Here is a 72089-nt window from a genome sequence, read left to right as displayed (position 1 = left end):
ATTTTCGTTTGGCAAAATGATAGATGCATCTTTGAATACGCAGAGGTGGACCCCATCCTGAGAGAGTGGAAAGCTAATTGCTCTGAAAATGAAGGGAATCGAATTAAAGGGAGAGCCAAAGGTGAAGGGACCTAGAGAATCAGGGAATAAGAGGGGATACCTGAGGGATAGGACTGATTAACCTGTGTGATGACAGATTGAAGCCTGGGGAAAAGATGACCAGAAAGAATGGGATGAATTCTGAGATGCGGTGGGCAAAGGATGTTTAAGAAAAGAGGTATCTAATATTTAATGTCCAATTGTTCATGTGGCTGCAGGGAAAACTCCCTCCACTGTTGCAAATCCCCGCTAACATCTGCTACCCTAGCTACGCCTGCCCTCTAATATTACAATCCAGCCGCATGGAAGGGTGGTGTAACTTACCAACCCAGAGAGAGTGTGGGTTGATTTGGTTATTTTAACTGGCCTGGTGCAGAACGCTGAATTATATTTTCTTTTCTTTCTTTCTTTTTTTTTTTTTTTTTTGTGGCATGCGGGCCTCTCACTGCTGTGGCCTCTCCCGTTGCGGAGCACAGGCTCCGGACTTGCAGGCTCAGCGGCCATGGCTCACGGGCCCAGACGCTTCGTGGCATGTGGGATCCTCCCGGACCGGGGCACGAACCCGTGTCCCCTGCATCGGCAGGCGGACCCCCAACCACTGCGCCACCAGGGAAGCCCTGAATTTTCTTTTAATGATGCTACATGCCTGCAACTTGGTGATTTGGGGCCAGACTCTTAAATTGTAAAATGAAAAAGTGTGACACCCCATACAAAATGACCTGGGCCCCTAAGGAGATAACTAATTCTGAAACATAGATTATAGTTGCTATTTTTACCTTCAAGTATAAAAGATCAGTGTCTCACTGGCAGCTGTTATGTGGGACAAGAGCAGTTAAAACTTGAAGTCAAGATGGTAAGCTAGATTTCTTGGGAAAGATACTTAACAGCTGTAAGTTTGTTTCCTTATCTATAAATGGAGGGAAATAACTCTCCTGTAGACATTATCCAAGATCTAAATAGAAGAATGTATTTGAAGCAAGTCCTTTAGCAAATGACATGTAGTAAATACTCAATAAATATTACCTCCTTTCCTTCTATCACTTCCATAATATTGTATGTAGAACTATTTTGTAACTCATAAAGCCATAAAAACATTGTTGGTAAAATTAGTGGGAACTAAAATTTATTGATTATTTGAAAACCATATTACTTTATAAAAGAGAATTTCCAGAAGTGGAAACAGTATTTTTATGCAATAAATTAAATTAATGGTTTTAGTACAGTGATTTTCAACCAGGATTGATTTTGCTCCCCAGCAGACTTTGGCAATGTCCGGAGGCATTTTTGGTTGTCATAAGTGGGAGAGGTGCTACTGGTATCTAGTGAGTGGAGGCCAGGGATGCTGCTAAACATCCTGCAATGCACAAGACAGTGTCCTACAGAAAAGAAATATCCAGCTCAACATGTGGATAACACCACTGTTGAGAAACTCTGTTTTTGTGGTAAAGCAAGTGAGTCTGGTGAGTCTTGGTTTCAGCTTTGTTGATGCCCACATACATATTAGCATTCCTTAACCTTAACATATCCCTTCCTTAGCCTGTGAACTCTCACAATGAATGGGAAACTTCCTTTCTAAATTGACCCCTATGATTATGTATTTAGACACATAAATTATGCACCTGTAATATCAATGCAAACCTTGTGTTCTGCCCAGAAAAGTCTAGAAAACACTGCCACTAGACATTCTTCTTCACGACCCACTAAAAGATATATTTTATTTTGTAGAGCGTCACCTTTCTGTAGACCTGAACAGTGCTGCCTATCTCAAACAATACTTAGTAAACCAAAGTCCACCATCCTCCACTCTTTTCATGATTCACCAATGAGGATGGAGCTGTTCCTGGTAGAGAAGGTGATCGCTTCAGAGTGAGAGCTGTCCTTCATACCAATTCAAATCTTCATTTTAGAGATCAGAATGACAGGACTCTAAGGTAGAAGAAAATTGTTCAGAAACATTTCTATTGCAGAATAATTGTCAGAAATGTTCTTCCTGGCTATGAATATAACAGAGGGGGTAGCCATTAGGACTGCTCTGTTTAGCTTCTTCACCTCCCATTGTCCAGGCTGATAGGGACAGAGTAAAGGGACAAAGTAGGTGATTAAATAGTGTTAATCCCACTAGCGAATCGTAAGTAGAGAGAGAAGCATGGGAGACCCTGTATAATGATCACTCAAGAAAGCAGGCTTGCTTGGCAACAAAACCATGCAGTAGAAGCAGGAGACATGCCCCAAAACAATAAAACAATGGTGGAATGAGACCTACATCCAGCCCGTTGAAGTCTGCAAGTTAATGATCCTTGAGAAGGGGCTTTTTTTCTACGTGTATTAAGAGCAGAAATATAGGGGAAAGGTGACATTATACTGAAACCTGAGATTGTTTACCATATTTTAGTATAAGTTACACCTTTTTGCTCATTTCCATAGTGCCATGGCAGTCTTGGTTGAGCCATATAGGGTCGAAAAGTCCTCTGCCCAGCATGTAGGAGGAGCTAATGACTGAAGACTCCAAGAATGAGGAAGAAGGTGGTCTTCTACCCCGCCCCACTTTTCCTTGATTATAAAAATGTAGTTCACCCAGCTCTTGGGGCAGCACCCTCTTGCCTGCCCACTTGTATCTCTCACAAGCATCCTATACTATTAAATCCACTTCTTACCTCTCGATCACTTTGCCTCTCGATGAATTCTTTCTTCGTGAAGACAGAAAGAACCTGAGCTTCAGTAAGTCCTGAGACCAGGTGTGTGGTTTCAATCAGAAGACTGTGGGTTTGAGTCCCCTCCTAAGCCAGGGATTGCGGGTTCAAGTCCCATATGAGGTGCGACTGGGTTCGAATCCCATCCTAAGAGTGCGGTTTCAAGACCACTACTGCTTCTGCCCTATCACTGGCTCAATGACAGAGCTTGGCGGTCCAACAGCAAGACCAGAGCTGGGTTGGGGAAAAGGTTCCTAGGAAAGTGGGCTGGAACAAGCAGCACGGAGTTGTCCTGGAGTAATAATGACCCTATCCTTTACTTTGTATTTTCACAACACGTTATTTATTGGATCCTTTTAACAACCCAATGATGTAGGCAAGGTAAGTAATTTTATCCCTAGCTTACAGATCAAAGTAACAGACCTATAAAGTTTGAGTGTCTTATTCTAAATCATGCAGCTCTTAAGTGTCTAGATCTTCCAGCTCTTACTCTAGACTTCTGTACACAAAAAATTAAAGTTTAACCTAATGGTCCTTTCCTTTCAGTTCTCTTGATTTGATTTGCTTATCCTAGTTGTGAAGGAGAACTGGAGGTACCAGGTTGGCAGAGCAGGGCCTGCAGGGTGGAGAAATGGGGCAGAAATCCTTCACCAGAGCAAATATATGTTAACTCGCTGGTGTTCTCCAAACCAGAAGAGGAGCAGCCTTACAAAAATCTTTGAGAAAATCGTTTGTTTCCTAAAAAGTTATTTTCATATCATAATCAATCATCCCGGAAAGATTTTTTTAAATTAGCCTTTAAATAAAATAATAAATAATTTTGTTCTTTCCTAATTTTACTCCATTACTCTAATTTAAACCATATTACTGTGATTTAATATGTTTCTCTTCAGGATGATTAGTTTAAACATTTGAAGAAGGCTTGTTTTAAATTAGCAATATCATGGCCTGAATGCATAGACTTATTCCCTTCATTGACTCTCTTAGCTATTTATTCTGCCCTGAAAGGATCTTTAGTTCCCTTAACTTCCTCTTACTCAATATGATTGTTTTCATACAGAACATACAGATCTTTCTTTCTTTCTGAGAATGTGGAGTCACATGTGTTCCAGTTATAGGAAGTCATTTTGATGAGGGTTTTTTTGTGTTCATGTGTTCAAAGGTAGTTTTAATTTTTATTTTTGTTTGTTTTCAGAGGGGTTAAAAGTTTCACAGTGAACTCCTAGTGCTATTTAAAGTTATGAATTTTTTAATATAGCTACAAAATTATAGGTTGTCTTTATAACTCTGAAGAACAAAACCAAGAATGTAGTATTCCCACAGCAGTGGAGAGGCCGTGAATTAAAAATATGTACTTTCTAACTTCTAGAAACACATCTCAGAGTTATCCTGTTACTCCTTTTTGCTACTGTACTTTGAAGACTCATAGCTTCAAAGATATAACAAAAGTCTGAGTAAATAGATATGATTCACTCACTACATCCATAATGAGAGAGGCTTCAGCTGGGGAAAAAACCGAACTATTCTGTTCTAGTATCATCTACTTTGTCCATGAAAAATGTGTTGCCTGTCATATCAGTAAACAAAGGGTATTGCAGCCATCAAGTTACAGCCAATGACAGTGCGCCCCGAGGGAGCTCAGAATGGAAACAGAAAGCCTGCCATCCAGCAGTCAACTGCTGCACAGCCCCCCTGCCCCGCCATGAGAAAGCACAGGACAATTGTGAACATCAAAGGAATGATTTCAGTGAGCCCAGACTCTTGCATCTTCCCATAAATAGAAAAGTGCTAAATTTTAACTTGAGATGTCTTGTTGTCTTTAATTAATGGTCATCTTTTGAAGTTCCAACTACCTGGTCTTTGTTGCAAAACCTCCTATATATCCTGGCTCTTCCCTTACCTCTTGAGGGTGGTCCCTCAGAGCTATGGGAGAGTCCTGTCTCCCAGGCTTGAAGTCCTCAGAGTATCCACCAAATAAAACAACTCTCAACTTTTAGGTTGTGCTTTTATTTTTCCAGTCAACAGCTTCTAGGAGAACACAGGGAGCCAGGTTTTTGTTTTGTTTTGTTTTTGTTTTTTTGTGGTACGCGGGCCTCTCACTGCTGTGGCCTCTCCCGTTGCAGAGCACAGGCTCCGGACGCGCAGGCCCAGCGGCCATGGCTCACGGTCCCAGCCGCTCCGCGGCACATGGGATCCTCCCGGACCGGGGCACGAACCTGTGTCCCCTGCATCGGCAGGCGGACTCTCAACTACTGCGCCACCAGGGAAGCCCCCTATAGCTATTTTTTAAAGAGGTTATTATATAGTCATATAGTTTCTCACCAGATTATGGGAACAAGAATGAGAAGACTCTTCTCAGCTTTGTGATTCATCACCTTCCAACACTTTCATTATTTGGGAGAAAACAGCAGCAGTAACTGGGTTGACTTCTTGAGAAGCTAAAGGATGGCCTCAGAGTCCTTTAAAAGGAGTACTAAACTCCAGTCTCCTATAAAGGCTATGTTTTATACCAAAACTTTGTTGTCATATTCTTCCACTTTACATTTTTCTCCTTGTAATACAGCATTTTAAGCATCCAAGCCACGGGACCGTAAAGCAGTCTTAGCTCTTACATAGCAATTCCCTGCATATTATTATTATTATTTAAATTGCATTTCTCTGGCACACATTACAAAGAAGTTTTCCTACAGATCAAAACCAAAGGCTTGGACTGAGCCCATGTTTGTTTCAACTTGAATCACCACCCACCTGGGCCTGACTCAGGCTGGCAGTCCAAAGGGAAAATACTGCCTCAGTGTATTATAACCTCTGGATCTGTTCCCCTGCTCAGGTGACAGGGCAAATCTGACTGGAGGTGAATTCCGGGAGGCAGCAGGGTTGAGGGCAGCCCAGCCATTTGGCAAAGAGTAAGCAGAAATGACTTCTGAGAGGAACAGTTTGAGAAAGAACAAAGTTGCTCATGATTCCTAAGCCAGAGTTTGCTGAAGCGTTTTTTAGCTAGAAATGCTTTCAAGACAAGACTTTTCCTTCTGGAGAAGCTTAAGACCTGAAAACCAGCCATCTTTGGTTATTACAAAACTTCACAATGTATAAAATTTTAAAACAAAGACTAGGGTTCAAGAATTCACTTAAAAAGCAACTAGAATTGATCTGTTCTTTGCTTCTAGAGGTCCTTTCCAACTCTAGACTTTTATGTATTCTAAAAATAGAATCCTTCTTCAAGTTAACTTTCAGGAAGAGGAAGGGTAGCTTTATTAGATAATTATTGTTCTTTCCTTTTCCCCATCGACCAGATTTTGCCAGGTGAGTAAACAGTGTCAGTCGGCTGAGTCTTTCCAGCTTTAAATATCTTTAGTTCTCTAAGCCTCCAGGATATTGCTTATCAAGGACAGGCATTAATTACTCTCTACCAAAGGGTCTAGCAATGTGGTTGGTCTCCTGAAAAGCTGGTGAGGAGGAGGTGTTATATGTCGTATTTGGGGTTAGTCAAGAGTGCAGAAGCCTGGGAGACCATACTGGCTGCTCTTGGAGGTTTTATGGATGTGACTGGAGAAATACGATAGTGCTTCCAGCTGCTCCATTTAATGGCCAGATAGAATGGGACAAGTTACTTAATCTCTAAGGCCCATTTCCTCACCTGTAAAATGGGGCTATTGGTAACACCTACATCACTGTACTGTTTTTTGGATTAAACGATATAGAAAGAGCACAAAGTAAATGTTAAACATATGTTAGTCATAACTATCAGACATCTGTGTGTGTGTTTGACTCATATAGCTGCACCAAGACCAGATTTTTATTTGTGCCAGTAGGACTGCATTGTCAGCTTTAGTCAGATATATCATGTTTTTAAACTTCTTTCATGATTGTGAAAAGATCACCAAGAGGAAGCAGTGAGCTGACAGCTGAGGCAGAGGGAGAGTTGGAATTACTGGAATGTTTGTTCCTGACCTCCTTTCCAGCTCTCATCACCAGTGAAAGCTACTTTTTTGGACCAAGAGAAAGCACTCTTGGGCTCCCCTGTTGGCGCAGTGGTTGAGAGTCCGCCTGCTGATGCAGGGGACACGGGTTTGTGCCCCGGCCCGGGAAGATCCCACATGCCGCGGAGCGGCTGGGCCCGTGAGCCATGGCCGCTGAGCCTGCGCGTCTGGAGCCTGTGCTCCGCAACGGGAGAGGCCACAACAGTGAGAGGCCTGCGTAACACAAAAAAAAAAAAAAAAAAAAAAAAGAAAGCACTCTTGGGAGCCTCTATGGAGAAGGCTTTGTGTGTGTGTGTGTTTTTTTTTAAGTTCTTCAATAAATACACTAAGCTCTGCTTTGGGGATACATCATGGATCCACAAAGAAAAACCAGTAGAAGGAAACATTGTGGATGTAAAAAACATCGTTGAGACTTCACTAATGCTTGGATACTTTTGCTGCTTATATTTATGAAGAGACCCTTGAAATTACCAAGAAAAGTGACCCAAATAGTAACAATGTGACAGTGCTTTTAATTTCACCAGTGTTCATATGGCTACAGTTTAGTTTCAGATAAATTCGCAATAAATGAAATTACAAAATGCAGTTTGTCTCCCCAAGGGATGGTTTTATTGCTTTTGCATCCATTTTGCTAAGTGTATTTTCAAAGTAGAGGCCTGTATACCTAGTGATAGTAAATAAAATCACTGGATATTAGGAAAGAGGCATCACTGAAATATATTCAGATTCTTGGAAATTTTAGTTTTTTCTTTCATATCTTCTATTTTCTAAAAACAAAATGTAATTAGTTTTTTGCTTCTATTGCCAGAGAAGCACGGGAGAACTCTATTTCCTTCCCATATGAAAGATGTAATATCACAATCTCGATTCTGACTTCTGTTCAGACATTCTGAGCCACAGGGGAACCTGCCCACATTCAAATTCACAATGTGGGTGCTGACATCATAGGGAATTATCTTATTGTTCCATTTCCAATAATAGAGAAAAAAGTCAGAAATTCAATATGACTCTACTAAATAGTAACAACATCTCTCAACATTTATAACACATTATATTCTGGTATCACCCAAGGTGCTGAAAGAAAAGATTTTTTTTCCTAGCTTACATAAATTCTTGATTTTCGTGTTCTGAGATGTTGCAATGCATGCAGATGTCTCATAATATTATAGGTATCTTAATTTTATACACAGACAGTGACATGAAACTGAAAGGATTTGGTCCAACCACTGTTGTGAATGTATTTCCATATAAACCCCCAATCTAATGTTAGACTAATTTCTGCCATAATGTAGACACTTCAGGGAAATGATAAAACCAGGGACACGTGACTTTGAAAGTCTAACTGGTGAAAGAGCATTAGTTTCTTAAAACTGGAAATACTCCAATTTCATTTAGACATATTTTACCTGGAGCAATTTATAACATTAACACATTTCCTAATCATGCTCTACAACAAGAAGTCAGTGCCTTACAATATTCGTGGAATAGTGAATCTTTTACAATTAAGGGGCCAAAGTTACAACGGATTGTCAATTGAGGATGTTAACATCAAGTAAAACCCAACATCATTTCATCTCAAACATAACATGTCCAAAAACAAAACTCTTGATCCCTTCCTGCCAACACAAATCCGTTTCTCTAGTGTCATCCAGCTTAGTAAATGGCACCCCCATTCACCCAGAATATTTGCTCAAGCCAAAGGCTTGGGAGTTATTCCTAACTCCTTTATTTCTCTCATACTCAAAATCCAACTTAGCAGCAAATTCCTTTGGCTCTACCTTCTCCAATTATCCCAGGTCCAATCACTTCTTACCACCTTGATCTCCAACACCCTGGTCTAAGCCGCCATAGTTTCTAGCCTGACCCACAGCAACAGCTTCCTAACTAGCCCCTGCTTCCACTCTCACACCCGATAATTAGTCTATTCTCCACACAACTGCCAGGGTAACCCTCTTAAAATATTAATTAGATTATTTCACTCCTCTTTGCTCACAATCCTCCTATGGTTTCCATCACATTAGAATAAACCCATATTCCTTCCACGGCTTACAGGGTTCTAAATGGTCTGGCTCTTGTCTTTCCAAGCGAATGCTATTTTCATTCTTCCCCCAACTCTGCTCCACCCCAGCTAACCTCCTTCTCACTCCTCACCAGGACCTGGCCCGTGTGGTCCATCTACCTGGATGGAAGCTTGAGATGTTCTTTTGGTTCACTGTCTCTCTTCATTCAGATCCCTCCCCACATGACCTTGTCAAAGAGGAGAGAACACTCACCTAAAATATCATCTTATGTCACCCTCTAGCCTAGTGGTCCTCAGCTCTGGCTGTGCATTAGAACTTCCCAAGCAACTTAAAAATTGTGATGCCCAAGCTGCACTTTCAAGTAACTGAAATAGAATCTCTGCAGGTGGGACTAAGGCTTCAGCATTTTTTTAAAGTGCTCAGTTGTTTTCAGTGTTGAGCCAAGGTTGAGCCCCACTGCTTCAACTCCTGATCCTGCTTCATTTTTCTTCATAGCACTTATTACCACTGATATAACATTCTATGTTTATTTGTTTTCTAGAATTTGCTCTATGTGTTTAGAGACTTTCTGTGTTTTGCTCACTGCTAATTCCTTAAGACCTAGAACACTTTGCAAATTATAGGGATTCTTAATTAATTTCTTAAGAGGAAGAACATTCCTTCCCAACAAAACAGAAAAAAAAGATAATTTCAGAAAGAAGAGATGGTCCTTTCAAAGAAAGAAAAATTGACTTTACACTGATTTATTTTTTAACTTTGAATATAAAAAAATTGTATTGATATATTACATTGTGTGTTGTGTGATTGCTTTCCATTAGATATGGGTTTTTTAATGTTTCTTGTAGCTATCTTTTTTCTTCCAGTTTTATTGAGATATATTTGATATACAGCACTGTATGAGTTCACGGTGTACAGCATGATGATTTGACTTACATACATCATGAGGTGATTACCACAATAAGTTTAGTGACCATCCATCATCTCATGTAGACACAAAATAAAAGAAGTAGAAAAACATTATTTTTCCTTGCGGTAAAAACTCTTAGGATTTTCTCTCTTAACAACTTTTATATGTAACATACAGCAGTGTTAATTATAGTTATCCCATTGTACCTCAAGTCCCTAGTACCTGTTTATCTTATAACTGGAGGTTTGTACCTTTTGATGCCTTCATCCAATTCCTCCCCTCACCCAGCACCCCTTTCCTGCCTTTGGTAACCACAAATCTGATCTCTTTTTCTATGCTCAATGCTAGTCAATTGTTCGAGTCTACCAATTTGTTTAATTTGTCCCTTGTTAATGAATATCTATATTATATTGTTTCCAGGCTCCAGGCTTTCACTATTATAAAGAATGTTGCATTTCTCATATAATCCTCAAACTCTATGAGAGGGGAACAATTTAATCCCATTTTATAGATGAAGACTAGAGAGAGGGATAGGGAAATGAAGTAATTTGCATAATCTCATGCATGTAGTAAGTGGAAAAGGTACAATTCTAATCCAGAGCCTGCATTCTTTACTACCTTCCATTGTCTTCCTGCCAACAAGGGGAACTGTATTAGTATTTATCTACCATATTAAGTAAGGTATTGGAGGCATGCTGCAGAGTGTACAGACTGGGGCTTCAGGAGTGTTTGTAATATGTTATTTCCTTAGCTTAGGTCATGGATTCGCACGTATCTATTTTTGTGGTTTGTTTTTGAAACATAAAGCATTTGTTTATTTTTGTGTTTCTTAATTTAAGTCAGTGTCACATATGAACTTTCATATGTATCATCTATTACACAATTAAAACTGTTAAAAATCCCAGTACTGGTAAAAAGATGTGTGGGTAAAATCTAAGGACAAGTTCTTCAGATTGCTTTAAAATTTCTGACCTATTCTTACATGGCTGGGGAAAGGAGAGATTGGAATGGTGATTTAGGAACCCATGGAGAGCAAATCTCAAATCTGGTCACATAGTGACCACCATGGCAATTATTCATCTGGCGTCCCTCTTCTAGGAACTATACTTTTCCCAGTATTCATGGTTATGGTGGGAGACATAATGATCCTACTTCCTGGATACAGTTGATTAGACCAAGAGAGGACCCTTGGGACAAGATATTGTTTCTCTGGTAATTCATTTCCTGGCCTGAGTCAGCTGGTCAGCTGGTCTATAAGCAGGCACATGACTCAGGCTAAGCCAATCAGTGTCCTTTACCTAGAATTTTAGAGCCAGAACTGGGAAAGATTCAAACTCAAATCTGCTAGCAGACTTTTTTTTTTAAATTTTTTGGCTGTGTTGGGTCTTCGTTGTTTCATGCAGGCTTTCTCTAGTTGTGGCGAGCAGGGGCTACTCTTCATTGCGATGCGTGGGTTTCTCATTGTGGTGGCTTCTCTTGTTGTGGAGCTCGAGCTCTAGGCGTGTGGGCTTCAATAGTTGTGGAGCACAGGCTCAGTAGTTGTGGCTCACTGGCTTAGTTGCTCTGTGGCATGTGGGATCTTCCCAGACCAGGGATCAAACCCGAGTCCCCTGCATTGGCAGGTGGATTCTTAACCACTGCACCACCAGGAAAGTCCCTCTGCTAGTAGACTTTTGGAGAAAAATTCATTTGTATTAAAAAGAAGGAATACAAGGCAGACAAAAAAACAAAAAACAAAAAACAACAAGCCACAGGGAGTCTTGATGGCATTCAAGGCTTGATTCCAGATGTTCCTGAGGCCCAGCTACACCCAAGACCTTCCAGAGCTAAGTTGTATTGTAAGAGTCCCACAGTATCCATTTAATAAATTACTGTTTTCTAAAGTACTTTAAAAAATGTTTCTTTTTTACCTGAGAGAGTTCTAATTTCCTTAGGTCAATTAATCAGCAGGTGGTGCTGCAAAGGTATAAGAAGACAGCTATCAGGACAATAAGGACTTTTTGTGCTAGCCACTGAGAGTTTAATTGGTTATAGACCCACAACAAGTATTTATACTGAATGGCCAAAAGAAAATACAGTTAGCAAACAAAGAAGTATACCCTATTAGTCATGACAAAAAAACAGACAAAAGTAAAATCACCAGAGTTGCAGAACTTCCTCTGCCAAAAAAAAAAAAAAAGAATTTTTAAAAACTAAAAAACAATTGAAAGGCAAAGTAGGAATAATGGATCCCAATCAACAGGAATAAACCATTTAAATTCTTCTGTGTAAATGCATCAGTTTTGTGTAAAATAAAGGTGGATCAGATAACTGTCTGCCTCCTTACTACCTCTAAAATTCTTTAGCTCTGATGTTGAAAACATTAATAGCAATTTACAGCTTTTGTAAAGTCCTGAAAATATGACAAAAATTATTTCATAATTGAACATCACTGTCAAAAATGGAGGTCTTAGCTGACTTAATACCAATGATAAAATCAGACCAAGTGGTTCAGAATGTGCTTTATTGGCTAGTTAACAAGTTTGGGTGACTTGTGAAGTATCAGATATAGCCCATGCTCTAAAGATGCTAAAAATATATAGAAATGTTATGTAAAGATCCAAGAAAGCAAAATCCAATCCCTATCATTTTATTTCTCCATGGCTTTTAAATTAAAATCACTACTCAAGATCCAGCTCATATTTATTTCCATTTCAAAGTCTAGTTTATTTTTCCTTTCACACCAATGATTCACTTTATCAAGGATATTTTCTTTATTGTGACTTAGTACAATATATATATGTATATATAATTAGAGTAACGATTACAGAATATTTTTGACAAGTATGGAAAAATAGTAGTTAATGTTTTCCATCTGTTTGCTGCATGCTATGTCACCAAAAGAACCACTGATCCTACAGAATCAGGAAACGCCTATGCAAGTACATGACAGAAATATAAATGTCTAATGAATTAATTTTGATCACTTACTTACACATTTTTGTAAATGTTACCGTATGCTGTTTAAATTACGCATTATCAAAATTAGTGCATTGTCTCTTCCAGAGCTCCACTCTGGGAAGTTTTAAAAATTATAATTATTTAAATTCATTAGTGTAAAATGTATTGTCATTTACTTCTAGATATCTGATTTCTAAAATTAAAGTTCAAGTTCTGAAATCTTCCTTATAAGAGCTTTAGTGGTGCTGTCCCAAGTCTTTTCTTTGGTAGATTTAAGTTCTCCAAAAAGTAAAAACCAAGAACTATATCTAATGACCTCAAATTCAAACTACAACTTGCAGAAAGGGAATGAAGAATGTGTCATGATTTCAATCTGCAGGCTTGGAAGGCACTGCAGATTGTCCGTGTTCTAGGAAGTCACCATAGCTTGGTTCCATGTTGGGACCCGTCTGTCCCCATCCCACCCCATCCTTCTGAGGGACTGTGCTGGAGGAAGAGACCTCAGTCAGAACAACACAGAGAAGTCTAAGAAACGCTTTCTAGATGAGTCTATTTCACCAACCTGGCACAAAAATGGAGGTCAGAAAGCCTTCCCATAACCAAAACAAGTGTTCTAAATATTATAAATATTGGCATAGTAATTTGTTGTTTGTTGAACAACGATTGAGCAATTATAAAGCCAGCACGATCCTAAACTCCTTGGAGGCAGGTGCTCTAATTATGCCCATTTGACTTGCCCAAGGTTACACAACTAAGAAGTTGCCCCACTGGGGGTGAACACAGGTGTGTCTGACTATGGAGCTGGTGCCCTGACCGGTGCATAATGCTCCCTTCAAATAACCAAGTGTAAATGGCCAGATCTATTGGTACAAATGACACAGACGTAACTTCCCACCTTCTTGTCCTAGGCTATGTTATCAGGGATGTAACTAAGCAGACTTTCTGTCTGAGTTTTTTAGTCTTATATTAATATTTACAGAATGTGGTTTATCCCAATTAGTACTGCACATGCAAATTCCACACAGTGAAAATTTAAAGAAAAAATAGGCCTGAAGTCACATGGCTCTCCCACTTGCAGTACTGGCAGAATAGGTATCAAAGAATCTGCACTGCTCTTCATTCACCAAACTGCTGAGTCAAGGTTAAGTCCAGGGGGTAAGTTTTGGAAACACGAAAAACCTTGAATACATGCACACATGTACACTGTGCCTGAGGATAGGTCACATATTGGATATTTGCATCCCAAAACATGAAGAACCATTGCACTAAAATCTTTTAAATTGTAAAATTGTGATTTCCCACATAACTTATATAGGAAGAATGTTAATCCATAAAAGAAAACCTGGCCTGTTTGTTATATTTCTCATGATAAAGTAATAAATTAGTATTGTGATTTAGTCAAAAACAAAGTTAGAGAAAAACTAAAAATGGTTGCACTAAGGTTTACAATGCACATATGATACAACTGTGTTAAAAGAAGCAACACTAGATTGGTACAACGTGAATTGTTTCATCATTAATACATGTCTTAGAGTCTCCAAGAAATCTTTCCTTCACTCAATCCTGACGGTCAGAACATAAAAAGTGACTGTTAATTAAAGAAAACCAGACATCTCAAGTTAAGGAATTTAGTGCTTTTCTGTGTAGGGGAAGATGCAGGAGGCTGGGCTCATTGAAATCATTACTTTGATGTGCACCTCAGTGATCTGGGGTCAGTACCCTGCTTTTCTCCATCCTGAATCCCCTCAGGGTGCACAGTTGGGGGCAGCTGTAGTGGCTGAGGGCCTGATGGCAGCAACATCCTTTGTTTACTGATAGGGCAGGCGACATTCTTTGTCCACAACAGTCTAGAACCGTCAGGGACAAACTGAAGCTGCTGTGCTCAGGCAGGATTTCTTCTTCAGGGAAGACTTAGCTCTGCTCTAAAGATCTTTCAAATAACGGATTCAGGCCCATCAGATTATCTAGGATAATCTCTTTTCCTTAAAGACAACTGGTTGTGGACTTTAATCACATCTACAAAATGCCTTCACAATAACACCCAGATAAGCGTTTGATTGAATAACTGGGGACTACAGCCTGGCCAAGCTGACACGCGAAACTGACCATTGCAACAATCACATGTATATGAATCTATATATACATCTGTATTATGATCCAGATGTACTGTTGCACTACGTGTGTGTAGACAGACAAATGGAGCAATGGTGAGCAAATCCATTTGGATAACATATTGCTAAACTAAATTAAGTACTGAGTATGAAAAAAACAATAATTTTCATGGATGTGTTTAAAAATCAGAATGAAAATTCTGGATAATACTATGGAAGTTGATGGTGAAGTGTTTCAGCATGAAATAAAAAAAATTATAAATATTTTGTTGCTTTTGAAAGAGAACAGAGTTAATAATTAACCTTAGAATATGTTAAAGAAATGTGAAGCTAACACACATGTTAAAAATGTAAGAGTACCTTTTCAAGAAAACCACAGGAATTAAGAAAAACATACTAATCCAACAAAAGGAGCAAAGAAAAACAATAGACAAAGCAAGTGGGGATAAAACCATGGTAAACAGATGACACAAAATAGGATAATTTCCAAGGAAATTAGTACAGTTTTGAAAATTTATCTTTAGAATACTACTCATCAAAACCTGTAAAATAGTTAATCCAATACTTAAGTGAAAATGTATAGTTTTAAATGTGTTTATTATAAAACAAGAAGCAGTGAGCCTAAGAAATCAGAAGAACAATGAAAATTGGAGGAAGTAAATAAAAGCAAAGGTAGAATTAAAGAAACAGAATGATCAAAGAATTTTAAAATAGAGTTAAATTGGAAATCAAAACCTGTTTCTCTTAAAAGAGTAGTAAATAGAAAAAGTCTGCTTAAGGAAAAAAGAGAGTACATGCAAATTAACATTAGGAATGGAAGAAGACTGGTAAGTACAGATAAAGAACAGATTTTTTTAACCTTCAAAAACACATGACAATGTTATGACAATTAATTTTAAAACAAGTGACATTAACACATGTTTAGAAAAATAAAAATGTCCACCTCTTAAAGGAACTAGACCCAGATATTTCACAGAAGAGATTTAGCAACCTCCAAGAAACAAGTTATTTCTATCTTATAGAAACTCTTGCAGAGAATAGAAAAAGAGAGAAAGCTATGCAACTTTTTAAGGGGCTAACATAACATTGTTACCCAAATTGGACAATAAAAGAAAATTATAGGCCCATCTAAACTATAAACCTGAATGCAGAAATGCTATATAAACTATCAATAAATTGAACCCACATTATATTCTGACATTTAGGGTTTTCTAGTATTTTTCAAAATTAGAAAAATATAATAACATTGTTTTCCTGTACATACATTGAAGAAGAGAATCCATATGATCTTCCCAATGAAACAACAAATGTGATTTGACAAAACTTTAACTCATTCATTTAACAAAAAAGAAAAAAAAAACATTGTAGCAAACTGTCCTTACCTTGATAAGGTATCAAACTACAAACAAAAAACCAAGAAACCACTCAGTGGTCAAAATATTTCAAATAATAATGGCTCATATTGAATTTCATATTTTAAATAATTTTGCGTGTATTAAATAATTTAATCCTCATAAGAACTACATGAGCTAGGTATTATTTTCTCCATTTGATAGATGGAAAAAGTGTTGCAGAGAGAGGTTAAGTAACTTGCCCCAAATCACACAGGTAGAGCTGGGATTTGAACCCTGGCACATTAGCCTCAAAGTCTTCCTTTAGGATGCCATAATGCCTTGAAAAAGATCCAAAATCTCTTAATTTCTGTTGCCCACATAGACCATGCATTCTTGGATTGAGTGTGGATTCTGTCTAGTTCTATTTAAGCAGAATTTATGTAGATCCTAGAACTTGTGTCTCAGGGGCACTTTCCCCTAAGGTCCCAACATCTGTTTCAGATTTAGAATCATCCTCAGCAGATTCCTGAACAGAACCTATTATTTGTCCTTCTGAAGTCTGTACCCTCTGGAGCCTAGTGAGCATCAATGCCCCTGCCATGTTCTCTCCCCCCCAAAATCTAACGTTTTTTCAACTTTTGGATATTTTCCATGCCCTAAGTAACTTACTTCACTTCAGTGGAATGCAGATGGCCTTCCCTTTGCCACAGCGCTTTCTGTGGTGGAGACCCACGACACAGGTGACACAGACTGGGACTCTTTCTGGCTACATCTCACCTGCTCCTTTCAGGAAGGTTACCTTAGGTTTATACTTCTTATCCTGACCCTTACATTGATCCCTTTCCTTCTTGAAAAACCTGTAAACCAGCCCTGTTTGCTAGGACTGAGCACTCTCCCTTGATTACAATCTATATCTGCGGGCCAGATCCTCTATTCCACCAACTGATTTTCAATCTTCAGTTGGTTGAATTGAACCATGCAGAACCGAGGATGTGGAGGGTCGACTGTACTAGCTAGTTCATATAAAGGACTTAGACATCCATGGATTTTGGTATCCGTGGGGGTACTGGAACCAATCTCCCCCAGATACCAAAGGACTATTGTAATTTCCCTTGATTTGGGGCTCAGATATTTGTTTTCTAACAGAGTCCTCTCACTTTGATATGGGAGGTCTAGCATAGGCAGAAATATGAAGTCAACAAGTTACTGAATTATCAGACCATTCATTGTTTAGCTAAAGCTTGTCCACCTTCACCTCCTTGACTCGGATAAACTAATCTAGGATGTCCTCTTCCAATCACCCCATCATGTACTTCATGAGGGGGGTCAATCACTTTTGTCTTCCTTGGTTCCTTTTAGTGTTTCTCCTCTTCTCTGTGCTTCTTTCTTTTTTTAAGACACATTTTCTTTTTAAATTAATTAATTAATTTATTTTTGGCTGTGTTGGGTCTTTGTCGCTGTGCGCGGGCATTCTCTAGTTTCGGCAAGCGGGGGCTACTCTTTGTTGCGGTGCGTGGCTTCTCATTGCAGTGGCTTCTGTTGCTGTGGAGCATGGGCTCTAGGTGCGGGGGCTTCAGTAGCTGTGGCACGTGGGTTCAGTAGCTGTGCCTCATGGGCTGTAGAGCGCAGGCTCAGTAGTTGTGGCGCATGGGCTTAATTGTTGTGCGGCATGTGGGATCTTCCCGGACCAGGGCTCAAACCTGTGTCCCCTGCATTGGCAGGTGGATTCTTAACCACTGCTCCACCAGGGAAGTCCTGTGCTTCTTTTTTGAGGAGACTTAACTCTAGAAGTTCTTGGTCCCCTAGGGCTCAGGAAATACATTGGCAGTGGGCAGGGTGGTTGCTGAATAAAACGAAGTGTGCTCAGACACAAGTGTTTAGGGACAGCTATCTCCACACTGAATTCTTTAGTGGTGAAGCCATGCTGGCCACTTTAATAAATAAGCCCCAACATTTTAGTGGCTCACCACAATGAAAGTGTATTTATCACTCATGTAAGAGTCACTGCAGATGTTCCTGGTCAGTGAGTACCTATCCTGACCATGGTGATTCAGGGACCCAGGTTCCTGCCAACTTATGGTGTCACAATCCAAATGGCCTCTTTTGTTGCCTGTGTCTAGATGGCAGATGGGACAGAGAACTTCTTAAAGGTCTTGGCCTATAGGTGAAACACATCACTTCCATGCATATTTTGTAGTCGACTACTGATCTCATTGTCACATGTGTAAGTCAAAGGAATTAGAAAATGTAGTCCTTGATAGGGCAGTCATGTTTCAATTAAATTCCATATTATGGAAAGGTAGCACAATTTTGGTTGAAGCAAGCACTCAGTGTCACTTCTTTACATTACATTAAAATAAATTTCCAGATGGATCAATATTTAAATGCACATTTTCTCCTCTTCAGCACGTGGTATTGGGAAAGCTGGACAGCCACTGTAAATCAATGAAGTTAAGACACACCCTCTCACCATACACAAAAATAAACTCAAAATAGCTTAAAGACTTGTTAACATGACACCATAAAACTCTTAGAACATAGGCAAAACATTCTCTGACATAAATCATACCAATGTTTTCTTAGGTCAGTCTGCCAAGGCAGTAGAAATAAAACAAAAAATAAACAAATGGGACCTAATCAAACTTACAAGCTTTTGAACAGCAAAGGAAACCATAAATAAAGCAAAAAGACAACCTACAGAATGGGAGAAAATATTTGCAAATGTTGTGACTGACAAAGGCTTAATTTCCAAAATATAAAAACAGCTCATACAACTCAATAACGAAAAAACAAACAACCCAATCAAAAAATGGGCAGAAGACTTAAATAGACATTTCTCCAAAGAAGACACACAGATGGCCAATAGGCACATGAAAAGCTGCTCAACATTGCTAAAAATTATTAGAGAAATGCAAATCAAAACTACAATGAGGTACCACCTCACACCAGTCAGAATGGCCATTATTAAAGAGTCTACAAATAACAAATGCTGGAGAAGGTGTGGAGAAAAGGCAACCCTCCTAAACTGTTGGTAGGAATATAAATTGGTGCAGCCACTATGGAAAACAGCATGGCAGTTCCTTAAAAAACTAAAAATAGAACTACCATATGATCCAGCAATCCCACTCCTGGGCATATATCCAGAGAAAACTCTAATTCAAAAAGATATATGCACCCTAATGTTCATAGCAGCACTATTTACAATAGCCAAGGTATTCAAGCAACCTAAATGTCCATTGACAGATGAATGAATAAAAAAAGATGTGATACATATACACAATGGAATACTACTCAGCCATGAAGAAGAATGAAATAATGCCATTTGCAGCAACATGAATGGACCTAGAGATTATTATACTAAGTGAAGTAAGTCAGAAAGAGAAAGATAAATACCATATGATATCACTTATATATGGAATCTAAAATATGACACAGATGAACTTATTTTTGAAACAGAAACAGTCATAGAAAACACACTTATAGTTACCAAAGGGTAAAGGGGGTGGGGCAGGGGTAAATTAGGAGTTTGGGATTAGCAGAGTGAAACTACTACATATAAAATAGATAAACAACAAGATCTACTGGATATTGACTGTATTCAACATCCTGTAATAAACCATAATGGAAAAGAATATGGAAAAGAATATGTATTTATATGTATAACTGAATCACTTTGCTGGACACCAGAAACTAACACAACATTGTAAATCATCTATACTTCAGTAATAAAAAAAAAGGAGTGAATTTAAAAAATTTAAAGTAGATTATAATCACTGAAAAGGAAACAGCTGTCTATTATGAAACAAAATCCAGAATTCATTTAAAAAAATTAGTTAATTCAACTACAAACAGAAGGCATGGCAACCAGCAAAATGGGGATGGGAGAGTAGGGGGGTGGAGAGACTCATGACTCAAAACGGTCATTTCATTAGTATATGAATGGTTTCTATAATCAAGAAGAAAATTCTAACAGTCCAAAAGGGAAACCAGGAAAAGATATAAGATGATAGTTCACCCAGAGAGCAAATATGGTGAGTCTAAGCAACAAATTTAAAAAGTAAAATCAAAATAAGATACCAGTGGCACAAATCAAACATTTTAATGACATTCTGGGACAGGCTATGGCAAAACAAAACTTCATGCACTGTTTATGAGGGTGTAAACCGATACAACTTCTATGGATTTTATCAGTAACTCTAAAACTTAAAATGGGATATCCTTGGGCTTCCCTGGTGGCGCAGTGGTTGAGCGTCCACCTGCCGATGCAGGGGACACGGGTTCGTGCCCCGGTCCGGGAAGATCCCACATGCCACGGAGCGGCTAGGCCCGTGAGCCATGACCGCTGAGCCTGCGCGTCTGGAGCCTGTGCTCCTCATGGGAGAGGCCACAACAGTGAGAGGCCCGTGTACCGCAAAAAAAAAAAAAGGATATCCTTTGGCCCAGTAAATCCCTTTCTACAAAAACATCTCACAAATATAGTTCTTGTGTTCTAAGTAAAAGACATTCATTCACTTAGCACTGTTTATATCAGCAAAACACTCTAAAATACCCACAGATCTATCAATAGGGTTATGGATCATTAATTTATGTTTCACCCATACACTGGAAAATTATAAAGCAATTCAAAAGAGTAAGATAACTCTACATGCAGTCACATGTTAAGATCCTTTGACATATTTGGTGAACAATGTAATCTGCATACACAGATAGTGCAATAATACTCATGGAAAAGATATACTTGCATATATTTTGATATGCCTGCAAAGGCAAAGAAAACGGTTTGTAAGGATAAACACCCACTTTTTAACACTTCTGTTAAGAGGAGGAATGGGACAGAAGGAAGTTTTAGGGTTGGGTTTTGGGTTCTTTTCTCTTTTTTTCACTTTTCATTCTATGCATTTACTTCTAACTTTTTACAAGGAGAATGTTATGTCTGTAGTTAAAGAATAAAAACAACTAAATTAGGTGTACCAGGTTCACCAAAGCCTTACCCTGAGAACCATGCTTCTGGATAATCCCCCCAAAGGTAAAAGCTGCCACTTAGAACACATGACGTATCTGTGCCATTTGTGTGTGTGTGTGTGCGCGCGCGCGCACGTGCGGGGGTGGGGTGGGGGGTGCGCCCGTGAACCAGGCAAATTCTGCCAACAAATTGTGAGTCCTGTGACAGGCACGATTCCATTCGCCTGTAAGAAGTGTTTCTTGTATTCACTGAATCCTGAGAGGCTGGGCGCAGGGACACATTTGGGGCTGGTTAGGCTACCACGTGGCCGCCAGTGAAGCTCCAGCCTCCGGGCGCGAGCATCCCGGGCTCAAACAGACTCCCTCAGAATTTCTCCAGGTAACCGTCAGGTGGGTGGAGATGGGCGCTCCATCCAGCAGTGCCCTTCCAATCTGCTGTCCTGTTTGAGAACGTCGCCTTTCCTTCCCGGAAATGAGCCTTAATCTAGGTAAGGTTGCGCCAGAGGCGGCGCCCTGGCGGGAGGCGGGTCAGGAACCGGGGCCCGGAGCGCAGGGGCCGGAGGCGGGGCCGGGGCCGGACTCGGAGAGCCGGCCGCAGCCGCCGGCAGGGCCCGGCTCCGAGCCTCTCCCGGCCGCAGAGCCCGAGCCGGAGCCGCTCTCGGCGTCGGGTCCGGGACAGGAGCTCGAGCTGGACTGGGCTGCCGCGCAGCGCGCAGGGGCCCCGCCGGAGTCGCAGCCTCTGCCGGCGTCGGAGTCTGAGAACGGAGTGTCCCAGAGGCCCCACTGCCACACCGACTGCCTGGAGGCGCCGCTCTCCCGGGCCTTCCGGCGGCTGGGATGGGAGGTGGGCTCGCACCCCTGGATCTCCTTGCTGCTGTCCATGGTTTTAACGGCCGTCCTCGGCACTGGCCTGATTCACCTGCCCAAGGAAGAAGAAGAAGACCTCGAGGATCAGTACACCCCGATAGGGAGCCCCGCCAAGGCTGAGCGACGCTTCGTGCAGGGACATTTCACCGCCAACGACTCCAGTCTCTTCTCCATCGCCAGGAAGAGCACCGAGGTCAATTATGCTTCCATTCTAGTGGTCTCTAACACCAACTCGCTGCTGGAACAAGAAACCTTATCAGAAATTAGTGAAGTGGACGACGCGGTTCAGGCTTTGTCTGTGACACAGGCAAACGGAACCCAGATCCTCTACAATGAGGTGTGCTCGAAGAACAAGGGCTACTGTGTACCCTCCAACCCACTCTTGTTCACCTGGAAAACGAACAGTGTCCTCAACCTGAAAAACATCACTTTCCCCATCTACAGCCTAGCCGGCAAGGTCGTGTACCTACCTGGCCAACATCCTTGGAGGAACTGTGTTAGGTGAGAGCATGGGACTGAGCCAGTTACTCCTGGAGGCCAAAGCCATGCGGCTGCAGTCCTACCTGAAGACCGGCGAAGGAGAGGACAGCGAACGTAGCAAGGCGTGGCTGATCCACTTCCTGAACCAAGTTGGCAACCTTGAAAAGAGTCTGGCCTTGAAGAAGATCCAGGTACCTAGCGGCTGGGGCTTTGCAGGGAGGCCAGGTGAAGGTGGGAGGGATAAGAAGACTTGTTCCAACCGCACTCCCTAATTACTTGATGGAGCCCTTGACTTGAAGCTGGGTGTGTTCTGCTGTATTTGGTCCTTAATCCAACTTTCTTAACATAGTGCACTGAAGAATGCCACAAAAGAATCTAAAAGAGTGGATATATGCATATGATTCACTTTGCTGTACACCTGAAACTAATTGTAAATCAACTATACTACAATAAATTTTTTTTTTTTTTTTTGGCGGTATGCGGGCCTCTCACTGTTGTGGCCTCTCCCGTTGCGGAGCATGCGCAGGCCCAGCGGCCATGGCTCACGGGCCCAGCCGCTCCACGGCATATGGGATCCTCCCGGACCGGGGCACGAACCCGCATCCCCTGCATCGGCAGGCGGACTCCCAACCACTGCGCCACCAGGGAAGCCCTACAATAAAATTTTTTAAAAATAAAATAAAATAAAAAAGAGAGCTAAGACCGAAAAAAAAAAAAAAAAAGCCAGACATCTTAAATCCTTGGTAACATTTTGCTGAAAAACACAAATTATACATCCTCAAGGTTGTTCTGTTCAGTACAGACATTGATCTTAAGGTTTAGTTTGGTTTTCTGGTGAAATTACTTTGAAATTCTTACTTTTAGTTAAAGTCTTTGCTGTTTCTGGGAGCCCCCTAAAATTTGTTTAGAGTTCAGTGGAATAAAAAAAGCAAATCTATAAGCAAAAGTTCCATGGTTTTGTTGAAAAAGAATGCTGAGCATTTTAAAAGTAAATTATAGCATACTGCCAGGCACATGTTAGCTGTTCAGTAATTGCTGGGCTGGCAAACCTAATACTCTGAATAAAACTGGTGAAAGTGAGACACCTTCTGGAAAAAGCCTTTGAATTCCCAGTCCTTAATGAAATATTTGTGCAATTAAAATAGTAAAAGATAACAACCTAATAAAATTTAGAAAAAACCAAAATGTCTATAGTTATTAATGATTTTTTATATAAGATTAAGGTTTCATATATTCAGGAGTTTTAAACTTTAGATTTTTGAAAGAAACTTTGGACAGCATGCCAGAGATTTGTGGGAAGAAGCAAATCTTTATTATCTTCTTTATTCTAAAATCATAATCCACACAGTTTGATTCTTTTCTGAATTTTAATGTTTCAATCAATAAGCTGTAATGTTTCAATATCATTTGTAATACACACAATATCAGAATTAAAAGTTACTTATCTGAGTATATTTTTGTGGCAGGTGATCTACTTTACATCACTTTCTAGACAACTGGAATTTGAGGCAACTTCTATGACAGTGATCCCCTTGTTCCACTTGGCATACCTTCTAATCATATTATTTGCAATCACATCATGCTACAGGTAAAAGACTTTTATTAGTTTTTAAAACACTAACTTTAAAAATATTTTATTGTGGTGATATATATGTATATAATGTATATATAATATGTATAACATAAAATGTGCCATTTAAAAAACCATTAAAAAATATATTTATTTAATTATTTGACTATGCCAGGTCTTAGTTGCGGCACATGGCATCTTTAGTTGCAGCATGTGGGCTCTTAGTTCTGGCATGCAGGCTCTTAGTTGTGGCATGCGGGATCTAGTTTCCTGACCAGGGATCCAACCTGGGCCCCCTGCACTGGGAGCATGGAGTCTTAACCACTGGACCACCAGGGAAGTCCCTAAAAACCACTTTTAAGTGTACAATTTAGTGGCATTAATTACATTCACACTGTTGTGCAACCATCACAACTATCTCTTTATAAATATGTTCCATCACCCCAAACAGAAACTCTGTAACCATTAAGCAATAACTCCCCATTGTCTCCCCCAAGTCTTGGTTACTTTTTTTTTTTTTTTTTGGCAGTACGCGGGCCTCTCACTGCTGTGGCCTCTCCCGTTGTGGAGCACAGGCTCCGGACGCGCAGGCCCAGCAACCATGGCGCATGGGCCCTGCCGCTCCGCGGCATGTGGGATCCTCCCGGACTGGGGCACGAACCCGTGTCCCCTGCATTGGCAGGCGGATTCCCAACCACTGCGCCACCAGGGAAGCCCGTCTTGGTTACTTTTTAATCTACTTTCTGTTTTCATGAATTTGCCTATTGTAGAGATTTCATATAAGTGGAATCGTACAGTATTTGTCCTTTTGTGACTGGCTTATTTCACTTAGCATAATGTTTTCAAGGTTTATCCATGTTGTAGCATGAGTTCCTTTTTATGGCTGAATAATATTCCATTTTATGTATATACCACATTTTATCTGCTTATCTGTTTATGGGCCCTTGGAATATTTCCATCTTCTGACTATAGTGAATAATGCTGCAATGAACGTTGGTGTACAAATCTCTGTTTGAACCTGTTTTCAGTTCTTTTCAGTATATACCTAGGAGTAGAGTTAGTGGGTTGTATGATAATTCTCTGGTTAGCTTTTTGAAGAACCACCAAACTATTTTTTCACAGAGGCTACACCATTTTATATCCCACCAGCAATGTGTAAGTTTTCCAATTTCTCCACATCCTCACCAACACTTGTTATTTTCTGTTTTATTGATTATAGCCATCCTTGTAGGTACAAAGTGACATCTCATTGTGGTTTTGATTTGCATTTCCCTAGTAACTAATGATGTTACGTATCTTTTTATGTGTTTACTGGTCATTTGTATATCTTCTTTGGAGAAATGTCTATTCAGGTCCTTTGCCCTTTTTTTTTTTTTTTTTTTTTTTTTGTCTGTGCCACACAGCTTGCAGGATCTTAGTTTCCCGACCAGGGATTGAACTCGGGCCCTTGGCAGTGAAACCGTGGAGTCCTAACCACTGGACTGCCAGGAAATTCCCACTTTTGCCTATTTTTAGTGAAGTTGTTTGTCCTTTTGTTGTTTTGAGTCCTATTGTTGATGAGTACTTTATATATTTTAGATATTAAATCCTTATCAAGATATATGATTTGCAAATATTTTCTCCCACTCTGTAGTTTATCTCTTTACTTTCTTGATAATGTCCTTTAATGCACAAAAGTTTTAATTTTGATGAAATTCAACTTATTTATTTTTATTTTTGCTGCTTGTGCTTTTGGTGTTATATATAAGAATCCATTGACAAGTCCAAGGTCATGCACATTTACCCTATGTTTCCTTCAAGAGTTTTATGGTTTTAGCTCTGAAATTTAGGTGATTGCAATTTTTAATTCATAGTTGTATGTGATTTGGAGTAGGGGTCCAACTTCATTCTTGTACATGTGGAAATCCAGTTGTCCAAGTACCATTTGTTGAAGAGACTGTTCTTTCCCAGTTGAATGGACTTGGCATCCTTGTCAAAAATCAATGGGCTGTAGACATATGGGTTTATTTCCAGACGCTCAGTTCTAGTCCATTGGTCTATATGTCAATCCATATACTAGTACCACTCTGTTTTAATTTTTGTAGCTTTGTTATAAGTTTTGAAATCTGGAAATCTCAGCTGTCCAATTTTTTTTCATTTTAAGGTTATTTTGGACATCCAGGGCTCCTTGTAATTCCATATGAATTTGAGTATTGACCTTTCCATTTCTGGAAAAAAAAAGCCATTGGAATTTTGATAGAGATTGTGTTGAATCTGTAGATTGCTTAGGTGAGATTGTCATTTTGACAATATTAAGTCTTCCTCCCCATGAACTAAGAATGTCTTTCCATTAATTTAGGTCTTCTTTAGTTTTCATCCATGTTTTGTAGTTTTCAGCATACACGTCTTTCACTTCTTTGGTTAAATGTATTCCTAAGTATTTCATTATTTTAAACACTAAATGGAATTACTTCAAGTTCGTTTTTTTTTTGTTTTTTTTTTTTTTTTTTTTTTTTTTTTTGCGGTACGCGGGCCTCTCACCGTCGCAGCCTCTCCCGTTGCGGAGCACAGGCCCCGGACATGCAGGCTCAGCGGCCATAGCCCACAGGCCCAGCCGCTCTGAGGCATGTGGGATCCTCCTGGACTGGGGCACAAACCCGTGTCCCCCACATCGGCAGGTGGACTCCCAACAACTGCGCCACCAGGGAAGCCCTTTAAGTTCGTTTTGAGATTGTTCATTGTGCATGGATAGAAACAGCTGAATCCTGTGTGTTTATCTTATAACCTGCAGCTTTACTGAATTTGTTTACTAACGTTAGTAGTTTTCTTGTGGAGTCTTTGGATTTTTCATATATATAATCATATAATCTGTGAAAAGAGATAGTTACAATTCTTCCTTTCCAATTTGAATTCCTTTTATTTCGATTTCTTGTCTAATTGCTCTGGCTAGCACTTCCAGTACAATGTTGAATATCATTGGTAAAAGTGGGCATCCTTATCTTGTTCCTGATCTTAGGTGGAAAGCTTTCCATTTTTCACCATTGAGTATGATGTTAGCTGTGCAGTTTTCATTATTGACTTTATAATTTTGAGGAACTTTCCTTCCATTCCTTGTTTTTGAGTGTTTTTATCATGAGAAGATATTGGAATTTGTCAAATGCCTTTTCTGCATCTTTTGAGATGATCATGTAGTTTTTATCCTTTGTTCTATTAGTGTGGTATATTATATTGATTGATTTTTCCCATGTTGAACCACTCTTGCATTCCTGGGGTAAATCCCATATGGTCATGATGTATAATCCTTTCAATATGCTATTGAATTGTGTTTGCTTGAATTTTGTTGAGGATTTTTGTATCTATATTTATAAGAGGTATTATCTGTAGCTTTCTTGTGATACCTTTGTGTGGAATTGATATCAATGTAATGATGGCCTCATCATATGAGTTAGGAAGTGTTCCCTTCCTTTCAACTTTTTGGAAGGGTTTGAAAAGGATTGGTATTAATTCTTATTTACATGTTTGGTAAAATTCACTAGTGAAGCCAACTGGTCCTAGACTTCTTTTGTTGGGAGGCTTTTGATTACTGATTCAATCCTTTTTTTGTTACATGTCTGTTGAAATGTTCTATTTCATCTTGAGTCAGTTTAGGTCTTTGTGTATTTCTAGGAATTTGTGCATTTTATCTAGGTTATCCAGTTTGTTGGCATAAGTTGTTAATAGTATTCTCTTATAATCCTTTACATTTCTGTAAGTTCAGTGGTAATGTCCTCACTTTCATATCTGATTTAGTTATTTGTATCTTTTTTTCTCCTTTGTCACTCTAGATAAATGTTTGTCAATTTTGTTGATCTTTTTCAATAACCACTTTTGGGTTTGTTGGTTTTGTCTATTGTTTTTCTATTCTCAATTTTATTTATCACTGTTCTAATCTTTATTATTTTCTTCCTTCTGTTAGCTTTGTGTTCGGTTTTCTCTTCTTTTTCTGGTTCCACAAGATGTCTAATCCACAAAGTGGTTTGAGATCTTTTCTCTTTTTTAATGTAGCTATAAATTTACCTCTGGGCACTGGTGTCACTACATCTCATAAGTTATGGTATTTTGTATGTTTGTTTTCATTTTCCTTATAAATTATCTGCCTAGATATTTTATCCATTATTGAAAGTGATGTATTGAATTTGCCAACTATTACTGTAGAGCTATATATTTCTGTCTACAATTCTGTTAATATTTGCTTTATATATTTTGGGTCTCTGTTTTATGGTTAATTTATGTTTATAGTTGTTATATCTTCCTGATTAATTGGCCCTTTTATCAATATATAGTGTCCCTCTGTCTCTTTTAACAGTTTTTGAAATAAAGTCTATTTTTGTCTGATATCAGTATAGCCACCCCTGGTCTCTTTTGGTTACTATTCATATGGAGTATCTTTTTCAATCCTCTAACTTTCAATCTATTCATGTCTTTGGATATAAAGTGAGTCTCTTGTACACAGCATATAGTTGAATCATGCTGTTTTATCCATTCTGACAATATCTGCCTTTTGATTGGAAAGTTTAATTTATTTAGATTTTAAATAATTGCTGACAAGGAAGGACTTACTCCTGCTGTTTTGCTGTTTGTATTCTGTATATATTATAGCTTATTGTCCTTAATTTCATCTGTTTATGCCTTTTTTTCTTTGGCCATGCTGCACAGCTTGTGGGATCTTAATTCCCTGACCAGGGATTGAACCCAGGCCCAGGCAGTGGAAGGTCCAAGTCTTAACCACTGGACCAGTGAATTCCTGATTTATGCCTTCTTTTATGTTTAGTTTCTATTTTTCTAGTGAGCCATTTTGATTCTTTTTCATTTCCTTTTGTGATGGTTTTTAGAGAATTTCTTTGTGGTTACCATGGAGATTCATATAGCATCTTAAATTTAAAATGATCTATATTAAATTAATACCTACTTAACTTTTAACTATGCCGCTTCTATACATCTCTGTCCTCCCTCCCTTATGTTGTTGTCATAAATTATATCCTTATACATTGTATGCACTATAACATAGATTTATAGTTACTTTTATGTAATTGTCTTTTTAATTCTGTAGGAAATAAAAGGTAGAGTTACAAACCAAAAATACAATAATACTTGTTTTTGTATTTGCCCATGTATTTACCTTTACTGGAGATCTGTATTTCTTCATAACTTCGGTTACTTTTTTTTTTCTTCATTTCAATCTGAAGGAGTTCCTTCAGCATTTCTTATAAGACAGGCCTAGTGATAACAAATTCCCTCAGCTCTTCTTTATCTGTGAATGTCTTAACTTCTCCTTCATATTTGAAGGAGAGTTTTCTGGACACTGCCTTGAAGTTGATGGGTTTTTCTTTTAACACTTTCAATATCATCCATTGTCCCTTGGCCTCCATGGTTTCTGATGAGAAATCAACCTTTATACTTATTAAGTATCGTTTGTATGTGATCAGTTGATTCTTTCTTGCTGCTTCCAAGACTCTCTTTGTCTTCATCTTTCAATAGTTTGATTATAATGTCTCTTGGTGTGGATCATTTGAGGTTATCCTACTTGGAGTTTGTTAAGTTTCTTGGATTTGTAGCTTCATGTCTTCTATCAAATTTGGGAAGTTTTCAGTCATTATTCTTTAAATATTCTTTCTGCCTTTTTTTCCTCTCTTCTTTTTCAGGGACACCCATAATATGTATGTTGGTTTGCTTGCTGGAATCTAACAGGTCTGTGAGGTACTTTTCACTTCTTAATTCTTTTTTCTTTCAGCCTCTCAGACTCAGTAATTTCAATCGACCTATCTCCAAGTTCACGGGTTCTTTATTATGCCAACTAAATCTGTTATTGAACATCTCTACTGTTTTGTTTTTTATTTCAATTGTACTTTTCAGCTCTAGAATTTTAGTTCCTTTTAAGTTCTTTTCTATCTCTTTATTTAAATGATCACTTTGTTCATACATTATTTTCCTTATATCCTTGTCAGTGCTCACCTTTAGTTCTCTAAGTTTATTTAGGACAGTGTTTTATAGTCTTTATCTACTAGGTCCTGTCTCTGTCTTTCCTGTCAATTTATTTTATTCCTTTGCCTGAGCAATACTTTCCTATTTCTTTGTGTGCCTTGGGATTTTGTTGTTGTTGTTGTTGTTGTTGTTGAAAACTTGGCATTTGACAATTATAATGTGGTAACTGGAAATCAGATTTCCTACCTCCCCAGGGTTTCCTGATGTTTGTTTGCTTGTTTGTTTAATACTGTAGTAGTTGATCTTCTTAGTAACTTTCCCAAACTATTATTGCAAAGATTGTATTCCTTGTTTATGTTGTCACTGAAGTCTCGTTCCTTAGCTTGTGTTCAGGTAGTGTTTTGACAGAAATTTCCTTGCATTCCAGGAGCTCTCCCAGTCTTTTCAAAATGGTTCTGTGCCTGGACTCTCCTTCAACACTTACCCAGGGTTATGCCGTGACTGGGGATTAGCCATAGGTGAAAGCTTAGTGTCTTAAGTCCTTTTTGAGCATTATATCTTGCCCTGGGTGACTTTCTAAATTCCCCAGTATACACAGGCGCTTGTGAATATTCTAAACTTCCAGAGGAATGCTCCCCAGCTTCTGCCTTAGGCAGTCTTTTGTATGTTTGGGCTGTAATCTTTTGCCCTATGCATATGAAGTTTGTTTATTCAGTTTGTGGTGTTTCCACCTTTCTCAACCTGAGTTTTGTGTTAGACAAAACAGAGGAGTGCCTTGCATCAGTCCTTCAGGTAGTCCCTAGACAGTTTATATATATAAAATATTATGTGGATAAGGTCTGCTCTGCCCCTTCCAGAAATAAGGAAATAGTCTCACACTGGTAACATGAGCTATTGATGCTTTAAGACTGCTGTTGCTTTAACACTTTGCTTTAAGACTCTTGTCACTTTAAGACTATGGCCAGTTTAACACATCTGCCACTTTATGGTCACTGCCACTTTAAAACTTCTGTCCCACCAGAGAGGGAGGTGAGGTAGGGCATATAAACTCACTACAAACCTTCCTACTGTTTTAAAGGCCCCCTGCCTTTTTTTTTTCTTTCAGCCCTCTGTAAACTTTTGACTGTTTTCCAGAGATCACAGAGTTGGTTCTGACAACTTCTGCTTGTTTTTCTATGTATCGGTTGGGAGACAAGAAGTGGAAAATTCTTACTCTACATTTTTCTGATGTCTAGCAGTAAACTCTTATTTTTTAAACCTAATGACTTAAAAAAATTTTGTCCATTAGCAATAGTATGCAATCAAATGGAACAGTAAAAAGAAATTTTGGCCAGTTTTGTTTGATTCGGCATATGTTTATTACCTTACATGTTGTGCCAGTTATGATTAGTTGTGTCATTTGGAGGCAGATATGCTGATAGAGCTAAGAAACAAGTCTTTATTTTTATTATAAATTTGAACTAGTACTTTTAACTTTACAAAAAAAGTTAGCTCTAATTTAATTGACTCGGGCATCTCCATTGTTCTGGTGTGGAGTTTACCTTGTTAAGCACTTGTTATCTAGGCATTAGGGTTAGTTTGAGCTCTTATGGCCAGAAAGCTAAAATACGAAAAATATCAGCCCCCAAAAAATAGAATTTAGGTGTAGAAAGAACCTCATAAATAATATTATTCTAATGATTCTCACATCAGAGTCACAGAGAGAGCCCTAAAACCACATATTCTGAGGCTCTGCCCGATTGAATCAAGTATCTGGAGGCTAAATCTGAAAATCTATATTTCAAAAATTTCTCTAGTTTATTCTCATAAGTACATAAGTTTGGGGGAAAATGATATAATTTAACTCTCTAGGTTTAAGGTAGAGAAAGATGTGAGGCTCCAATAGGTAAAGGGACGTAACCACACTGGGTGCATCTTTAGAGTCAATAAACTAATTTATAACTTTGTTATTCTGGAAAGGAAGATCACATCCCTTAGAAAATAAAGAAACAAAAAAAGAAGGAAGGAAGAAAAAAGGAGGAAGAAGGGAAGGAAGGAAGGGAGGAAGGGAGGGAGGGGGGAGGAAAGAAAGCAAAATTCAATCTTGTTAAAGTTAGTAGGATAAATAATTTTTTAAATTAGTATGGAATCTATAAGGTACCAAGAACTAGTTTGACAAAAGTCTTCTACTGGATAGTTGGTTCTGAATATACAAAGTTATGTCAATTCTTGCTTATCTGTAGCAAATAATTGTGGACAGTAATGCAGAAAATCTTGTATTGAAGGCAATTAGAAAATGACTTACATGTGTCTTTGAAGACTTTTTATGCTTATGTAACCAACATATTGAACACACAGGACACATGAGGTGTAAACATAAAGCAACTTTATTTTCATCTCCCTCTGTTCCCTTTAAGTTTTGTAGGTAGAGCAAGTTCTTCCTCTGCCCCATAAAAACTGAGGCAGGCCCTGTGACTTTCATTGTCATTCTTAGGTAAGACAGAGTCCTCCAATCAGAATTAAAATGTCCATGTCCATGTAATAAACAAAAAGTGGTGACTTGATTTGAAGCTAAGGTTTCCCCCTCTCTTAGCTGGAGCACACTGCATGGGAAGGCCTTTTATGGGGGAAAAAAAGGGCTTCCCTGCCCTCTTCTATCACTTCTTATCTTGCTGTACTAATTCCTGGGTTGGGACATGCCCAAGGAGAAGAGGAAAGGGAAGAGGAAGATTCTTAAGCCATACATGCTGAGTGATGGTCTAATAGATGCTTTTTCTGGGTTTGAATATACAACTGATTCTCCTGTGAGACCTTTTGTAAGTTCCTTGACATCTCTCACTCCCAGTTCTCTGTTATCACTGAGAATCTTATCTGTGTTCTGGGTGGGGCCTCCTAGACAGTCCCTAAGATATCCCCATCCTGCCTGTCTCACACACTTATATATGAAAGTTATTCCTTGCCTATATGCATTTACCTCATACAGAACCATTATTCAAACACATTTTGTGGTTCCATATTTACTGTCTTGCAGTGAAGTCATTTAAGCAATAGTAAGACTTTCTCAAAAGGTATACTCCAAATTGAACTTCGTTCTATAGTAAGTACTGGTATGTTGAGCTTCCAGACTATTTCAAAATTGTCTGACATTTTGGAAATGATGAAACTTACACCAAATGTGAGATCAATTTCAGAAAAGAATCCAGAGAATCTTTCCCTTCTCAAATACACTGTAAACTATTCTTTAGTCTTGATAGACATCATTATCTTTCAAGGAAGATGTGGATCCCTCACCAAGCATATACATAGATTGTATTCTAAGTGGAATGATTTCTAATTTAGCCCCCCCCCGCTAAGTGAATAGAAAATTCTGAAAATTGGCCATTTTGCTGCCAGTGATGCCTAACTGCCTGAGCATTGGAATCATATGAAGAAATTTTTAGACACTTGGATTCTGCAGCTTCTCTACAAACCTATAGATCAGAATCTGCAGAGCTGTGTTCCAGGACTGCAGGAATCTAAAGTTCTAAGACTCTCCGAAGTCATTCTGATAAACTGCTTAACCAAGATCCTTCTTGGGGACTAGAAAATCTGCAAGTGTGTTCACCACACAGTGCTCCACATTCACATCTTCCCTCCATTAAAATAAAGGTCATTTAGAAAAAGTCAACACAGCAACTAGGCAAAGTCAAGTCACTCTAGCCAATAAAATACCTCACTCCCCCATCCTCTGAACAATTTACACCAAAAAAATCCAGAAACCTGAAAGAGGGAATGGGCATAAACATGTCACATGTAGCTTTTATCCTTATTAATCTTTCTGATTTCACGGTTCATCTGCATTACTTTCTTACCTTAAACTCCTATAAACCAGTATTGTTACTTTAAGAAAGTATTTGTTATAATCAAAGTTTGTCATAACAAAGAAAGTTACTTTTGCTCTGGAGTGAGACTCTGTGTGTGTGTGTGTGTGTGTGTGTGTGTGTTTATTTTTGGGCCCTGAGTTTAACTGACAGCACCAGCAGTTTGAGAAAAAGTGAGATACAGGCACAGTGTAGTTTTTTTTGTTTTTTTTTTTAATTTTTTGGTAGTAATAAGAAAGTTTAGCTATTTTAATGTGGTCCTGCCTGAATAAGGTCTTTAGTTATATTCTTGCTGTTTTGGAATCAGTAGCTCCATTTGCTTAGTTGACTCTCCCAGTTTTCAAACCAAACTTGGTTTCTCTTTCCTGCTAAAAATATCTAGAGGTAGGTATCAGTCATTTGTTTTGGAGCAGTTAGAAAATGAGTAAAGTAGAAAACCAGAGGCTGTTGTCAGTGTTTTAAAATGTAAAGTCATGGTTTTTGGGAGGAAAAGTATTAAACCCATTCTTTAATTGCTGTGTATGTATTCCCATTTCTGTTGGCCCAACCAAGAAACAGGCATAGCTTGTGTTACTCAAAATGGAGTACATATCACATTTTTTTTTGCAATTAGTAGCCACTTTTCTAGAGCCCACTTCTCCAGCAGAGGAGAGTATGAAAATCTTTTAGAAGGAGGCTTTACTTTTTTTTTAACTTTTATTTTTTTTAAACAGCAGGTTCTTATTAGTCATCAATTTTACACACATCAGTGTATACATGTCAGTCCCAATCTCCCAATTCATCACACCACCACCACCCCCGCCACTTTCCCCCCTTGGTGTCCATACATTTGTTCTCTACATCTGTGTCTCTATTTCTGCCCTGCAAACCGGATCATCTGTACCATTTTTCTAGGTTCCACATATATGCGTTAATATACGGTATTTGTTTTTCTCTTTCTGACTTGCTTCACTCTGTATGCCAGTCTCTAGGTCCATCCACATCTCAACAAATGACCCAATTTCGCTCCTTTTTATGGCTGAGTAATATTCCATTGTATATATGAACCACATCTTCTTTATCCATTCGTCTGTTGATGGGCATTTAGGTTGCTTCCATGACCTGGCTATTGTAAATAGAGCTGCAATGAACATTGGGGTGCATGTGGCTTTTTGAATTGTAGTTTTCTCTGGGTATATGCCCACTAGTGGGATTGCTGGATCATATGGTAATTCTATTTTTAGATTTTTAAGGAACCTCCATACTGTTCTCCATAGTGGCTGTATCAGTTTACATTCGCACCAACAATGCAAGAGGGTTCCCTTTTCTCCACACCCTCTCCAGCATTTGTTGTTTGTAGATTTTCTGATGATGCCCATTCTAACTGGTGTGAGGTGATACCTCATTGTAGTTTTGAGTTGCATTTCTCTAATAATTAGTGATGTTGAGCAGCTTTTCATGTGCTTCTTGGCCATCTGTATGTCTTCTTTGGAGAAATGTCTATTTAGGTCTTCTGCCCATTTTTGGATTGGGTGGTTTGTTTTTTTTAATAGCGAGCTGCTTGAGCTGTTTATATATTTTGGAGATTAATCTTTTGTCCGTTGATTCGTTTGTGAATATTTTCTCCCATTCTGAGGGTTGTCTTTTCGTCTTGTTTATGGTTTCCTTTGTTGTGCAAAAGCTTTGAAGTTTCATTAGGTCCCATTTGTTTATTTTTGTTTTTATTTCCATTACTCTAGGAAGTGGATCAAAACAGATCTTGCTGTGATTTATGTCTGAGAGTGTTTTGCCTATATTTTCCTCTAAGAGTTTTATAGTGTCCAGTCTTACATTTAGGTCTCTAATCCATTTTGAGTTTATTTTTGTGTATGGTGTTAGGGAGTGTTCTAATTTTATTCTTTTACATGTAGCTGTCCAGTTTTCCCAGCACCACTTATTGAAGAGACTGTCTTTTCTCCATTGTATATCCTTGCCTCCTTTGTCGTAGATTAGTTGACCATTGGTGTGTGGGTTTACCTCTGGGCTTTCTGTCTTGTTCCATTGATCTATGTTTCTGTGTTTGTGCCAGTACCATATTGTCTTGGTTACTGTAGCTTTGTAGTATAGTCTGAAGTCTGAGAGCCTGATACCTCCAGCTCCGTTTTTTTCCCTCCAGATTGCTTTGGCTATTTGGGGTCTTTTGTGTCTCCATACAAATCTTAAGATTTTTTGTTCTAGTTCTGTTAAAAAAAAATGCCATAGGTAATTTGATAGGGATTGCATTGAATCTGTAGATTGCTTTGGGTAGTATAGTCATTTTCAGGATATTGATTCTTCCAATCCAAGAACATGGCATATCTCTCCATCTGTTTGTTTCATCTTTAATTTCTTTATCAGTGTCTTATAGTTTTCTGCATACAAGTCTTTTGTCTCCCTAGGTAGGTTTATTCCTAGGTATTTTATTCTTTTTGTTGCAGTGGTAAATGGGAGTGTTTCCTTAATTTCTCTTTCAGATTTTTCATCATTAGTGTATAGGAATGCAAGAGATTTCTGTGCATTAATTTTGTATCCTGCAACTTTACCAAATTCATTGCTTAGCTCTAGTAGTTTTCTGGTGGCATCTTTAGGATTCTCTATGTATAGTATCATGTCATCTGCAAACAGTGACAGTTTTACGTCTTCTTTTCCAATTTGTATGCCTTTTATTTCTTTTTCTTCTTTGATTGACGTGACTAGGGCTTCCAAAACTGTGTTGAATAATTGTGGTGAGAGTGGACCTCCTTGTCTTGCTCCTGATCTTAGAGGAAATGCTTTCAGTGTTTCACCATTGAGAATGATGTTTGCTGTGGCCTTTATTATGTTGAGGTAGGTTCCCTCTATGCCAACTTTCTGGAGAGTTTTTACCATAAATCGGTGTTGGATTTTGTCAAAAGCTTTTCCTGCATCTATTGAGATGATCATATGATTTTTCTTCTTCAATTTGTTAATATGGTTTATCACACTGATTGATTTGCATATATTGAAGAATCCTTGCATCCCTGGGATAAATCCCACTTGATCATGGTGTACGCTCCTTTTAATGTGTTGTTGGATTCTGTTTGCTAGTATTTTGTTGAGGATTTTTGCATCTATATTCATCTGTGATATTGGCCTGTAATTTTCTTTTTTTCTAGCACCTTTATCTGGTTTTGGTACCAGGGTGATGGTGGCCTCATAGAATGAGTTTGGGAGTGTTCCTTCCTCTGCAATTTTTGGAAGAGTTTGAGAAGGATGGGTGTTAGCTCTTCTCTAAATGTTTGCTAGAATTCACCTGGGAAGCCATCTGGTCCTGTACTTTTGTTTGTTGGAAGATTTTTAATCACAGTTTCAATTTCATTACTTGTGATTGATCTGTTCATATTTTCTATTTCTTCCTGGTTCAGTCTTGGAAGGTTATACCTTTCTATGAATTTGTCCATTTCTTCCAGGTTGTCCATTTTATTGGCATAGAGTTGCTTGTAGTAGTCTCTTAGGATGCTTTGTATTTCTGTGGTGTCTGTTGTAACTTCTCCTTTTTCATTTCTAATTTTATTGATTTGAGTCCTCTCCCTCTTTTTCTTGATGAGTCTGGCTAATGGTTTATCAATTTTGTTTATCTTCTCAAAGAACCAGCTTTTAGTTTTATTGATCTTTGCTATTGTTTTCTTTGTTTCTATTTCAGTTTTTTCTGCTCTGATTTTTATGATTTCTTTCCTTCTGCTAACTTTGGGTTTTGTTTGTTCTTCTTTCTCTAGTTCCTTTATGTGTAAGGTTAGATTATTTATTTGAGATTTTTCTTATTTCTTGAGGTAGGCTTGTATAGGTGTAAACTTCCCTCTTAGAACTGTTTTTGCTGTATCCCATAGCTTTTGGATTGTCATGTTTTCATTGTCATTTGTCTCTAGGTATTTTTTGATTTCCTCTTTGATTTCTTCAGTGATCTCTTGGTTATTTAGTAACGTAGCGTTTAGCCTCCATGAGTTTGTGTTTTTTACGTTTTTCCCCCGTAATTCATTTCTAATCTTATAGCATTGTGGTCAGAAAAGATGCTTGATATGACTTCAATTTTCTTAAATTTACTGAGGCTTGATTTGTGACCCAAGATGTCATCTATCCTGGAGAATGTTAAGTGCGCACTTGAGAAGAAAGTGTAATCTGCTGTTTTTGGATGGAATGTCCTGTAAATATCAATTAAATCTATCTGATCTGTTGTGTCATTTAAAGCTTGTGTTTTCTTATTAATTTTCTGTCTGGATGATCTGTCCATTGGTGTAAGTGAGGTGTTAAAGTCCCCCACTATTATTGTGTTAGTGTCGATATCCTCTTTTAGAGCTGTTAACAGGTGCCTTATGTATTGAGGTGCTCCTATGTTGGGTGCATATATATTTATAATTGTTATATTTTCTTCTTGGATTGATCCCGTGATCATTATGTAGTGTCCTTCCTTGTCTCTTGCAACAGTCTTTATTTTAAATATTTTATCTGATATGAGTATTGCTACTCCAGCTTTCTTTTGATTTCCATTTGCATGGAATATCTTTTTCCATCCCCTCACTTTCAGTCTGTATGTGTCCCTAGGTCTGAAGTGGGTCTCCTGTAGACAGCATGTATATGGGTCTTGTTTTTGTATCCATTCAGCCAGTCTATGTCTTTTGGTTGGAGCATTTAATCCATTCGTGTTTAAGGTAATTATTGATATGTGTGTTCCTATGACCATTTTCTTAATTGTTTTGGGTTTGTTTTTGTAGGTCATTTTCTTCTCTTGTGTTTCGCACTTAGAGAAGTTCCTTTAGCATTTGTTGTAGATCTGGTTTGGTGGTGCTGAATTCTCTTAGCTTTTGCTTGTCTGCAAAGTTTTTGATTTCTCCATCGAATCTGAATGAGATCCTTGCCGGGTAGAGTAATCTTGGCTGTAGGTTCTTCCCTTTCATCACTTTAAGTATATCATGCCACTCCCTTCTGGCTTGTAGAGTTTCTGCTGAGGAATCAGCTGTTAACCTTATGGGAGTTCCCTTGTATGTTGTCATTTTTCCCTTGCTGCTTTCAATAATTTTTCTTTGTCTTTAGTTTTTGCCAATTTGATTACTATGTGTCTCAGAGTGTTTCTCCTTGGGTTTATCCTGTATGGGACTTGCTGCACTTCCTGGACTTGGGTGGCTATTTCCTTTCCCATGTTAGGAAGGTTTTCAACTATAATCTCTTCAAATATTGCACTTCCTGGACTTGGGTGGCTATTTCCTTTCCCATGTTAGGGAAGTTTCCGACTATAATCTCTTCAAATATTTTCTCAGGTCCTTTCTCTCTCTCTTCTCCTTCTGGGACCCCTATAATGCAAATGTTGTTGCGTTTAATGTCGTCCCAGAGATCTCTTAGGCTGTCTTCATTTCTTTTCATTCTTTTTTCTTTATTCTGTTCCACAGCAGTGAATTCCACCATTCTGTCTTCCAGATCACTTATCCGTTCTTCTGCCTCAGTTATTCTGCTATTGATTCCTTCTAGTGTAGTATTCATTTCAGTTATTGTATTGTTCATCTCTGTTTGTTTGTTCTTTAATTCTTCTAGGTCTTTGTTAAACATTTCTTGTACCTTCTTGATCTTTGCCTCCATTGTTTTTCCGAGGTCCTGGATCATCTTCACTGTCATTATTCTGAATTCCTTTTCTGGAAGGTTGCCTACCTCCACTTCATTTAGTTGTTTTTCTGGGATTTTATCTTTTTATGTTCCTTCATCTGGTACATAGCCCTCTGCCTTTTCATCTTGTCTATCTTCCTGTGAATGTGGTTTTTGTTCCACAGGCTGCAGGACTGTAGTTCTTTTTGCTTCTGGAAGGAGGCTTTCATACTTTTTGTTAGCCAGATACATATTGAACCAGCTTTGAAATACAGGAGCTATTTAGGATTGTGTTTAGGGCTAACTGGAATCACAGGTGGGTGAGAAGACAACTGGTTATAGGTACTTCCATTTGCTGTTGTGTTCCATTCACACTCCTTTGAAGATCAGAGTGGAATTAACCATCTGCAGTGTTTTAGTATATCTTTGTGGTCCTGAAATGCCAGTCAGTGGATTTGTGCTTGGCTAGATGTGTAAGAATCAATCAGTATAGTTTGGTAAAAGTACAGATTCCCAACTTTTCTGTCTCCGACCCCCCCTTTTTTTTTTCAGTTGGTCTGGGCTAGTGCCTGGAAATTAAAGTTCTCCAGCAGACAGGTATGAGAATTATTGCCCAAGAGGGCTCTGTATAGGTGTCCAATTCAAGAATGTTATGAATTGCTGGAATTTCAGTATGGAAGCTACCACTACAAGTTCCATGATTTTTCCCTCCAAATTTACAGGTGTGACTGTATACGAAACAAAATGTGGGTTGCAGCCTTTGGAGTGATTTCTGCTGCCTTGGCAGTGGTGAGCGGCTTTGGCCTGATGTTGTACATTGGGGTGCCATTTGTGATCATAGTTGCAAATTTACCATTTCTTATTCTAGGTGAGTAAAACAAAACGTGAGGCTGCACATTGTGTATGTGGGGGTGTGGGGTGGATAATGGAAGGGGATTGTGTTAGATAAAGCTGAATAATTATATTTAGGTGGCTCTACAGATCCAAAATGGGGTATCAGGAAAGAAAATTGATGGAATTCTGTGTCTTTAGAGTTAGAAAAATCTAGTACCCCAAATGGAAAAACAAAGACCAGGGACATGAACAGGCAGTTCACACACACACACACACACACACACACACACACACACACACACACAGCAAACACACAAAATCCAAAATACTAGTCGCTGAAAATATAAGAAAAAATATTTGACCTTTCAGTTAATCAAGGGATGCAAGTTAAAACAAAAGTGAGACACCTTTGTTTTCTTTTCTTATTAATGAATATTAGCAAGATTAAAGGTTTGGGGAATGTTGTATGCAACTGAACACTTATATTCTGCTGGGGGACGTTTGTAAATTGGTGCACTTTTAAAATACAACTTTGCAACAAATCAAAAGAGTTAAAAATTTAAAAGGGAATACCTTTGACCTGCCAACTCCACTTCTAGGAGTTTGTCCTAATTATTGGACAAGTGCTCACAAAGTAGAACATGTATGTTCATTTCAGTGTGATTTAGAATAGGAAAAAACAAGAACAACCTAATCCCATATCGACATGGGATCGGTCCACTCAAACATAGCATATTAAAGTTTTGGAGTCCTATTCACTCTTTAAAAAGAGGTAGATATAAAGTCTTAAATGAAAAATGCTGGCTATGAAACAAGATGTTTAAAATAGATATACAAATATATGTGTATGTTTGTATAGAGCAAATTCTGGATGGCTATACTTAAAATATTAGCAAGGATTATCCCTGAAGGGTGGAATTACAGTTATATAAATTTTTTCTTTGCATTTTCATGTACTTTCAGGATTTATTTTACAATAAGCATGAGAAGATAAATATGTTTATATTTTGGAAAGTAAGCAACTTGGAAGAAATAATATTTGATTTCTTAAGGGAGACAGTGGAGGAAACCTTGCTAGTACACACTCACGCTTAAGCTCTCAGTGTTCTTACAGTCATAAATAACTATAGTTAAACTCTATGCAACAATCTAATATAAAGCATCTTTGTACTGTCTCTGTATACATAGAAGTATGAGTGTAGGGGTGTGTGTGTGTGTATGAGTGTGTGTGTGGGGGGGTTGTGATTTCAGTAACTCAAGAAATTTACGAGGACAATTTTTGAACAAGGTTCTATAAAGAAAACACTGGTTTTTAAAAACCTAATAAATATCAATGAGTTTGTTCGTCGTCCTTAGTTCCTCTGATTCTTCCCTTTTGTTCAGCTGAATACAACTGAAATCCACAAAGCTGGCAGCAGGGGGAGTGTCGGGATGCAGTTTATGACACACTACGTAAAGCTGTGTCAGTGTAGGCCCTCCTACCTTGATCATACGCATACAACGTCTGAATCAGAGGCAAAGTGCAACTCCCAGTACCCTCCCAGGTAATCCATGGAGAAGAGCTCTTAAAATTGAAATGAAAATCAGCATGTTAGTTCCAAGTACTGAATTTGTATCAATATACACAGAAACAGAGATGTACATGAATGAAAGCAGTAGAAAGCTTGAGGGAGATGAAATTTGTCTGCAACATGCTCATGCTGTCCTTTGTAATCCCATTTCTTCTCTGTGGTCCTCCTCTCCTAGCCTTCATTGATGGTTTCAGAGTCCTCAGATGTTCTCCTGTCCTCTTTATTCCAAACCAATCAGGAAACGTCATTGTGGAAAAGACTGATTACCTTCGTAGGCATTTAATATATAAAGGCTTCTTTTTTTTTTTTTTTTTTAAGATGTTGGGCGTAGGAGTTTATTACTTTATTTATTTATTTTTGCTGTGTTGGGTCTTCATTTCTGTGCGAGGGCTTTCTCTAGTTGTGGCAAGCAGGGGCCACTCTTCATCACGGTGCGTGGGCCCCTCACCATCGTGGCCTCTCTTGTTGCGGAGCACAGGCTCCAGACACGCAGGCTCAGCAGTTGTGGCTCACGGGCCCAGCCGCTCCGCGGCATGTGGGATCCTCCCAGACCAGGGCTCGAACCCGTGTCCCCTGCATTAGCAAGCAGACTCTCAACCACTGCACCACCAGGGAAGCCCCTATAAAGGATTCTTTTTTTTTTGCGTTACGCGGGCCTCTCACTGTTGTGGCCTCTCCCCCTGCGGAGCGCAGGCTCCGGACGCACAGGCTCAGCGGCCATGGCTCACGGGCCCAGCCGCTCCGCGGCATGTGGGATCCTCCCGGACCGGGGCACGAACCCATGTCCCCTGCATCTGCAGGCGGACTCTCAACCACTGCGCCACCAGGGAAGCCCTATAAAGGATTCTTAATATTTACTTTGGTGCATATTTCTGATCTCAAGAGAGCCTGCATTTTATTGAGATAATGCCTTAACCTGGGCAAGTGAAGTTTGAATGACAGCCTTCTGGGTATCAAAAACAGACTAGCAGGAAAACTGCATGTGTGTGTGTGTGTGTGTGTGTGTGTGTGTGTGTGTGTGTCTATAAACTATGGGGTGCCTCTACAATCAGACCACATTGATAGCTAGATGCTAACTGTAGAACAGATAAATCCAGCTCGTATTTTAAGCAACAGTATGTTGGCTCAACATTAGTGCATTAGAATAAAATGGTTTATGGGAGAAAATGGTCTCTCAAGTATTCTAATGGAGTCAAGGATACATTGCTAATCCTACTTCACCTAACAGCCAGCAGCCAGTTTCCTGACTCATCATTAAAACAGCCTAGATGATGACTAGAGTAGAGTATACTGTGCTCTGTGCAAATAGGAGTCTGTACAAAGCACAGAGCTACTACAGAGCAAGGAGTGATAAGTTCTGTTGTGGATTCAGAGGCAACCAGAGAAAGCATCACAGAAAGACGTATCAAAACACAGATTGAGGAAGATAAATAAGACCTTAAGAGATGGACAAAGAAATGGTGTGAACTGATCTGTTTAATGTTTAATGGGTGTTCATATGTATGAAGATTCTGTTTCTTTTTTTAACAGGCGTTGGGGTCGATGACATGTTTATCATGATTTCGGCCTGGCAGAAGACCAGCCTCATGGATAGCATAAAAGAACGGATGTCCAATGTCTGTTCAAAAGTGGCAGTGTCCATGACAATCACCACCATCACCAACATCCTGGCCTTCTATACAGGAATTATGGCCTCTTTCAGGTCCGTACAATACTTCTGCATCTATACAGGAACAACCCTGCTCTTTTGTTATTTTTATAACCTCACCTGTTTTGGAGCATTTATGGCCCTGGATGGTAAAAGAGAAGTAGTTTGTCTACGCTGGTTGAAGAAACCAGAAACTCCTGACCAAAAGTGTTCCTCATTAAAAAAGCCCTGCTGCCTCCCATGTAATTCTCTCCGAGACAAACATAAAGCTGATATCCACCCAGTGAATTAGTTCTTTAGAGACTATTTTGGTCCTTTTCTCACAAGCACTGAGTCCAAGTTTTTTGTAGTGCTTATATACATTTTGTACATCATAAGTAGTATATATGGGTGTTTTCAAGTGCAGGAAGGTTTAGACCTCCGAAATTTGGCAAGTGATGACTCCTACATCACACTGTATTTTAATGTAGAAGAAGAACATTTTTCAACTTATGGTCCCAGGGTTATGGTTATTGTTACTGAAGCTCTTGACTATTGGGATGGAGATGCTAGGCAAAAATTGGAAAAATGTCTTGTAGATTTTGAAAACAGTGACTATGTATATAAAAATCTTACAGAGTTTTGGTTACAAGAATATGTGAAATATATGGAAAAACACCATCACGATGTAAATGACAACTTTTCTAAAAAATATTCCCAATTTTGTAATAGATTCTCCACTTTTTATGTATGATATTAACATTACATCATCACAGGAAATCATTTGTTCCCGAGCCTTCATTCAGACCATGGGTGTTTCTTCTTCAACCAATAAGGAGCTGATGTTACTCCAGTTCCAAGACATGGCCGAAAAGTGTGAAATTCCCCTAATGGTGTATAACCAGGCATTCATATATTTTGATCAGTATTCTACAATATTAGAAAACACTGTTCAAAATGTAATTGTTGCCTCAACAGCTATGTTCATTGTTTCCTTTCTGTTAATCCCTCACCCGCTGTGTTCTTCGTGGGTAACTTTTGCTATCGCTTCTGTGATTGTGGGAGTAACGGGTTTCATGGCATTCTGGAACGTCAACCTTGATTCCATATCCATGATTAATCTTGTCATTTGTATAGGGTTTTCTTTTGATTTTTCTGCGCACATTTCCTATGCATTTGTTTCCAGTTCAAAGCCCTCAGTAAACCAAAAAACCATCGAGGCATTGTATCTGCTAGGCTACCCTGTGTTGCAAAGTGCAATTTCAACAATAATAGGGCTGTGTGTCTTATCTGCAGCTAAACCATACATCTTCAGGACATTTTTTAAGATTATGTTTCTTGTTATGGTATTTGGAGTTGCTCATGGCCTAATTTTTATTCCGGTATTCTTAACTTTTTTTTGAAAGTTTGACTAGCCACTAACCAATCAAAGACCAATTATAGAATTCCTGATTGCCCCAATCCAATCTGATAAAAATGTGCTGTTAAGAATAGTCAATAAACTAAAAACAAAGGCATGTTTCCTTGGTGTGGAAATCCCATTTTAAAATGTTACTTAAAATATCCTGAGAAAAATTAATTAGTCTTACATTAAAATATCTTTGCTAAATTAGGAAGTGTTGTCATCTTTATTATGGTCTATACAATCAAGCATAACTTTCCAGTTTTTTTTTCCTTTTATTTCATCATTAATAGTTTATGCCCGGGATTCAAATATTTTATGTATTATGCTATAAATGGAATATTATTTTCATTGTACTTCCCATATGCATTATTATGTAAAAATGCAACTGACTATTATTTATTCTCCTAGTCTGGGGTTTTTCTATGCATTTTCTTAGTGGTGTATTTTGATGAACTGAAGTTTTTAAGTTTTGGAATCCAATTTATCATTTTTTTAATGGTTAGTGTTTTCTGTGTCCTCTGTAAGAAATTTTTGCCTAATCCAAGATTACAAAAAATTCATCTATGTCTTCTTCTCAAAGCTAGTAGTTTTATTTTTACATTTAGGTCTATGATTCATAGACCCATGTTTGTTGGGAAGTATGGATAGAGGTTCATTGTCTTCCCATTATAGTTATCCAGTTGTCCCAGCAGCATTAGTGAAAAGACTGTCCTTTCACCATAGGGATTAATTTGGCACCTCTGTCAAAGAATCAATTGACAATTTATGTGTGGCTCTATTTTTGTGCATTGATCTGTTTTTCTATCATACCACACTGCACTGATTACTGAAGCTTTCTATTAATTATTGAAATTAGGTTAGGTAAGGTATCCAACATTTTTCCTCTTTTCCAAATTGTTTTGGCTATTCTAGGTTCTTTGCATTTAGATACTAATTTTAGAATCATTTGTCAATTTATCAAACAAAATCTGGGATTTTTGATTGAGATCATGATTGGGTTATGGTGAATCTACAGATCAATTTGGGGAAAATAGATATCTTAGCAGTATGGAATCTTCCAATCTGTGAACATGGTTTATCTCTCCATTTATTTGTATCTTCTTTAATTTCTCTCAGGCATGTCTTATAGATTTACATGGACTTACTTCTAAGTACATTAATTTATTATATCATTGTAAATATTTTAAATCCCCTTTCCATATTTTTTACTAGTACATAAAAATACAATTGGTTTTGGTATACCTACCTTATACTGTGTAATCTTTTTTTTTTTTTTTTGTGGTACGCGGGCCTCTCACTGTTGTGGCCTCTCCCGTTGTGGAGCACAGGCTCCAGACGCGCAGGCTCAGCGGCCATGGCTCACGGGCCCAGCCGCTCCGCGGCATATGAGATCCTCCCAGACCGGGGCACGAACCCGTGTCCCCTGCATCGGCAGGCGGACTCCCAACCACTGCGCCACCAGGGAAGCCCCTACTGTGTAATCTTTTTAGGTTCATTTATTAGTTCATGTAGAGTTTTTTAGTTTCCCTAATAGTTTTTATCTATGCAATTATGTAAAGGTCACATAAAGACAATTCTATTTCTCCCTACATAAGCTTTATCTTGTACTTATCTTATTGCACTGGCTTAAAATGTCCAGTAAAATGTGGGAAAATGTACTGAAAGCAGACATCATTGCCTTGTTCTCAGCTTTGTAAGGAATGTGGTCAATATCTCAGGAAGTATGATTATTACCTGGAAGTTTTTCATAGCCACCTTCTGTCAGATTGTGGAAGCTCTTTTCTACATATAGTTTTCTGGGATGTTTTAACATGAATGGGTATTAAATTTTGTCAAATAATTTCTGTCCATTGACTGAGATTATCATGTCTATTTTTCTATCTTAATCTGTGAACATGACAATTTATATTGAATGATTTTTTAATATTATACCAACCTTACATTCCTAGGATGACTCACATTTAGTCATGGAATGTTACAATTTTCATATATTGCTGTCTTTGTTTTGTTAATATTTTGTCAGTGATATATGTTCCTATGTTTATGAGGCATATTGGTCTACAATTCCCTTTTTTGTAATGCCTTTCTCAGGTCTTTATATCAGGGTTATGCTGCCCTCAGGAAACAAGCCAGTAAATATATATTCCTCCTCTTCTATTTTCTGAAATATATGATGTATGGTTGATATAATTCTTTCATTTCTTACTTAAATGTTCAGTAGAATTCACCAGTGAAGTCTTCTGGGCATGGAGTTTTTCTGGGAAGGATTTTTATTTCAGATTCACTTTCTTTAACAAATAGAAGGCCATTCAGATGTTCTTTTTCTTCTTGGGTCAATTTTGGTATGTTTGGTTTTATAAGGAATTTGCCCATTTTGCTAATTGGCTAATTGATTATTTTCTTACCGTTTTAATGTCTAGTGATGTCCCCTGTGCAGTTCTTGATATTGGTAATTTGTATTATGTACCTTTTATTTCTTGATCAAGGTATTATCAATTTTATTAAGTTTTTCCAAGAACCAACTTTTGGCTTTATTGATTTCTTTTATTTCACTATTTGCTACTTGATTGCCACACTCTTTATTCATTCTTTGAGTTTAACTTTCTCTTCATTTTCTAGCTTTTCAAGGTGGTAGGATAAGTCACTGATTTTAACATTTATTCTTTTCTGAGAAAGCTTTTAATGCGATAAATTTCCTTCTAACTACTCTTTTAACTGTATCCACAAATTTTTATATGAGGGATGTTCATTATCATTCATTTTGAAATAAGCTCGTATTTTCCTTGTGATTTCTTCTTTGACCATGAATCAAACAATACATTTGTTTTCTCTTCATTATTTAAGAATAGTTTAACTAAGTGGTCCCCAACCTTTTTGGCACCAGGGACCAATTTCATGGGAGACAAATTTTCCATGGGCCAGGGAGGGTGGGGGATGGTTTGGGGATGATTCAAGCAAATTACATTTATTGTACACTTTATTTCTATTATCATTACATTGTGATATATAATGAAATAATTATACAACTCACCATAATGCAGAATCAATGGGAGCCCTGAGCTTGTTTTCACTTGCCACTCACCGATAGGGTTTTGATATGAGTCTGCAAGCAATTGATTTATTGTGGTCTCTGTGCAGTCAAACCTCTCTGCTGATGATAATCTGTATTTGCAGCCGCTCCCCAGCACTAGAATCACCGCCTCAGCTCCACCTCAGATCATCAGGCATTAGATTCTCATAAGGAACACGCAACCTAGATCCCTTGCATGTGCAGTTCACAGTAGGGTTCACGCTCCTATGAGAATCTAATGCCACTGTTGATCTGACAGAAGGTGGAGCTCGGGCGGTAATGGGAGCAATGGGGAGTGGCTGTAAATACAGATGAAGCTTCACTCGCTCACCCGCTGCTGACCTCCTGCTGTGCGGCCCGGTTCCTAACAGGCCACGGACCTGTACTGGTCTGTGGCCCTGGCATTGGGGACCCTTGGTTTAACTGGACATAGAATTCTAGGTTGAGAAGATGTTTTTCTTTCAGCCCTTTAAAAATGTCATTGCATTGTCTTCTTGATGTAATGCTTTGATTAGAATTCATCCTTCACCGTTATATTTTTTAAATTAATTTTTATTGGAGTATAGTTGCTTTACAATGTTGTGTTAGTTTCTACTGTACAGCAAAGTGAATCAGCTATATGTATACATGTATCCCCTCTTTTTTGGATTTCCTTCCCATTTAGGTCACCACAGAGCACTGAATAGAATTCCCTGAGCTATACAATAGGTTCTCATTAGTTATGTTTTGTTTTGTTTTTGTTTTTTTGCAGTACGTGGGCCTCTCACTGTTATGGCCTCTCCCGTTGTGGAGCACAGGCTCCGGACGCACAGGCTCAGCGCCATGGCTCATGGGCTCAGCCGCACCGTGGCATGTGGGATCCTCCCGGACCGGGGCATGAACCCATGTCCCCTGTATCGGCAGGCAGACTCTCAACCACTGCGCCAGCAGGGAAGCCCTAGTTATGTATTTTATACATAGTATCAGTGGTGTATATATGTAAATCCCAATCTCCAATTCATCCTACCCCCTTCCCTGTTTGGTGTCCATATGTTTGTTCTCTATGTCCGTGTCTCTATTTCTGTTTTGCAAATAAGATCATTGACACCATTTTTCTAGATTCCACATATGTCTGTTAACATACAGTATTTGTTTTTCTCTTTCTGACTTAACTTCACTTTGTACGACAATCTCTAGGTCCATCCATGTCTCTACAAATGACCCAATTTCATTCCTTTTTATGGCTGAGTAAAATTCCATTGTATATATGTACCACAATTTCTTTTTCCATTCCTCTGTTGATAGACACTTAGGTTGCTTCCATGTCCTGGCTATTGTAAATAGTGCTGCAATGAACGTTGGGTACATGCGTCTTTTTGAATTATGGTTTTCTCTGGGTAGATGCCCAGCAGTGGGATTGCTGGGTCATATGGTAGTTCTATTTTTAGTTTTTTAAGGAACCTCCATACCGTTCTCCATAGTGGCTGTATCAATTTACATTCCCACAAACAGTGCAAGAGGGTTCCCTTTTCTCCACACCCTCTCCAGCATTTTTGTACACTTTTTTGATTATGGCCATTCTGACCGGTGTGAGGTGATACCTCACCATAGTTTTGATTTGCATTTCTTTAATAATTAGTGACGTTGAGCATCGTTTCATGTGTTTGTTGGCCATCTGTGTGTATTCTTTGGAGAAATGTCTATTTAGGTCTTCCATCCATTTTTTTGATTGGGTTGTTTTTTTCTGATATTGAGCTTCATGAGCTGTTTGTATGTTTTGGAGATTAATCCTTTGTTGCTTCATTTGCAAATATTTTCTCCCCTTCACTGTTACATTGATCTTCTTTATGGAATGTGCCTTTTTTCTTCTAGCTTCATTTAAGCTTTTTTATTATTATTGGTTTTCAGCAATTTGACTATGATGAGATTGTATATGGTGTTTTTTCTATTCAATCTTCTTAGGTATCTTTAAGCACTGAGGACCTGTGGCTTGATAGTTTCTGTCATATTTGGAAATATTTTAGCATTTATTTCTTCAAATGTTTTCCTGCCACATTGTCTTTCCCCTCTCCTTCAGTGACTTAATTACAAATATGCTCTCATGATTTTTAGTTGGTTCATAAAATTGTAATTGTCTCCAAGGTTGCATTTTATTATTAATAAATTGAAATTTAATGACACCTTTGATAAACTCTTCTCTGTAGCCCATATTTTGTTGGAAAAATACTCTTTCTACTTATGGTGAGATTCTTGGTAAGCTCAGGAAAATTCTGCTCAGTAAAGGTACTTAATCATGCTTTTATGTATGGAAATATTTAAAGATTTTAGTCCAAATATTTTCATCATACTGTCCATTTTTATTTCATTGAGACTGTCATTCTTAGACAAATATTTTTTAACACAAAACTCATCAACTATGTTGTCTCTATTTCTAATTATCTTGAATATTTTGCCAAACAAAATAGAGATATCACAAAATAATAGAGCTTTTCGATTTCATTCTATTCATTACAGAATGTAAATTTATCCCCCAAATGGAAGCTCAGCCAAAAATTCTTCTCACAAGTTATGAAATTACAAAGCATAATTATAAAATTTCAATCAGGTACACTGTTTGAACTCCCTTATTTGGTTTGGTCTTTTCCTTCCTCACTTTTGTAGTGACAGATTCAATGACCTCCTTTTTTTTTTTTTTTTGTGGTACGCGTGCCTCTCACTGTTGTGGCCTCTCCCGTCGCGGAGCACAGGCTCCGGACGCGCAGGCTCAGCGGCCATGGCTCACGGGCCCAGCCGCTCCACGGCACGTGGGATCTCCCCGGACAGGGGCACGAACCCGCATCCTCTGCATTGGCAGGCGGACCCTCAACCACTGCGCCACCAGGGAAGCCCTGACTTCCTATTTATACACCACGTTTTCGAGAATTCCAATTTGCTAAAGGCTGCAAAACTTTAAGTTCCACTCACTGAACACTTTGATTAAAGATTCACAAGTGATTTTGAACAAATTGCAACAAAAAATAATAGAAGACTAGTTTACAAACTAGTTGAATAACTTTGTAGGGCACTAGATTGCTTTTCCAAGTAGTTCATCAAAGAATCAAACATTTTAAAAATCTGTGTAATATTGGGCAGCTAAGAGGGACAAGTGTGTACTGTAATGCTTGAATATTTTTAATTCAACCTCAACTTAAATGGCAAATAATTGTTGTTCACTTACTTTAGGTATTTGATTAGCTCGTCACCTCCTTCTTCATGTATCCTGCTGGAGGAATCTTTGGTTACCCATTCATATTTACAAATGAAGCCTATTTTGCTCAGGTCACTGATAAATCCATATGCAATTGTTAATTCTGTGTCTAGTAGCTAAAATTGGTTTCTACTGCTGTTCTGGTATACTACCTATTTTAAGTTTGTCCTGGACGTCTTGCTTTAAATGAAGTATTATTATTAACAGATGAATTGAAATAAGCCTGGATTGGTTTGATATACCTCTGCTTTTTACTTTCAGATTCTTCCATGGTCTAGTCTAGTGATGTGGATGACACAAGTGCCCTGAATAGAATTTTCACTTTAACATGTAGTTAACTGTGAAAGTCACCCACTGATAAACTGCCTCCCTTCCAGATCCTTTACAAATACTATGTAACTAACATTTCCCTTTCATTGGCAGTGAGCAGAGTGTTCAATGAATAAAACGAAGTGTGCTCAGACGCAAGTGCTTAGGGACAGCTATCTCCTCATTGGATTCTTTATTGGTGAAGCCATACTGGCCACTTTAATAAATAAGCCCCAACATTTTAGTGGCTCCATTTCCCTGTCTACTTTCAGGAAAATTCCCTTAGGTTTATACTTCTTATCCTGACCCTTACATTGATCCCTTTCCTTCTTGAAAAACCTGTAAACCAGCCCTGTTTGCTAGGACTGAGCGCTCTCCCTTGATTACAATCCATATCCGTGGGTGATATCCTCTATTCCACCAACCGATTTTCGATCCTCAGTTGGTTGACTCGAACCATGCAGAATTGAGGATGTGGAGGGTCGACTGTACTAGCTAGTTCATATAAAGGACTTGAACATCCACGGATTTTGGTACCTGCAGGGGGTAATGGAACCAATCTCCCTCGAATACCAAATGACTATTGTAATTTCCCTTGATTTGAGGCCAGATATTTGTTTTCTAACATAGTCCTCTTATCTTGATGTGGAAGGTCTAGCACAGGCAGAAATATGAAGTCAATGAGTTACTGAATTATCAGACCATTCATTGTTTAGCTAAAGCTTGCCCACCTTCACCTCTTTCACTCAGATAAACTCATCTAGGTTGCCCCTCCCAATCATCCCATCATGTACTTCATGATGTAGGTCAATCGCTTTTGTCTTCCTTGGTTCCTTTTTGTGTTTCTCCTCTTCTGTGTGCTTCTTTTTTGAGGAGACTTAACTCTAGAAGTTCTTGATCCCCCAGGGCTCAGGAAATACATTGGCAGTGAGCAGAGTGCTTGCTGAATAAAATGAAGTGTGCTCAGAAACAAGTGCTTAGGGACAGCTATCTCCTCACTGGATTCTTTAGTGGTGAAGCCATACTGGCCACTTTAATAAGTAAGCCCCAACATTTTAGTGGTTTACCACAATGAAAGTGTATTTATCACTCATGTAACAGTCACTGTAGTTGTTCCTGGTCAGTGAGTACCTATCCTGACCATGGTGATTCAGGGACCCAGGTTCCTGCCAACTTATGGTGTCACAATCCAAATGGCCTCTTTTGTTGCCTGTGTCTAGATGGCAGATGGGACAGAGAACTTCTTAAAGGTCTTGGCCTATAGGTGAAACACATCACTTGGAAGTGCATATTTTGACCATATTCTACTGGTTACATGGCCACACGTATAAATCAAAGGAATTAGAAAATGTAGTCCTTGATTGGGCAGCCATGTTTCAGTTAAATTCCATATTATGGGAAGGTAGCACAATTTTTGATTGAAGAAAGCACTCAATGTCATTGGTTCTTAAACTGTTTACATTTCACTAAAATAAATTTCCAGATGGCTCAATATTTAAATATAAAAAAGGGACTTTCCTGATAGCACAGTGGTTAAGAGTCTGCCTGCCAATGCAGGGGACACAGAATCTAATGCCACTGACCTGACAGGAGGTGGAGCTCAGGCGGTGATGCAAGCGATGAGGAGCGGCTGTAAATACAGAAGGAGCTACGCTCACTTGCCAGCCGCTCACCTCGTGTTGTGCGGTACTGGTCCATGGCCCTGGGTTGAGGACCCCAGGTGTATCACATTGATTGATTTATGTATATTGAAGAATCCTTGCATCCCTGGGAGAAGTCCTACTTGATCAATGTGTATGATCATTTTAATGTGTTGCTGGATTCTGTTTGCTAGTATTTTGTTGAGGATTTTTCTGTCTATGTTCATCAGTGATATTGGATTGTAATTTTCTTTTCTTGTGATATTGGATTGTAATTTTCTTTTCTTGTGATATCTTTGTCTGGTTTCGGTTGCAGGGTGATGGTGGCCTTGTAGAATGAGTTTGGGAGTGTTCCTTCCTCTGCCATTTTTTGGAAGAGTTTCAGAAAGATAGGTGTTAGCTTTCCTCCAAATGTTTGCTAGAATTTGACTGTGAAGCCATCTGGTCCTAGACTTTTGTTTGTTGGAAGATTTTTAATTAGTTTCGATTTCATTGCTTGTGATTCATATGTTTATATTTTCTGTTTCTTCCTGGTTCAGTCTTGGAAGATTGTACCTTTCTAAGAGTTTGTCCACTTTTTTCCAGGTTGTCCATTTTATTGCCATATAGTTGCTTGTAGTAGTCTCTTATGATGCTTTGTATTTCTTCAGTGTTTGTTGTAAATTCTTTTTCATTTTTAATTTTATTGATTTGAATCCTCTCCCTTTTTTTCTTGATGAGTCTGGCTAAAGGTTTATCAATTTTGTTTATCTTCTCAAAGAACCAACGTTTAGTTTTATTGATCTTTGCTATTGTTTTCTTCATTTCTATTTCATTTATTTCTGCTCTGATCTTTATGATTTCTTTCCTTCTACTAACTTTGGGACTTTTTGTTCTTCTTTGTCTAGTTGCTTTAGGTGTACACTTAGATTCTTTGAGATTTTTCTTGTTTCTTGAGGTGAGATCGAATTGCTATAAACTTCCCTCTTAGAACTGCTTTTGCTGCATCCCATAGGTTTTGGGTCACTGTGGTTTCATTGTCATTTATTTCTATGTATTTTTAAAATTTCTTCTTTGATTTCTGCAGTGATTTCTTGGTTATTAGCAGCGTAATGTTTAGCCTACATGTGTTTGTGTTTTTTATAGTGTTTTTTTTTTCTTCCTGTAGTTGATTTCTAATCTCACAGCGTTTTGGTTAGGGTTAGGGATTAGGGTTAGGGTTAGGGTTAGGGTTAAGGTTAGGGATAGGATAGGAACCTCTTATCAGATATATATTTTTTTTCCTTTTTTTTTTTTTTTTTTTTTGCTTTACGTGGGCCTCTCACTGTCGTGGCCTCTCCCGTTGTGGAGCACAGGCTCCAGACACGCAGGCTCAGCAGCCATGGCTCACAGGCCCAGCCGCTCCATGGCATGTGGGATCTTTCCAGACCAGGGCACGAACCCGTGTCCCCTGAATCAGCAGGCAGACTCTCAACCACTGCGCCACCAGGGAAGCCCTATTTTTTCCATTTTTTAAAATTTATTTTTTAATGCCCGACGTTGGAAGTTCCACATCTTGAGTTTTGGGTGGTTGTTTTATTTTGTTTCTTTTATTGGACTACAGTTTATCATCATCATCTAACATATTTCAAACACACACAACACACAATGTTGCATTGTACTGATGTACTGGAACTCGGTGTATAGTGGATAGCTATTGACACACACACACTTCCCCCCCGCCCCGTTATTGCGGTAATTCATGCTGAAATCCATGTCCTCATGACCACAAGTGCATTTTCCCCAGTGTCCCCCACACACCCATTTGTTGTCTTTGGACGTTGTCACGGTCTATGCAGAGATAGATTTTTATTTCCACTTGTATGGGTTTGAGCGTATCAGCCTTTCCTTTCCAGCTTCTGGGCTTTCCCTGTTCATTTGAAAGACCTCTTCCGTTAGAAAGTAAGGAATGAAAACCGACTCGTTGTTCTTTGAGCTTGGTTTCGGTTTGCCAGTCCACGGCTTCCCTCCTTCGCAGGAGCCAGGATCTCGCTCTTGCATTCTGGGCAGCCCTTGCTGGCCACCAGGCCCCGCCGGCGTCTCCGTGGAATTTTAACCACCTGGAAAACGCGTGGCTAGCGTGTCTCCATGGCGGCAGACGCCAGCCAATATCTTCCCAGCCTCCTCTCCCCGCCCCCGCTCCCCCTATCTGCTGCCGGGGTCGGTAGTGCCGTGCTGTGCCAGGCGAAACCGGGAGCTAAGTGCCACGAGGATGCCTCAGGGCCGAGGCGGACGCCCTCCACCCGCCCCGGGACAAGCTCTGGCTTTGGGGCGGCCAGCGCTGCGTCTTCGCTCCCGGGCGTTCGGGATCTGTCCCGCTTACTTTCGCGCCGGTTGTCGGCCGCCATCTGGCGGCCTCTTTTATATCGTCTCTTCCCTCTGGCGCTCTGGCGACCTTTGCGATGGATGGGACGCGGCCTCGGAGCGTGAGGCGGAGTCCGGGAGTCCGGCGAAGCTGGCGGCGACTCTCCTGGTCACGCAGGGGCGTGGGCGTGTCATTCTCTCGCCGCAGACGGGGCGTGCAGGCTTCCGGGGGCGGGGGTCCTTGCCGCGCTTCCGCCCGGACGTGGAGCCGCCGGGCCCGGCGTGCCAGTACCCACCAGCGCCCCTTTGGCTGCGTGGACCCACCCTACGGTGGCCCGGCGCTGCGGGGAGGAAAGGGAGAGTGTCCTGCACCCACCCAGACGCCTGTGGCGCGGTTGTTCTTTGTCAACCTTAGTAATTTCCCCACTCCCTCTACACTTCCTGCTCCTGAGGGGAAGACTGAGCGGTATGTGCTGAGGCCCGCGGAGTGTGGAATGGACTCCGTGGCGGGCCCGCTTGAGTCCTGGTGGTTGGATTCTTTCTGAGAGATTTTTCGGAGTCGCACTCAGGAGGTGGGGACCGCCCCGGGCCATGAGAGATAACCTGGATAGGGTGGCACGGGTCTGGGTGTTGTCCCTCTTGGGGCCCAGTCGTCAGAGGTGCGTCTGCAGAATTTTCCCCAAGTCCCCATCGAGAGACATTGACGGACCGGTACCTGCCAACTTGGGCGAACTGGAGAGGGCATGCCCCGCCCACTCTCCCCCTCATTCCCGGCACTGCTCCCCCCCACCCCCCTTTGCTGCCACGCTACCCTGAGATGGCCCTGAGAGCTCTGGGGCTGGCAGTGATGGGGTAGCGCTGGGGACCAGTGGCTGCACTGAGGTGCCGGGGGCCCCCTGCAACTTGTGAATAGCCAGCCCCCATTGCTGGGTGTGGTAAGTTTTTCACCTAATGTTGGCGGTTTTTTTGCTGCTAGAGAGGTGTGGTTTTCTTCAGCGCGTGTTGCCAGGGGCATTGGGCTTCTGGAGCATAGGGCTCTGGGTTTGACCACAACTTGGCACCTGGCTCTCCCCTTGCTTCTTGAGCTGCCTGCCTGGGCGTGTGCATCGGCTCTTAGGTGTGTGTCCAGCTGACCCAATCCTGCATCATACTCCATCTCTGGCCCCTGGCAACCCGAGGGCAGTGAGGCCATGCAGTGTGGGTCCTCTACTCTGCTGTGGCTGTGATAACCTCATCTCACAGGTGTCATGTCATGCGTGAGATGTAATAGTCCCAGAATTGTCGGGCACTGTCACCTGAGAAGAGGTGGCTGGTGAGGCTGAAGCAGGCCCTGCTGGTGACGGCCTCCCTGGGTCTCCCCTTTGGGGATTCCATGCACGTGGATTGGTGGTTATGTCATGCTCTCCAGGGCTGGGGCTAAGTTGAACAAGATGAGGGCTGGAAGTTCAAAGCGAATGGGGCCACTCGTGTCCTGCCCTTGGGGCCCTTGCCTCTCCCCCCGGCCTATCGGTGTGTGTGGAGCTCAGGAGCACCGACTCTATCCCGACCTTAGTGTCTTGTCCTTTGCTTCAGGGCATCAGTGTGGCTGTGGTCCTCTGACGCAACGGACGCTTTTTTCACCTTCCTGGCTTTCACCTTGTCTTGCAAGTGGCCCTCTGTGCCCTGGGGAGAGCCATCCCCCCGCTCTGCTGCATGCCTCCTTGGGGTGTGAGCATGTGTCACCTACTCTCTGTGGTGCCTCTGCAGTTGGACAGGTTGTCCGTCAGGTGCTGAAAACCAAGCAGTGCCATTTCCTTTTCCCAGCAAACCCCTCGTGTCACCACTGTGGTGGTGTGTCCTGTGAGTAGCTTTCTTGGGCGCCTTGATGGTAAGGTGGCACACCTGTCCCACTTTTGGGGCAAGTACCTCACTGTGGTCATCCTTACTGTGCGAGAGGGACTGAGGTTGCCGGTGAGTGCCATGAATACCTCTTTGCCAGGACTTGTGTGCAATAGTGGCAGGCTGGGCAGCACAGAGAGGGGCTCAGTCAGACTTCAGGGTGAGGGTGAGGGTGAGGGTGAGGGTTAGGGTTAGGGGTTAGGGTTAGGGGTTAGGGGTTAGGGTTAGGGTTAGGGTTAGGGTTTAGGGTGAGGGTTAGGGTTAGGGTTTAGGGTTAGTGGTTAGGGTTAGGGTTTCGGGGTTTAGGGTTAGGGTTAGGGTTAGAGTTGGTTTAGGTTTAGGGTTAGGGTTAGCGACAGTTTTAGCACCTTGGTAAGACATGGGTGAGGATATTAGCTCAGGATAATGTCAGGACTTTAGATATTGATGGCCGCAGGGCCTTAGAGACAGTGTCAGGGCCTGTCTTAGGACGAGCATCAGAGCCTTTGTTAGGTACAGTGTCAGGGACTGAGTTAGGTGTATTGTCAGGGCCTCAGTTCGGATGAGCCTCCAGGCCTCAGTTAGGGACAGGTTCATGGCCTCGGGGCTAATTTCACGGTCTTTGTTAGGGACAGCATCAGGGCTTACTTTGGGTCAGTTTCAGGACCTTAGTAAGACATGGGTCAGGATATTAGCTCAGAATAATATCAGGACTTTATATATTGATGGCAGCAGGGCCTTAGTTAGACACAGTGTCAGGGCCTGCATTAGGACTAGCATCAGAGCCTCTGTAACGTACCGTGTCAGGGCCTGAGTTAGGAATAGTGTTAGGGCCTTATTGAGGGACAGTTCTGGGCCGGATTTAGGACGAGCATCTAGGCCTTAGTTAGGGACAGTGTCACGGCCTTGGGACTAAATTCAGGGTCTGCGTTAAATACAGCATAAGGTCTTCAGTTAGCATAAGAGGCAGGACAGTTGCTAGGGACAGGGTTAGGGTAAAGTTTAGGGATCCTGTCAGGAAATGACCCAGGTATAGTGTCAAGACCTTAGTTACTGAGAGTATCGGGGCCTTATTTAGGACCAGTGTCAGGGCTTCAGGTAGGGACAGCGTCAGTTCCTGACTTAGGGAGAGCAACAGGGCCTGAGTGAAGCCTAGCGTCAGGCCCTTAGCTGGGGACTCTGTCAGGGCATGACTCAGGAGCAGCATCAGGCCCGTTGTTGGATCAGCATTAGGGTCTTAGTTAAAGACATGATCAGGGCCTGAGGTAGTCACAGAGTCAAGGCCTCAGTTAAGCATAGCTACAGGGCCTGAGTTAGGCACAGCCTCAGGCCTTCACTTAGGGACAGCGATGGGGCTTTCTTAGGGATAGTGTCAGGACCTTGGTTAGAAGTGGGTCAGGATATTAGCTCAGGATATTGTCCAGATTTTAGTTATTGCCGGCAGCAGGGCCTATATTAGGGACAGATTCAGGGCCTTAGTTAGGACTAGTCTGGGTCTTAGTTAGGGACAGCACTAGGGCTTCAGTGAGGATAAGAGGCAGGAAATAAGCTCGGGACAGAGTCAGGTTCCAGGCCAGGGATAGTGTCAGGAAATGAGCTAGGGAGAGCGTGAAGACCTTAGTTATTGAGAGCATCAGGGCCTTAGTTACGACCAGCATCAGGGCCTTAATCAGGACCAGTGTCAGGGCTTGATGTAGGGACAGCGTCAGAGCCTAACTAAGGTACGGCAACAGGGCCTAAGTGAGGCCTATCTCTAGGGCTTGAGTTAGGGACAGTGTCACGGCATGACTTAGGAGTAGTATAATTGCCTCTGTAGGATCAGCATTAGGGTCTTCGTTAAAGACAATCTCGGGGCCTCTGTTAGGGACAGCCTCAGGGCCTCACTTAGGGACAGCGTCAGGGCTTACTTAGGGACAGTTTCAGGATCTTGGTAAGAGATGGGTCAGGAAATGAGCTCAGGATAGTGTCAGGACATTAGATATTGATGGCAGCAGGGCCTTAGTTAGGGACAGTGTCACGGCCTTGGGACTAAATTCAGGGCCGGAGGTATTCACAGCATAAGGGCTTCAGTTAGCTTAAGAGGCAGGACAGTTGTTAGGGACAGGGTTAGGGTAAAGTTTAGGGATTTTGTCAGGAAATGACTTAGGGATAGTGTCAAGACCTTAGTTACTGAGAGTATCGGGGCCTTGTTTAGAACCAGTGTCAGGGTTTCGGGTAGGGACAGCGTCAGTGCCTGACGTAGGGAGAGCAACAGGGCCTGAGTGAAGCCTAGTGTCAGGCCCTTAGCTGGGGACACTCTCAGGGCCTGATGTAGGAGCAGCATCAGGGCCTTTGTTGGATCAGCATTAGGGACTTAGTTGCTAAGCAACATCCAGTCCTGTAGCCCTTTGAAGCCATTCTGTGTATGCCTAGTGTAGGGCAACACACTGCACTCTTTCTTGGGACAGGTTGAAATCCCCAGCACTCCCACAGTTTCCCGAGCACCGTTCTGGCAGGTCCAACATGCCGTGGAAACCTGACTCATTGCCCTGGTCTGAGCGGCACTGAGAAAAACCCTCGGCATCACATTCCATCGAGGACCTCTTGCCTGAAGTCACCCTGCCTCCAGGAGAAAGTCGGCTTGCGTTCCGACTGCATCTAAAGCGCAGTTCCTTGTGTAACACTGCAGGCTTTTGAAGAGCCACAGGCCCGGAGGCCTAGCTAGGGCGCTCCTTCGTTGAGGCAGTTCTCTAGATGCAGAAAACCCTGCTTCACAGTCCTCACGGAGAGTCGCCGCGGTTTCTTGCTTCAACAGTGCTTGGACGGAACCCGGCGCTCGTTCCCGCTCCGGCCGGCCGCTCAGAGCCTGCCCTCACCACCATCTCACAGCGCCCTCCGACCGCCCCAAGGTCCCGCCGCCGTTACAGCGCCGCGCAGCCACCGCCACCGTTTCACCTCAGCCGCCCGCCATGACGACCGCGTCCCCCTCGCAGGTGCGCCAGAACTACCCCCAGGACTCGGAGGCTGCCATCAACCGCCAGATCAACCTGGAGCTCTACGCCTCCTACGTCTACCTGTCCATGTCGTACTAGTTTGACCGCGATGATGTGGCTTTGAAGAACTTTGCCAAATACTTTCCTCACCAATCTTGTGAGGAGAGGGAACATGCTGAGAAACTGATGAAGCTGCAGAACCAACGGGGTGGCCGAATCTTCCTTCAGGAGATCAAGAAACCAGACCGTGATGACTGGGAGAATGGGCTGAATGCAATGGAATGTGCGCTACACTTGGAAAAAATGTGAATCAGTCACTACTGGAACTGCACCAACTGGCCACTGAGAAAAATGACCCCCATTTGTGTGACTTCACTGAGACTCATTATCTGAATGAGCAGGTGAAATCCATTAAAGAATTGGGTGACCACGTAACCAACTTGCGCATGATGGGGGCCCCCAAATCTGGCATGGCACTGTATCTCTTTGACAAGCACACCCTGGGAAATAGTGATAATGAGAGCTAAGCCTTAGGCTGGCTTCCCGTAGCTACAGGGGTGACTTCCCTGGTCACCAAGGCTGTGCATGCATGTTTGGGTTACCTTTACCTTTTCTGTAAGTTGTACCAAAATATCTACAAGTCTTTTCCTTAGTACCATTCCTTCAAATAAAGTAATTTGGTACCCAAAAAAACAAAACAAAACAAAAAAAAACCCCTGCTTCGAGGAGTTGATTCAGGGAGTGAACCACTGGGTAACCTGTGTCTCTTTTGACTTGTTGGAAACCACAGGGATGTTTGCTGCGTGTGCTCATGGAAATGGGGGCCTGATGGAACTAGCCTTGCTTTCCCATTTTGAAAGCTGCATTCATGCTCCCTTGAAGCTACCTGAAATTCACTGCTGTTGACAAGCCTCTAGCCACTGTAGGCATGGCTGTGGGAAGAAAATGAGTTTTCTCTAGCTAAACCGGGTGCTTCCATGGCCGAGGTGGAGCTCATCCTTCCATGCTCTAGAGCTAAAGGGAGACTCAATGTGAGTAGTGGCCTCGAGGAAAGGCCCTGAGTAGCCGTGCAGAAAGGGAGGCATGCAGCTCTTTCCATGAGGTATTAGTTGCTGGTCTGCTTTATTTTAGAGGAAGTACCCTTTTCAGGACTCCTAGGCCCCTCGGATGTGCATCATTTTTCCTCCAAGATCACTGAGTACCTCCAGACCCCTGTGAGCCTGCTGAGCAACCTCGAGGCCCACAGGTCGGTCCCTCGGAGGCCCTCTGTGTATGCCGAGTGAAGGGCAACACACTGCGTGTTCCTTAAGGAGAGTTACATGTCCAGAGCCCTTGAACAGCCTCAGGACCACATTTGTGGCCAGTCCGACGTGACATGGAAGTCTTCATCATGGCCGTCGTCTGAGCTGCCATGAGAAAACACTCTGCTCAGAATTCTTCGAGGACCTCATACCTGAAGTCACTCTGCTCGAGGAGAAAGTCAGCATCCTACCATGCTGTGTTGCTAACGGGACACTCAGCGTGAGCGCTTGCCTCGAGGTAACGCCTACTGCGTGCTGTGACCCATCTCAGCTGTGAGGACACAAGCCACGAGCATGTGCCGAGTCCTGTGAGCCTCCAGCCAGTCCCTGAAGGTGAGGGCGGCCCTGCAGACCCCAGCCCTCTCCTCCACGTGTAGTAGGTGGAAGACTCACTTCTTGCCATTCCAGAAGCGGTTCTGGGGCTGTCCTGGGAGGGCTTCTGGGGTTATGCAGGCTGAGCCCCTGTGGCTAAGTCCCCACTTCCCCACAAGAGCCTCCAGAGCAAGCTGTTTGCCCTGTTGCCTGAATGACCGCCCAGAAATTTTCTCAGGAAAGAATCGGGGGTTTCTGTACCAGCGTCCGCAGGCAGCTCTGCATCTGGACCCACATTCACATCTTCTGTGTAAACACCGAGAACCTTCCCCGACACGTGCCTCCAGCTGACCACCTCCGCATGACGACCACAGGCCCCAGTGCGGGCGTCAGACTGACTGCCCGTCTCAGCCTCCTCTTGTTGTCAGAGCTGCTCCAGGCCTTGCTCAAAACCTATGGACCCACCTTTCACAGGGCTGTCCTCCACCCCCCAACTTCAGCAGGATTTCACCTAAGTATTTAAGTGAAGGGGTCCAGAGATAAGAAAGGAAGCTACAAACAAATAAACAGATGGAACCAGCTGGGACCAAGATGGCAACGAATGTGACCTCCAACAGACCCTGAGTCTCATCACATGCTGAATTTACTATATCGGCATATTAAGTGACACACCCACCGGTGGCCATGACTGGACATGAAGGACCAAAAATGGGTCAAAGGAGGTGGAACCCCACCCCCTTGGGAAAAGCCCCACCCCCTTGGGAAAAGCCCCGCCCCTTCCCCGGAAGGCCTCTTCATCCCCACCATTAGCCTCACTCCTCCTCCCTTTGTCTTTACTGTTTAAAATTAAACCACTCTCTCCAGGAGGGCGAGAAGTTGATCTGTGAACTTAGTTCCCGCTTCTCCATTCTTAGGCCACTGAATAGAGCCTGTGCTGTGGTGGTCTCAGCTTTGGTTTTGTTATTTGCCTACTTGACTCCACGTGGAAAAAGGAAACCTTCCGCGCTGAGGCAGAGTGCCTCGCCAGGCTGGGGCCCGAGCAGGGTCCACGTGACTTCACTTGGTAACAGTCTGTAAGGGGGCGGTGGTCTCTGCCCGTGGGGTGGGGGCAGGGAACACCTACAGCCACAGCACCAGCTCCGTGGACGGCACGGCCCCTCGTGGGCCTGGACCGTGTGCTCTCGTCCCCCCATGCCTGACACCCCCGGACAGTCGTGACGTGGTGACACTGGCTGCTGGGCACCCAGTCAGGGGGGATCAGAGGCAGCACCTGGTGCCAGGTGAGACGTGCCTTTTCACGGGCAGGGGACATAAGAGATATTAGGACTTTGTGTCTAGAAAACAAACCAAGCGGCTAGAAGGTGATCTGAGCTGTGGACTTAAAACCCATATGCCAGGTGAGAGCTCCCACTGGACACTGGCTCGGAAGCTTCCGCACAGGTGACACCACACCAGTGCTTCCCGCCCGACCCCTCCAGGCCTCCCTGTGGGCACAGCTGGGCCTGCGCCCCTCAGGCTCCCCGACCCAGAGCCTGAAGGGCTGATGCTGCCAGGCCTGGGGACGCGAGGGGTCCCTCCACCAACGCTGCTCGGCCCCTCCTCCCCAGTGACCAGGGGAGGGAAGCCCCGTGGAGTCTGAGGCCCGGCACAGGCAAAGCACAGCACCCCCCAGGACCCCTGGCCCCGCCCTGTTTCCTCAGGCCCACCATCTGCTCTTCCTAGGGCCCGCGTCCCACCGACCCACATTCCCAGTGTGGACGTCCATGTGCACAAGCCTCTCCGTGTCCTGTTCCCACATGGGACACCCCCATCCATGCTTCTCCCTAATGACGGCCTGGACCCCGAATGTTCTGGGCAGGAAGAGGGCCGAGGAGGACTCCGGCCTGTCCCGTCTGCCTCCCGGAGGCCCAGACACAGGGCTCGGCGTTGCTGGGCCTTGAGGTCTGGATGCTTCCAGGTGTGGGATGAAGCTGCCACTGCGCGCTGGAGCTGCTCCTTCCGAGACTCAGGAAGCAGGGGGACCCACCACACGGAGCCCATCCCCAGGCTCTGCTGCAAGTCCCGATCCTGAAGGTAGACCTGCGGGAAACAGGGCCTGCGATTCCTATACTGACGGTGTTCCGTGGAATTTCCACTAGACCCCTTCCTACCCTGTTCTGAGCAAATTGCTAGTCAGTCCATGCTACCATCACCCCACAAGCAGAGCAGGAAGCTGAGGCTCCGAGAAGCCAGGTAATCCAGCCGGAAGCACAGATGTGTGACACGGAGTGGGGTCTGCACCCGCCGCCCACCCAGGGGGACTGCCCACTCCCCGCAGGTTCCACGTCTGTTCCCTTCACCCCCCTCCCGGGACCAGCTCACAGAGCTTACTCTTTGGGGGATTCACTTACCTTCTTCTAACAGGATCCGTCTCACTATCCTGTTTTGGGATCATCTGGAAGGCTTGTCACTGAAGCACGTTCAGCCTCACGCCACCAGGGCAGCTTTCCTGGATCACACTCACCACCTGCACATCCACTATCAGCTCAGACCCAGAAAGGTCCCCTCGGCCCTGAACCCCATGGCTCTGCCTGGGCTCCCACCCCCTCCTGCCTGGTCCGTCCCTCTCATGTCCCCTGCAGCGTCACCAGGAGCTCCCACCTGCCCCAGGCAGGCTGTCTGCTCTGTCCTGGGGAGGCCTCCGTGCTGTCAGGTGGATGACACAAGAGGTACCCGTGGGGCCTCCGTCACGCAGCACAGTGGCCAGCACCCGCCTACTGACCTCATCACTCAGGATAGACAGGGGTTCAGGGGGCCCTTGGCATCTCCTGGTCCACGTTTCATCCCAGCACTGCCCACAGGGAAGTTGCTAAGCAGCTCTGTGCTGGCTGCGTAGAGAGGACGCTCATACACACGCCCCCCGCCCAGCCCACGGGGCTCTCGTGGCCAGGCCCCTCCCAGTATATGGAGCTCACCTGGGCAGGTACCCAGCAGGCCACGGGGCTCTCGTGGCCAGGCCCCTCACTGGGTATGGAGCTCACCTGGGCCGGCACCCGGCAGCCCCCGGTGCTCTCGTGTTCAGGCCCCTCCCTGGGTATGGAGCTCACCTGGGCTGGCACCCAGCAGCCCCCGGGGCCCTCGTGGTCAGGCCTCTCGCAGGATATGGAGCTCCCCTGGGCAGGTACCCAGCAGCCCACGGGGCTCTCGTGGTCAGGCCCCTCCCATGGTATGGAGCTCACCTGGGCAGGCACCCAGCAGGCCATGGGGCTCTTGTGGCCAGGCCCCTCCCTGGGTATGGAGCTCACCTGGGCCGGCACCCAGCAGCCCCCGGGGCTCTCGTGGTCAGGCCTCTCCCAGGATATGGAGCTCCCCTGGGCAGGCACCCAGCAAGGCTGGGCACCCAGGAACCGTGCACGTAGCCCTCACTGCAGAGCACCCCCAGCCCACCTGTCCGTCAGAGCTGACCCTGAGCACCTCAGAGCAGGACCTGAACTAACAAACAGCAGCTCCGACAGGTCTGTGACCCTGGGTTTCACTCTGTGTGGCCTCCCTCCACCTGGTCTTCCAGAGGCTTCCACTGCAGCCGGGGCACCAGGCCTCTGTCTCCACCCACCACCCCTCCTCTCCCTGACTCCTGGGTTCCTCTCATTAGGAGAGGGTCTTGAAGTTGTCTCCCACTCATGGACCAGATAAAATGTTGAGAATACAAGCAGAGTTGCAGCCCCGTGTCTATCCTGACCCTCAGGACCCCACACCTGTTCCTTGGACCTGGCCGGTGCAGCAAGGCCCATTTTCCGCAACTCTGAGTTCCTGATGGGCAAGGATTGGCTGACCTGGCAGCCTGACCCGGCCGGCCAGCCCTCCCCAGGTGTGCCTGTGTTGACGTCTATATTAACACCCTTCCAGGCAGCAAGAGCCCCTGCAGCTGTGCCTGACTCCATATTCTCTGCCCCGTCAGCAGTGTCGGGGCTGTGCTGGTGGGAGGGAGTGAGGGGCCACAGCTTTGTGGGTGGCCCGGTGTGAGTGGGTCTCTGCTGGACTTTCTGCAGGAGTTGCCAGGCTGCCACCTGCTAAAGAAGAGGATGTGTCACCCATACCTGCCGCTGGAATTTCTCCCCGGGCAGAGGTGAGGAAGGAAAAAAGCAGTGGGGGCTGGGACAGGAGGGGTACCTCAGGCAGGGAAGTGGAAGGCTTCCAGAAGAGCGCCGGGGACCAGGACCATCCTGGCTGGCCTGCAGGCACCAGGTTGGCCTGTGTGCTGTCGCTGGTGTGGCTCCACAGCCCTTCCTCTAGACTTTCAAGTCCTTGCACACATTCAGGTGTTTTACCTGGGAAGGGTGGGAACAGTTCAGCAGCAGCTGGCCTGGGGCTCAGCTCACGTTTACTCAGAGATGCCTTGGCACGGTCCCCCAGCTTTGCAATGAGGACACTCCTTGCGGGGGGGCTGCTGGCTGCCTGGGAGATGATTCCCCACCTCTGACCAACTTCAGAATTGTTTACCACTGAAGCAAGTGCCCTGATAGGGTTTTCATCTGTGTAACTAGGGGTTTCTTAATTAGCAACGTGAAGGGTGACATCAGAGGTCCTGAATCAGGATGGAAATACTTATCCCCAACATGTACAGGCGTAAAAACCTGGGGAGGCCATGTGCAGCCAGCACCCTTAGGGATGGGCTTCCGACTGACCCCTCAACATTCTGGTGCCCAGCCACTACTTTACGATTTCTGGGGCCCAATGCTGACTCTAAGGGTTCTGTAATCCATCCTCTATCTGCCTTTAGTGAGACCCACACTTCCAGGATCCTACAGAGCAGGGTCTGTGTGACCGTTCTGTGGCTTCTGTAACAAATGACCACAAGCTGGGTGGTTTAAAACAACAGGAATTCATCCTCCCCCAGTCCTGGAGACCAGGCAGCTGAGATCAAGGTGTTGCAGGACGGAAGTCTCTCCAAAGGCTCCAGGATAGGGTTTTTACTGCCTTTGCCAGCTTCTGGGGGCTCCAGGCATCCCCAGGCTTGCGGCTGTGTCCCTCCCGTCTCTGCCTCTGTGTTCACGTGGCTTCTCCTCTGTGTCTGTGTTTCTCCTCTGTTGTCTCTCATAAGGACTCTCTCAATTGGATTGAGGGCCACCCTAATCCAAGATGACCTCACCTCGAGATCCTTCACTACATATACAAAGACACTTTTCCCAGATATGGTCCTGTTCACGTGTTCTGGGGGGCACATCTTTTGGGGCCAGCATTCAACCCATTACCTGTGTATAAAATAACCCTCATTTTAGGAGATTACCAAGGTCCCATATAGACTGGCTCAGCCAGCAGCCATGTGGGTGGGGTCTGGGCAGAGTGAGGACCCTGGAATCACCTGGAAAGGATGAAGTCCTGGCTGCATTAGGTGAGCTCTCCCACCACAGGGCCCGTGGAAACAGCCACTCCACTCTGTCCGTGGAAAGGGACCCAGTGCCAAGTCCAGAAATGGTTATATTGCAAAGCTGGCTCTTCTGGGATTTCATCATCAGTAGCATCATGTAACCAATAACTACGGGCTTGGAGGAGTCACTCTCTGGCACATGATGACAGCACTGTCACTTTAGGCTCATCCAGCCTAGAATAGGAATGTCTGAAGGAGAGTTTGGGAGATTGCTTGGTTGTCAAGGAAACTGAGAAGGTTTGTCAAGGAAACTTCTCCCTTAAACTGAAGGCAGGGCTGGGAGAGCTGAACTCCAGAGATCTTTTAAAGGGGCTGCTCTGAAGCACCATCACCTGAGAGGTGGTCTCAGCATGAGCTGCGGTTTGAGAAAAGTGTGAGGAGATTAAGCCTGACTTTCTGTGACAGCTGGGGAGGGGTTTGTAAAGCACCTTGGCTTTTAAGGCAAAAGTTTGTTGCTGGAACAAAGTGTCTCCCAAAACTGGGTTGAAGCTCAAGATGTCTCTGTCCCCTTCTTGTGAGAGTCCAGGGCAGGTGGGTGTCAGGCCCCAGGCTCTGTCCCTCTTGTTTCTCCTCCCTGCTTCCCGGTGAGGGCTCCAACTAGCAGGATGGGGTGACCAGGTGGGCATCATGCCCTCCGTCCTAGGATGCAGGCTGGCCAAGGCTCTCACCACCTCCACCCGTTTCCCTTGGTAACATGAGACACTGTGCCCCAGCTGGAAGGGGTGGGAAGGCTGGGAGGTGCTGGGTAGCCGTGAACATGAAAAAGGGAAATGGGTTCTGATGGGCAGCTGCACGGCTCTGCTGTGAGGGCCACCTGGACGGTAGCACACAGATTCTGGATCCTGTGAAGCTTCGATGCTTTGTGGTTCTGGAAATCCTATAGGAGACGGTCTACAGCAGGTGAAGTTAATGCCCTCAGTGGAGGTGGTGAAGCCAAAGATCTGCAGTTCAGACTGAAGGTGCCGATGTACATACAGGGCAAAACCATCTCGTGTGAAAGGACTTCAGGCATGTTTAAAGTGAATGCAGTCATGTTAATACCTAACATCTTCTATCTCGTGCCTCCCCGCAGGGACCCCCTCCTCAGGTCCTGAGGATCCTGTAACTCACATACAGGGGGATGGAGAGTGGGCTCTGTCCAGTCTGAGCCCTGATTTACCCTGCGTGTGAGTCTGCTCAGGGCTGCTGTAACAAATAGCACAGACAGGGCAGCTTGAATAACAGACCTATCTCCCAGTCCTGGATGCTGAGATCAAGTGTGTGCAGGCTGGCTTCTCCTGAGGCCTCTCTCCTTGGTGCTTAGACAGCCATCTTCTCCCCAGGTCTCCCCCTGTGCCTGTCTGTGTCCTAATCTCTTCTTGTAGGACATCAATCCTATTGGATTAGGATCCACCCTAGTGACCTCATTTTTACCTTGATCACCTCTTTAAAAATCCCATCTCCGAATACAGCCACATCCTGGGGTCCTAGAGGTTAGGGATTCAGCATGTGGATTTGGGGGGATGTGGCTGAGCCTATACCATCCTCCTTAGGAACCAACTGTGCCTCTGTCCTTCCTTCCCTCAAGTCACACGAGGTGATGTAATGGCTCAAGGAGAGGCCACTCATGCAGAGTTTGTGTCCCAGCTGGGGAACACTTCTCTGCTCTCTTTCATCAGGCTATGGCAGTGCCAGTCCCCTCCAGAGGTGAGCAGTTCTGGGGTTTCCTTCCATGTCTCCTGGCCTGCTGAGGTGCTCATTGTCAGGGAACCCAGGAGCCAGCAGCTTAGTGGGGATGCCGGGGACCCTCAGGGCCTTTGCAGATGTCTCTCCCAGCAGATACCCTAGCGAAAGTGGGTAAACATTTGGGGGATTGCAGGTGGGAGAGAGTCACTCTCGTTTATGCTTCAGAAAGACCACATTGGGGTGGGATGTGAGACTCACCGCGGGGGCAGGGAGCTTTGTCAGGCCTGATGGAGGAACCAGGCACAAGATCGGGCTTGGGCCAGGGCTGTGGGCGTAGAGGGGAATTAGTGTGGGAACTGGCCACAGACTGTTGTCGAAATATCGGCTTCCCTGTGCACCGAGGCCGAACAGAAATATAGAGACAGGGATTTTTGAGGAAGAGAGAGATGGCTTTATTTTTCTGCCAGGCAGAAGGGAAGACACAGCCTGCTAGCACCTCAAGAACTGGGCACCCCCTCCTTGAGAATCAGGGAAGATTTTATATGTGGGGCTCTCGCAGTCCAGGGTATAGGATGAGGATAAAAGTAGTGAAGGTCTTGCATTCCTCCTTTCCTTTGCATTGTTTCAAAACAGTCATTGCTGGCATCAGGCCGCCCGGTAATTGGGGCCCAGCAGTCTGGTAATTGCATCCGTTTGCCTCTGGTTTATCGGCCGATGAACTTGTTTCTGAAATGAAAACCTAGGGGGTGATTTGTTATGAGGGGCGTATAGAATGTAAGTGCTGGGCATAATAAGGTGAGGGAGTGAGAGTCAGGGGATGTAACTCACCCAGAGTCAGGGGTGATGGGTGCCGAATGTAAGTTACATAGTGTCAGGGAGTGAGGTTAGCTTTGTAAAGTACAAACCTAGTTACTACAAATGAGTGACAAAGTCAAACAAGGAGTGATGAGCTCTTTCAGGCCAAGTTGTGTTTCTTCTCTAGCCTGTTCACTGTTCCCTTTGTTTTCCTTGTTCTCAGGGGAGGGAAAACTTCATTTCTATTTTTGCTGCAACAAGACTCTGGAGGAGCAGATGACAGTCACTGGGGCGCAAGGAGGGTGGGAGCCTGGGAGACCCCAGTGTTACCGAACAAAACGTGGGTCCGCTTCCCCGAGTGCAGTAAAGCCAGTCTAATGACACCGGGTGTGGTGAAGGAAAGTGCAGCTCTAATTGTACAAGTGCGAATACAAGGAGGCCAGGCGGCTTGTGCTCTGAAACCCTGAACTCCCTGAAGGATTTCAGCAAAGCAATTTTAAAGGCCAAGTGAAGGAGGGGGGTCGCAGGGTATGTGATCAGCTGGTGCACAATTCTCTGGCTGATGGTGAGGTAACAGGCGGTAAACATTGTAAATTCTTAGGAACCAGAAGCTCCGGGGCTACCTGTTCATGATCATCAAGTAGTTAATTTCTTCCACTTGGTGGTGGAGGAAGCATGCATCAGACACTGTTATCCAGGTACTTCAGAGAGGACCTACAGCAGAGGATGTGGGGGAGGGCTCTGTCCTGGGAAGGCCCCGTAGGGTCCTGCTCGGTTACACCCGGTGCCTGGGCTCAGCAACCTGGGAAGGTGGGGCTGCTCCTGGGTGTGGGGAGCTGCGGGATCCCAGTCCTCTGAGGGCCCTGTTAGCCCCCAAGGTGAGATGGGGATGCAGTGGCTGGACAGAGGCATCTGGCCTGGGGGAGGGGTCCAGGCTGGAAATGTCACTGGAATCATCACAGGGAGGGAGGGAGAGGAAAGGCCAGTGGGGGCAGATGGGTCACAGCAGACTACGTGCAGGTGACTGCGGTCCTGTTGGAAGCAACTCAGAGCCAGAAAGGAGTGGCCGTCAGGGGCTCAGCTCCATTCTCCTGTTCCTTTGTAAAACCGCTGTGTCAGAGTTTGAGACACCGCCAGGAGACGTCTGGGTCCAGTGCTGCCATGGCTTCATCAAAGGCCCCACTGCAGACCCCGCCCATGTCCTCACTGGGAATGAACCCCACTGGGGCTCCTGGGCTCACAGACTTGAGGGAACCTCTGTCCTCAGGACCGGTCTTCCTTCCTCCTCTCACCTGCTGGTCAGAGGCCCAGGAACCCCCAACCTGGCTCCACCCCCAGGGCCTGGATTCTGGGACAGCTTAGGGGTAAGCAAGACCCTCATGCTCCTTTATCTGCCTGGGGGTGAGAATGTCTTAAACGCTGCAATTGCCTGATTATGGAGGGCTGAGTGTTTCCAGCAGGTATGGGTGGAAAGATGGGGTGTGATGTTCCTATGTCTGCAGGGTCTTCCCAACGTGAAGATGTATGTGTTTCCCCCGGCCAGTCACCAGCCTCCCAGGAAGCCCAGATCCAGGATTACGAAAGCAGAGGCTCTCCCCTTGCTTATCTGTAACTTCCCACGCCCACAGCAAGGAGCCTGGCTGCCACCATCTCCCATTTATCTGTGCATTGCTCCTTTCCAGGTTATATGTGCAGAGGTTTCAGAATTGTTAGCTACTACACCCTGGAAAGAACTTCGTAGAATAAAACCCACAGTTTATATATGGGCCATTTTGCCTTTAGTCTACAGATTCCATTCATTTCCAAAGGTAACTTAGGTCAGCAGCTTTTACCCCATCCCCTACAGTGAGTTGTTTCCATATATTTCTAACACAGTTAGATTCTGTGACATTATGTATTCCATCCTGCAGCACTCCTACATCCTGAATAACTAAATTTGAATAGATTATGATTGGCCCCTTGGGCTATGCACATCTGTGGGCTTAGACAAATGTGTAGTTACAGGTAGCCACCCTAGAGTATCACGTGGAACACTTCAAAACCCCCACCCCATGATCTGCTATCATCTATGTAGCTTTGCCTTTCCCGGAATGTCATCAATGGGGTCATACTGTGTGCAGCCTCCTCAGACTGGATTCTTTCACTTAGCAGTATATACTGAAGATTTATCCATGTCTTTCCATAGGTTGATGGTGCATTCCTTTCTGCTGAGTAGGATTCCACTGCATGTGTATGGGAGGGAAAACAATTTTCCCTCTAGTTTTCTAGGTTCTTGGTTGAGGTCCCCCCTGCCCCTGTAATAAAAGACAGATTACCAGGAGAAAAGCAGAAGTTTAATAACATATATACCTTCTGAATACAGGGGGGATACCACGGAAACTGAGTCACTCCCTGAAATGATCAAAACCATCCCCTTAAATACCGTCTTCAGCTAAAAACAGAAGAAAGAT

The 72089-nt window shown here is 42.6% G+C and overlaps 1 protein-coding gene and 1 pseudogene across 2 annotated transcripts; both read left to right on the top strand.

The window, feature by feature from the left end:
* Positions 1 to 21924: 21924 nt before the first annotated feature.
* Positions 21925 to 44761, top strand: PTCHD3 (patched domain containing 3; the record flags this gene model as incomplete). The annotated part of the gene is given in 7 exon segments (XM_079701373.1): positions 21925 to 22362; positions 22364 to 22582; positions 23858 to 23979; positions 40049 to 40194; positions 43262 to 43668; positions 43672 to 44057; positions 44059 to 44761. Coding segments are annotated over 7 exon segments (2421 nt in total).
* Positions 44762 to 60135: 15374 nt separating this feature from the next.
* LOC307050551 (ferritin heavy chain-like) lies at positions 60136 to 60836 on the top strand (annotated as a pseudogene). Its single transcript has one exon. The product of its transcript is annotated as a ferritin heavy chain-like (transcript).
* The last annotated feature ends 11253 nt before the right edge of the window (positions 60837 to 72089 follow it).

The sequence above is a fragment of the Hyperoodon ampullatus genome, assembly GCF_949752795.1.
Source record: "Hyperoodon ampullatus genome assembly, chromosome: 3".
NCBI lineage: Eukaryota > Metazoa > Chordata > Mammalia > Artiodactyla > Ziphiidae > Hyperoodon > Hyperoodon ampullatus.
This window is presented reverse-complemented; position numbering and strand designations above follow the sequence as displayed.